This window comes from Myotis yumanensis, unplaced genomic scaffold (assembly GCF_028538775.1).
Source record: "Myotis yumanensis isolate MYYU_CA2020_CCGP unplaced genomic scaffold, mMyoYum1.0.hap1 SCAF_15, whole genome shotgun sequence".
NCBI lineage: Eukaryota > Metazoa > Chordata > Mammalia > Chiroptera > Vespertilionidae > Myotis > Myotis yumanensis.
In genome coordinates, this window is record NW_027223766.1 from 5,512,191 (window position 1) to 5,573,138 (window position 60,948).

The window sequence follows — 60,948 nt, forward strand, 5'->3', positions numbered from 1 at the left end:
TGTTTCTAAAATAATGTGCTTCAATTATGCCCAGCTACTGGTTTATGTAATTTAATATTATGTAAAATCTCAAATGTTATCACAGAATATTTATATCACAATTTAAGATGATATACTCTCAATCTGAGAAAAAGGCTAAATATTTAGATGCCTGTTTCAAAAACAAGTATATTACCTCTGACAATAATGACCACAATGAAGCTTTTCTTTTCATAATCATCAGTCATGTTTCTTAGTTATTGCACTTAAATTAACTACTTTCTCATAAAGCATTCTACTGTCTCCACTAGGTTTTCTATTTCTCCACAGAAATGAGGCATTTGTATCATGCAACAAAATTAAATTTAGCTCATATGCTTGAAGTTCGAGAGCAATTTAATTTCACATTTTTTCATCTGTGTTACTTCCAAATTAATGTGAAGTACTGTTATTGTACAGAAAAAGTTTTCCACTTTTAGAAAGAAAAATGCTTCAGTTATATCACTGAGATTCCACAAACCTATTAAAGTTATGTAGACAAGAAACAGTCAAGACCTCCTACATTTCCTCCACAAATGGCACTGTAACCATGTAGATACACATGAGGATCTTTTTATGTGAAACTCAACTGTAGGTTCTTTATTATTCTCCATCATCTCCTCAAAATAAGAGAAATTACTAGATTCACAAAATTGGAGAAAACTTTGAAATTATTTCACCTAACATATCTTTTTATTGTTTAACATGAGGAACCTAAAGGCCCAGAAAAAAAAAGAAATAACTTCTTATTTAATAACAAACTTGTGACTAAAACACAGTCTTCTCTCTAATAAGGAATGAATAATTTTTAAATATGAATAAAGGCAGCATTTAATCTGAGGGATTCATTCACAATGGGAAGCAACGTGTATTCTCAAAGGCACTGGAGATGGCATTTAAGGTAAGGAACTTCGAGCACCCAAGAAATAGGCACTCATCATTCTGAGGGACCCGAGAGACTGTTGGACTATAATCAGGAGAGAGATGTTTGTCCTAGATAGTTAGTCACTGGAGATACGGCCTAGCTATTAAATTGTTACTGACAGAGAACACAGTGGTTTCAAAATTAAACCCAAATCAATTAGGCTAATAGTGGGATTACAAACTAAATATCTTCTACTACAATATGTGAAAAGGAAAGCAAATCTAGTCTCCATGAGCTGTACTCCACTGAGTAATGAAAATTTAAACTTTCCAATTAATATTATCTCAGCCACTTAGGATTTAACCAGTCTCCTCCCTTTCACGTGTGTTCCATGGATTCCTCCAGCATTTCCAAAGATGCCAGAACAGATCTCCCATCCCTTTGCTCACCCACAAGGTGACCTTGCCATCCTCCATCAAGAACTGGGATCTGCCCTAACCGGTTTGGCTCAGCCGATAGAGCGTCAGCCTGGGACTCAAGGGTCCCAGGTTTGATTCCGGCCAAGGGCATGTACCTTGGTTGTGGGCACATCCCCAGTGTTTCTCTCTCATCGATGTTTCTATCTCTCTATCCCTCTCCCTTCCTCTCTGTAAAAAATCAATAAAATATATTTAAAAAAAAAAAAGAACTGGGATCCAAAATCTGTACATTGCACAGTGTGCCCACCACCCAAAGTCACACCATCTTCTGCTATTAATCAATGTCACCCATTTTTTAATTATTTTAAAAAATGAACTGGGGCCGAAACCGGTTTGGCTCAGTGGATAGAGCATCGGCCTGCGGACTGAAAGGTCCCAGGTTCGATTCCGGTCAAGGGCATGTGCCTTGGTTGCGGGCACATCCCCAGTAGGAGATGTGCAGGAGGCAGCTGATCGATGTTTCTCTCTCATCGAAGTTTCTAACCCTCTATCCCTCTCCCTTCCTCTCTGTAAAAAATCAATAAAATATATTTTTTAAAAAATGAACTGGGATCCAAAGTTCCAGTTCCAGATGGTGACATAAAAGGGTCCTGATTACCTCAGCCCCTAACACACCGAATCTACAGCTGCACCTGGAACCACTTCCTCTGAGAAACACTGAAACCCGATGGGCAGCTCCTCCGTGTGGGCCACGGAGGGAAGGCCACCCTCGTGGAAGGGAGTGGGTGAGGCTGAGACACCATCTCCCCTGCAAGCTCACCCCCAGCACAGGGACCACCCCAGAGTCTGACAGTGGCAGGAAACTCAAAACCCAGAGCTTTGCCCTGAGAGGGAAGGGTTTGAACCTCACATCCGGTATTCCAACTTTTAAGACCTGCACCTGAGAGATGAATCCCTAAAACATCTAGCTTTGAAAAGCACAGGGCCTCGGACCCACAGAACTAGAGTGATCTGAGAAACAGTTTTTTTGTTGTTGTTAATCCTCACCCGAGGATACTTAAGGTAAGGAACTTCGAGCACCCCAAGAAATAGGCAATCATCATTCCGAGGGACTCCAGAGACTGTTTGACTATAATATATATTTCCATTGATTTTTTAAGGGAGAGTGGAAGAGAGAGGGAAAGACAGAGAGAAATATTGATGTGAGAGAAACACATGGATCAGTTGCCTCCTGCACGAGCCCCAACCAGGGCCTGGACAGGGGAGGAGCCTGCAACCAAAGTACGTGCCCTTGACCGGAATCGAACCTGGGACAGGCCGACACTCTATCCACTGAATCAAACCGGTTAGGGCGGAAAACAGTTCTTAAAAGGCTTACTGCTTGGCCTCACCCACCCCAGGGACCGGGGCTGATCAAGGTGGACCTAAACTTTGTGTGAAAGAGGCTCATTTGCATGTCTTGGAGCATCAGGCCTGAGGGGCAGGCACCTGGGTTGGACACATACTTGGGAGCTGCTGGGTGGTCTCTAGGGGTGAAGATGGGTGGGCAACATCTTTGCATTCTCTCTCCTCTGCGTGCTCCAGAGCACAGGTGTCTTCCAAAGGGAATTCTGTCCACTTTTTGGTGCCCAGGGTTTGGAGGCTGCCCCCAGGGGACACATCCATAGGCCTAGCTCTGGTGCCCAGCGGGGCTTATGCTTCAGTCCCTGGGACTGTGCACATTCACACTGAGGGTCTGACTTCCAATCAGCTGAGTGAGGTGCTGACAGATCTTGCCCTTCGGGACACTGACAGGTCTGCGCACACCCCCTACTCCTGGGAGCCATTACAAATCAAACAGGCTGCTGGCACAGTCCTGCGGATTTGAGAGACACCAAGAGCCAGGGCAGGGTTGAGTGATAAGGTTCATCTCCTACACAGAGCCACTCCTTCAAGGCAGGGAGAGCCGGCTGTTCCACCCAGTGCAGAGACTCCGGCAGAGTCAAGCAAAATGAAAACACAAAGGGTATATCTAGGCAAAAGCACAAGGTAAAAGCTCAAAAAAATCTTAATCTTACAGTAAATCACGAGTGTTTATGTTATTAGACACACCAATTATGTGAATCCTACTTCATATATTTAAGTTACTCTACTATCACATTTTTCCAATCTGTAAATGGAAACGTGAGCAGAAAGCTACCGGCTTTGCCATTGACTTGTTTATCACACATCTTCACTCAGTAGAAACATAATATGGCTGCACTATTAGGATCGTTTATAACATGGATGCAAAATCACTATCTTCCTCTGAGTGTCTTTATGTCATGCTGGTTAATCCCCAAACCCTCCAAGCGTCAGATCTACTAAGACAGTGAACATTTGTTTATTTTTTTGTCCTCTTTATTCATTGTCCATCATCCATCATCCATTTTAAAGGTGGAATTAATTCATATTTTTTAATCCATTGTCCCTTCTGTACAACAGTTAAAGCAGTAGAAGAATGCTCCGCCCCCATTACCAAGTCGTGTGCAAGGCCATAGACAACATGCCAATCTAGAATGGAGCAGGAGTTGGTGTGCAAAGGGGATTCTGGTAATTAAAGTGCATATGCCTGGCTAAACTCAACTCTGTATGTTGTCAATACATTGACCAGATTTCTACAGTTCAAAGTCAAGAGCCAATTATTACACAAAATAGTAACAATAGGTTTATCCCAATTCAACCATTAAAGCTTGTTTGTTTTCATGGTTGCCAGAGGGGAGGTGGGTAGGAGGGATGGATGAAAAGGGTGAAGGGATTAAGAAGTACAAATTGGAAGTTATAAAAACCACCACGGGATGTAAAGTACAGCACAGGGAATATAGTCAATAACACTGTCATAACTATGTACGGTGCCAGGTGGGTGCTAGACTTATCAGGTGATCACTTCATAAGTTATATAAACGTCTAATCACTGTGTTGTACACCTGAAACTAATAGAATATTGTATGTCAACTGTAAATGAAAAATAAATAAGCTTGTTTTCTAATAATATCTTTTAATCATAAAACATCAGTAAAATGTGCTTCTGAATTAAATAGCAAATATGGATTAACATTTCATTACCCATCTCCTTTAATTTATACCATCATGTCCCATTTATGAGACCCTAGAAAGCAGAGACGTTTCAAGGCACCTGTTTCCTAAGTCTCTGGAAGACAGGAGCTCTATCTTGCTCCTCGCTGTATCTCCAGCACTGGCAGCGGTACAGAAGCACTTTGAACAAAGGAATGAGTCTCGTCCAATTCTTTTATTTTACAACTGAGGACACAGACCCCGAGAGGACACACACCTTCTCCCCGCTTTCAGCAAGAACAGCTAAGACGTTGCTAAGACGAATCTGTACTCAGTCTGAGTGTTTCATTCATGTTGCTTGTAGCAGATGTCTATGATTTGTCAGCTACATGCACATTTCTGTCTAGTAATTTAGTTCAAAATTGACAAGTACACTCAATTACATTTAGGTTTTTCTTTGCTTATATTATTTTTCCCTCTGATTAAGAGGGTTCACAATAAAGTAAAAGAGAACAAGAAGAAAAATGCATATAAAATATCCAATCAGTTTGGAACTTATGTCTTTACTATGCCCTAACTTTTCTTTGGAGCGAATGATATGAGACACTCCGGTGCAATAATACAATCTAAGTCATTCCACACATTACAATCCTTTTGATGAAGAACAATATCATGATATTGAAAATTAGGTTGCAGCAAGGCTGTTACTTCAATTTATATTTATATTATTTAAAAATTGTTTACTATTTTTATTTAAAATTTGTTTACCCTTTCTTTCCCTTGGTATCTTGAAATTTTCACTCAAACTCAGTATTTATTATGTGCCAACCCTAACTGCCCACCTCATTGGAGTTTACAATCAAAAGGCACAAAGACACATGGGAAAATTTTAAAATATAATTTAAAAGTACCGTGATAGAGCTGTATACATAATCTTTTAAGAATAGTTTTAGAAATGATTAATTCTGCCTGGGAAAATTTGGAGGTCCTTTTAGAAGAGGTGATTTTGGGCCAGGCTCTAAAATATATGAAGTCATTAGATGAAGGACAGTGAAAAGAAGAAATAAAATGCAGGCCTAAGGAAAAAACAACTACACAGAGAAGTGAAACAACCAGCAAGAATTAGAAGTACCCAAGGACTCTGGGTGACCAGACAGGGGACATGAAGCAGGGGTGTTTCAGTGGTGTAATTCTCAAAAGAGGTTGGAATGAGATTATGAAGACCTTTCGCTCCTGATAAGAAGCTCTGGCTTCCTCTCCTAGGTAATGGAAAGTAATTCTAAGCAGGAGAGTAATATCATTTGGTTTAGAGATTAGAAAAAGAATCCTCTCGGAGGTAATGGAAAGTAATTCTAAGCAGGAGAGCTATATAATTTGGCTTATAGATGAGAAAAGAATCCAGTGGATAATGAAGAGGCTGAGGACAGGAAGGCTGTGAGGAGACTATGTAAATGGGTCAAGTATGACGGCGGGTCGTGTCTGGAGAACGGAAGGGAGGATAGGCTGTGGATGTCTTTGTCAGCAGCCCCTTTATCACTCTTCTTTCTCACAGCCCAGCCTGAGTGTCTGCGTCCTGTGACACCTCAATTCGGGACTTAACATTTGGGGGAGGGGGATTGTACATCAGAAGCTTAGAGTGTGGGATACAACTTGAAAGGGGAATTAAGTTGGTAACTTTCATTCGCCCTGGGAATCCGATCCCCACAGGGACTGCGTGGATGGCTGGCCGCTTGCTGTCTCTGAAGGACCCTGCGAGGCCCTTGGACATGTGGGCGGATACACTGGGGAGGTGAAGCCACACACGGCAGTGACCTCCAGCCTCGCATGCAGAGTGACCTTGGAGGGGTTCACTGAACTGGTTGGTGATAGGACCTACTTTAGAGCCTCTGGGTATCAAATCTATGCCGCCTGCCAGTGGTCGCAGGCGGTGAACTCTCGTGCTGACAGGGCCCTCGGATGTGGGGGCACTCTCCCTGAGAGACTGCTGCCCCCCTCCCCAGGGGTTCGGCTATAACTCTGGTTGGCCAAAGAGTCAATATTTTACACCCAATGGATTAAGAGTGAAAAACGCCTGAGAATTTTCGTGGGGACAGTTGCTTCCTGCCCACCCTTTAGCCTCATTAGGAGCACACGCCTGGCCCCTCTCCACCCCCTCACTCCCCAGTGACTTACAGGACTGGTGAGCCCGGCAGCAGAAACTGGTATGAAAGCCGCTCTGCTGCCCTTTCATTCTAGGCGGGCCCGGCCCAGTGCTGGGCAGTCTGCTCGCTCCACTTCCCGCCCTTCCGTTTGTGGTGTGTGTGCAGGGGCTGCCTAATCCAGACAGTTATGACTTGGCAAGAAAATCGGCCTAATACCAGGATTCAATATTAAGAAACATATTTGTATGCAAATATAGGCCACATTCTTTCTAAAATATTAGCATTATCACTCTTTGGGGAATAGAGGTAGTTATTAATTTGTCCCCTCAATGGTCCCCAAGAAATACTGAGTTAATAGTTTCTCAGACCAAATTCTATATTTTGCCAATGTAATTTCCTGGAGTTTATTGCACACTGCATAAAGTATAAAATAATTAATATCATTAAGCTACAACCAAAGACCAAGTTGTGATTTCATTACTTGTTTTGCAAACCCAGCAAAAATGCAAAGCACTAAAATTATATAGCAGTAAGTAAAATAGTAACAATAATAGATCTGCCATTGTTTGGAAGATTTCAGTATATTTAACTATGCATATATTTTTTTAAAACCACCTTAAAACTGAATTATAATAAATGATAGAAATTCTCATTTAGGGCTACCTTTCCTGACTCTGCCATCATTTTCTGTTCAGATCAAGCGTTAGTGGTTTTTCTTTTTCTACCTCAGTAGGTAGAATAAAGGTCCGAATCTGAGAACACATCTCTGTGGTTTCCTGTAAGGACCCATGGCGGCCTCTGGTGAGAGAGGTGCTGACACCAAGTCGGCGTGAGTGATGGAAAGAAAGGTTGGGTGGATGAAAGAGTAAGACCTTCCTTGTTGTGCATCATGTTTGCTATCTGATGGAGCTCACACAGAAAGTGCTGATGGACAAAAACATACCGTTATGTGAAAGCTACTAGAGTTGAAGGAGGGAAATTTATACTTGAGAGAAATGTTTCTGAATTAAACAACTGAAGAGCTGCCTGAGTAGAAGCAGGCCACTGATGTCCTTTGTACTGACAGATGTGTCCCGAACAAGAAGATGCTGGTGGGGAAATTTTCTAACGCAGTTACCATGAACCCAGCATTAGCACTGCTGATTCGCAACACACATCTCCTGTGAACTTCACCTCCCGAACAAACCCTCCTTTCACCAACGTTTGGCTAGCCTGCGCGCTGCCAAGAGTACAAGACTGACTGGTCCCAGGAGGGAAGCTGGCTGCAATGTGAGCCCCTGAAGGAGAAGGCACCCAGTTGATCAGGAGGCAGCACAGTTCTGCCAGGAGAACTAGAGACTCATGGGAAGTTCCACACATGAAAGTCTCTGTGTCAGGAACTTTGCGAGGCAAAGGAAATATCTGCTCCCAAGGGACACTCAATCTAGTTCAGGATATGAAACACATTTATGAAAATACAAATAACGTAGCAGATACTATGTAACAGGTGATGATGAAAAAAGTTAAATATTTCAGTTTTTGAGAAATATACCAATGTCTGGCTATTATGAGAAACTAGGACCAGACCACATCCTTGAGCATTGGGGTAGAATTCCCTCAGATCGAAGTTTTCCTATTGTCAATCATCCCAAAAGAGACTAAACAGAAGATGGGTGGTGAGAAACTTGGGTATAGAGAAAACCTGTGTTAAAAAACAAAATTTGACTGAGTAAATCCAAAGGTCTATTGGCTTTAGTCAATCATTCATGAATCAAGCAGCACCCCATGTAACAAACAGAAATGAGGCCCACATTGCCGTAAAAGGGAAGACTTATATAGGCAGAAGGAGGCGGGACAAGGAAGTCATTCTAGCAAAGAGTGGATTGTCCAGGCCAGGACACCTTCCTCAGGGGGAAGGCAGGGGCCTAGCAGCAAATTGCCTCACGCAGGTTGACCAGGATTCCAGAGCTTGAATAGTGAGAGAGAAAAAGTAATGATTTGACAGGAAAGAAAACATTATGAGGAAATAAACGCAATGAGGCATGTCGGCCATTTTCGCTGATATGTATTTAGTGCTCTCCATGTGTCGTGCACGTTCTTCTGTGATTTTACATAGATGAACACTTTTACTCCTCGTAACCCTAAGGAACAGGCACTCTGACTAGTCCTTTCCGTGTGAGGCACAGAGAGCGGCACTGGTTTTCCCAACCACACCCTGAGGAGGAGGCAGAGGGGGAGCTGAACAGACAGCTGCCCCCCCATCCCGACCCCAACCGTACACTTCCAATCAGAGAACAGGATCAGGCTGTTTATTTTGGTAAAGTTTTTGATGAGAAAACAGTAACAGATGAAGTTGGCAAGAGGGATTAAGGGGGCACAGTGCCCAGTCAGCATCTGCACCTTTCTCTTCAAGCAGCAGAGACTTAGCCAAGGGTTTTGAGAGATTCACTTGAGTGAGGCATATTTTCAGATTTATCTACGAGAAGAGCATACGGAAGGAATCCGAATTAGACTTATGAGGCTGTTTTAATCACACTGGTCTATACGCTCAGCTTTATTGTATTTGTCTCCCATACTCTGCACGTTGGTGACATCTTTAAGCATTGTTCGCCACTCAGGTTTGTGGATAATCACGTTAACATTCAGAATTCGGAAAAGAAAGTATCCAGGGAGGGGGATGCAGACATATATTTGTACAAACAAGTCTTTCTTGTAGGGATAAGTGTCTAAAACCAGGGCCGAGCCGAGCGTGAGAATGTGAGAGGCTGAGTGGAGAGGGAGGGCGGAGCAGGGGCTAGGAAGCCAGGCAGTGCTCCAGGAGAGACAGGGCCTGTTGCTCCTAGTGAAGGTGAGCCCAGAGGCATACGTTTCGTTCAAAACAAGAAAAAATTTCCAAACAATTACAACTATCCAAGAGTGAACAGACGATGTGATTTCTAAAAACATTTGATCCCAAATGCTTCTGTTTTAAAAGTCCAATCTATTGAATGTTATTTTGAAAAATGAGAAAGAAATGTAACTGACAGTATATATACTATGGGTAAAATTATGTGAGATGGACAGATAGACTAGCAGAATAGATAGGTAGGTACTAACCAGATAAACAGATAGCTAGCTGGACAGACCAGCAGATACATTGCCCAGCTTCCAAAATATAGAAACCCAACCAAGACCAGACTCAAAGAGTTGAAGGCGCTGCCGGAATAATGATTTCCATGGTCCATGTACCAGTAAATGGGAAACGGAAAATGATGGAAGGCTTTAGTAATGATTCTTAACATCTGGATTTGGGCAATTACTATTTGTTCTTGAGCTTAAAATTGGGTACTATTTCACATTATTAAAGATCCAGTGAGTATGGAAATTTGGGGAGATTATTTTCCCTAAGAGGTAAAAAACACATACATGAACGTGTTCCTTCCCTCAGCATGTGAGGAAATGTGTGCATTGTGTTTCCTTGATAAGCATCGACATCTGGGGCACCCACGCCCCATGCAGTGTTTTTTCATATACTGAGACTGTGTATGTGCCTGTGTGTAGTACAATATAAAAATGCAAATTATATTCTTGAAAATTTACATTATATTCATCTCAAATAGTAAATTTAAAAAGTAATGGCCTGAAACTTCTATACAAGTAAATAGATTAAAACTGGAAACATTCTACTTACCCTAATATATATCAGATGCAGAATTTCTCTTCCTTTGCTTAGTTAAGCTTATAGTTCATGGTGGCCCCAGTGAACATTCCAGTAAAGAATAAGATACCTGTCTTCTAATGCTTACATACTATTTTGAGGGAAAACAAATTCTACAGATGAACAACAGTAAAAAATATTTCACTTTCAAATCATTTATTTCAACAGAAAGACAACTAATGGGTTTTTTTAACTTATATCTCTTAGGTTATATAATGAAGTCATTATTCCCAGAGAATAATTCCCTTTTCCAATTGCTTGAAAACACTGTCATAATAATTTGATTTAGATTGGAAAGAAACAATCATCATCTCTTTTCAATTAAGAGACATACTTTATTTTCCAATGCCTCCATTCTCTTCAGTTCTTCTAAAACTCATTACAAACCAAATAATTTTATTCAGACCATGCAGCTTCTGGGAACACAATCAAGGGTTATAGTATAATTGTGAAGTTTTAATGTCGTCTTTTATCTATTTCTTGGGGATATTTTACATTAAGGGGTAGAAATTCCAGCTTTTTAAAAATGTTTCCTTAAGGTAGCACATTTGTTATCAAAAGAAAACTAGACAAACTATGGCTTTTCTGCAGGATTAGTATACTATCACTCTGTTAAAATATATTTTATAAGATGCAAATATATCAAGAAACAATGATGGTCAAAGAGAGCAATTAAAAGGAAGGGTTTTTTTAAGCTACATTACCAAGTATGTGGATTTTTAAAGTCAGCAAAATCAAAATGCATTCTTCTGAATATATATTTTTTGAAAGTTAAGCTATAATTTCAGAAGAAATGCTATTCTTCTAAAAATGCAGTAATCAAGCTGGACTTTGTAATAAGATGTTATAAGACGTAGAAAGGCCAAAATAGGCTTATATTTTGAGGTAATATATTTAAATAAAATTTTGATGAAGGAAAGGAAAAAAGAATTTAAAAATAATTCTTAGTTCCAAGAATTTCACCAACCACTTTACACATGTAGATATATCATTTACTCTTTCAACAATCCAGAAAGGCTGCTAGCATTGCTTGTGTTTTATGGATGAAGAAACCGAGGCTGAAAAAGAATATTCATTTACCCAAGATCACACAACTAGCTAGTGGCCGAGAAAGAATTTCAAACCAGATGTCAATACAAAATCTTTCCTTTATTCACATGAGGGTTCTTTAATCTGCTTAGCTACAAGTTCCCTAGCTCAATCACATCCAAGTCAGCATTGAAAAGATGTAGGGATATATTGGTAGGCATATATCCAAATAGCCATTTTAGAGAGTAATTTACTAGTATCTATTAAAATTTTAAACAACAACAACAAAAAAAAAAGCATAACCTTTTCCCCAGTAACTCTCAGGAATCCATCCTATAAAAATGCTTGCTATGCACAGGTATGTCATTGCAACATTATCTATAATTTCAGTAACAACAAAAGAACAGGATCAACCTAATGCCCATGTATAGGGAATTACTTCAATATAATACAGTGTGCCCACACCAGAATTTTAATTAGTGATGTAAGTCTGATAAATCCACATGTACGTACATGAAAATATCTCTAAGATATATTTTTAAGAGTAAAAGCAAAATAGAATCTTACAAATAACATGATCTTAGGAGTTATGTTAAAATTAAAATAGATATATTTGGATGGATGGGTGGATAGATAGATAGATAGATAGATACATAGATAGATAGATAGATGATAGATAGATAGATAGATAGATAGATGATAGATAGATACATAGATAGATAGATGATAGATAGATAGATAGATAGATAGATGATAGATAGATACATAGATAGATAGATAGATGATAGATAGATAGATAGATGTGACATATTGAGACAGAGACCTTCAACCATCCAATGCTGTGTTTATTTTTCCCTTGTGACCTGATTTATCTTATTCCTACAAAACCAGCCTGTACCACAGGTCAGGACCAAGAATGAAATGTCCCCACATCCTCCTCACAATGTATCAGAGTCCAGGACTGAACCCACCATCCCCATACTCATCACAGGCTCATCTAACATTTACCATTTTAAAGCACTTTCCCTTGAATTGCCTAACCTGGTCCTCGCAACACCTGTAATCCGAGGATCCCAGAGCAGATCAATGATAACAAAGTTACACGATTCTGTTACTTTCTGCTAGTGTGAACCATATTTATTCACTTGATGGGAACTGGTTGAGGGCTTACTGTAAGTCAGCTTCTCATAATAGGTGTTATCAGGGTAGAAAGACTAATTAAAATAGACAAAATCCTGCCCTGAATAAAGCAAGCAACCCAAGTGTATGCTCTGGGAGAGGTGGTGATTATGTGCACAAATAACATAATTTAAGGTAAAAAGTGAATAGGAGACATTAGAAAGGTGAAAACAGGTGCAAACCATTGTAGTCTCAGTGACCTGCAAATCTTGAAACCTGGGGCTTCCTGTAAGATTCAAAACGCTTTCTTTGCTTAGTTACTCACAATAGTTCTTTCAAGACCTTACTGATCCTGTAACACCCTACTGTGCAGGGTATCACCGGCCACGCCTCAGAATGCTGGAGACAAGCCCCTCTGATCACCTGAGGGGATGCTCCACCTCTAGCTGTTTGTCTGGGAGAACTTTTAACCCCCTGAGCCTCTGTGTGGTAAACTGTTTTTCCAAAGGCATAAAAGTAACTTCTCTCTCTCCACTCACCTTCAAAACACAATCGTTCAAGTCTATCCATTTTGTGTTCTCCTCAGTCAGTGAATAAAGTTAAATAATCACGGTATTGACATATGGGTATGGGTATTACAGTGCACAGATTGCTGTTCACATAAACTTAATAAATACTCACTAAACAAGCAATAAAGAAACAGCAAAATCAAGGCTCAACTACAACAAGTCTGTGCACACAGCCCACACAGGGTTGCACCTAGAGTGCCCAGCTCAGGTGACTGGCAAGGCTGAGCCACTGGGCCCTACAGGACACCTACTACACAAGGCCACTCTACCAATTCCAGGAGACATAGCAGCTCTACCTAATACATAGAAACAAACACAGGGAAGCAGCAAATAGGGAGACAAAGAAACATGACACAAATGAAAGAAATGGAAGCAGGAAAACTACTAGATACCATGGTAATGAGGTTACTCAAAGATCTTCATGAGAGCTTCAAGGGACTTAGTGAGACTTTCAAGGATCTTAGTGAGAATGTCAAGGACATGAAAAAGGGCCAGTCAGAAATTAAGCATACATTAACTGAAATAAAGAATAATTTACAGGGATTCAACAGCAGAGTAGAGGATTCTGAGAATCAAATCAATGATTTGGAATATAAGGAAGCAAAAACCACCCAATCAGAAGAGCAAAAAGAAAAAAGAATTCAAAAATATGAAGATAGTGTAAGGAGGTTCTGGGACAACTTCAAGCATACCAACATTCACGATATGTAGTTGCCAGAAGAAGGAGAGAGAGAACAAGATATTGAAAACCTATTTGAAGAAATAATGACAGAAAACTTCCCCTACCAGGTGAAAGAAATAGACTTACAAGTCCAGGAAGTACAGAGAGCCCCAAACAGGAGGAACTTAAAGAGGCCCACACCAAGACACATCATTATTAAAATGCCAAGGGCTAAAGACAAAGAGAGAATCTTAAAAGCAGCAAGAGAAAAGCAGTTAGTTACCTACAAAGGAAGTGCCATATGACTATTAGCTGATTTCTCGACAGAAACTATGCAGGCCAGAAGGGAGTGGCAAGAAATATTCAAAGTGATGAATAGCAAGAACCTACAACTAAGATTACTTTATCCAGCAAAGCTATCATTTAGAATTGAAGGTCAGATAAAGAGCTTCACAGACAAGAAAAAGCTAAAGGAGTTCATCACCACCAAACCAATATCACATGAAATGTTGAAGGGTATTCTTTAAGAAGAAGAAGAAGGAGGAGAAGAAGAAGAGGGGAAAAAAAGATTAAAAATATGAACAATAAAATGGCAATAAATACATAGCTATCAACAATTGAATCTAAAAATCAAAATAAATGAGCAAGAAATCTAATGAACAAAATAAACTGGTGAATAAAATAGAATCAGCGGCATGGAAGCATGGAACAGGCTGACAAATCTCAGAAGGAAGGAGGGGTGAGAAGAGATTAATCCAAGATCTTATATGCATATGTGCATTACATATGGACACAGACAACAGCAGGAGAAGGCCTGGGGTGGGAACTGGGTGGATGAGGGGAAAGGAGGGGAAAAGAGAGACACCTGTAATAGTCTCAACAATAAAGTTTGTTTTTAATGTGATTCCGGTAAAAACAGATTTAGTGCAAATGAAAAGAATCAGATAAGCTTTCCACAAGTTCCAGGCCTGCTCCCTAGGGAGTCACGTGGCTCCTCAGGTTCAAATCCCCATTGATCTTGAAAGAGCGACACTCCTTCCTACCACGCTCCTGCTGCCGAGACAGCACTGAACACTCCTCACTGCTTAGGAAAGGACTCTGAATTCCCAGCCCAGGAGCTACCTGTATACCCTTCTCTCCCCCAAGGGCCTAGCAGACCAACTCCATTTGGTCCTGCATCCCTACGTACTCAAGTCCTCACCAAAGTCCACGCCCCCATGTCACCACCTCATAATCAAACTGCTTTTTACATCCTCTAATGTGATCCAAACCCGTCATTTCTCCTTCTACCTCAGCCCCAGATCTGCACACGCCTGGTTCCCTCTCACTCTTCCAGCCAAACCTCAATGCTCATCTTCTCGAAGGTCCTCTCAGACCAGGCCGAGCAGTAGGTCTGATGCTGTGGGCTAGCGTAGCACTCCATTCACAGCACTGGCTCAAGTAGCAGCTACAATTCGCTCTTTGTTTACTTGTTTATTATATATCTTTCCCAATTAGACAGTAAGTTCCATAAGAGTCAGGGATAATACTAATGTCTCTCACCAGGTGTGACTCCACACCGGGTATGTGCTCAGTTAATATGCTGGGTGAAATGGAAACCAATAAATACGCAAACAGGATGTGCCGCTATGTGAGCAGAAACATAGGCACTGCTCCAGGTCCACCGCCACCTCCTTCACGCAGGTCAACGTCATCTCTTCACTGACTGATGGAAACAACTTTTACCCGGTCTCCCAGCTTCTCCTGAATCTGCTTTTATAAAAAACGATTTATAAAAAGTGATTTGAAAAAAAAAATTTTAAACTTCTGTGCCCGAGAAAAAAAGTAGACCAACTTTCCCATTTCTCCCATTAAGTACAACTAAAACCCCGGACCCTGTACATGAAACAAATGGAGACGACTCTAAACGTGGAGAGAAGGCCAACAGGGACACGGAGACCCACAGGACCACGAGGTGGCTGACAGTCTTTTCCTTTTCACCTCACCTGTCCCAGTTTTGCAGCTGAAGAACTGGCAACCCAGTGATGCCAAGAGATGCAAAAGGAGCCAAATCAAAAGCCATATACCCTTGGAGGTTTCAGAGGGAGAAATATACGTGAAACTGGGAAGGGAAGCAGGAGCCAGAGAGAGGGGTCCACAGGGGAGGCCGAGCATGCCCCATGTTTTCCCTCCCTCCTTCCACCCAGCACACCCGCTCTTCTCCACAAGATCTAGATTCCAGCTCTCCCTGCCCATTTCCACACCCACACTCACCCATCACCACCTGTCTGGACTGCACCACCACCGGGAATGAAGGTTATAAGAAGGGGCAGGAGGGAGGGAGGAGAGTTAGATGTTGAGTTAGCTTCTTAGCTCCCCGTAAGTCCTCAAAGTGCCCGGGGAGAGGGGGAAGAGAAAAGGGGGCTGTCCGTGGTGTGGAGGTTCAGACCTCAGCAGACTTTACGGGACTCATTGCGACTTACAGATTTACCACCACATTCAACCAGTGCAGAGGTGTTATGAGAGACAGGAAAATGTAAGGGTCGACTGGGAGAAGGAGAATTCAGTGACTTGCCAAACTGCAAAGAAGAAACGCAAGAGAAACTGCAAAGGTGTCAGTGTGATAACTGAAAAGAAAAAAAGGTAGTATTATTGATTGCTGATAAATGATTACAACTAATTTTATGTAAATATGTTAAGATCTAGAAAATTTAAGCTGTATTAAATATATAATAAAAATGTAAGAAAATGTAATTATAATTAAATAACAAGAATAATCTAATTGAATATATTTTTTTCTATTTCACTTCTTTTGTTTAAATTCTTTAATTAATTTTAGAGAGAGATTTGTTGTTCCACTTATTCAGGCATTTATTGGTTGCTTCTTATATGTGCCCTGACCTGAAATTGAACCTGCAACCTTGACGTATTAGAACAATGCTCTAACCAACTGAGCTACCCAGCCAGAGACCTACATTTCATTTTTAAGGTCCAAATTAGGGCTGAAACTAGGTGTACTAGGAGACAAGAGGAACCTTGAAATGAGCATTTTAAATATAAATTCATTACTATATGTAATATCTTTAGAGTATTTAATTCTGGATTTTTTGAATTCTCAAAAAAATCTTTGGATAATATTTGGTTATGTTACTGTCAATATATAAACCTCAGAAACCATATTAAGTGACATATGTGATATCAATATCTTTTATTTTGCTGTCCAATGCATTTCTTGTAGAGCTGCTTCAAATTTTTTCTTTAAAAATATATACCTGTGAAATGCTAGATTTTGCCACAAGGTGGCTCTTCTAAATTAACCATCACATAAGCAGCTTTGAAGAAAACAGTTTCCATTGAGAATATATATTATCTCTTGCATGTTCTTTTAAAGAAAATGCTATTGAGATAAAGCCAGTTTGGGGAAAAAAGAGAAAAAAATCTAAGCACAATATAATATATACAACTAAATGCTCTCTCAGTATTTTGCGCACGTGTGTGTGTAACAGGGAGAGAGAGATAGACAGTCAGAGAAAGAGAGAGAAAGAGAGGCTGCTACCATAGCTGCCTGTGTAGAAGATACTCAGGCTTCTGAGCAACTGTAGCAGAATGTGGTACTTTAAAGCACCTCCTACCTGGAAGGCACCCAACCCAGGTTCTCTCGGCGCTTCCTGGAAACCCAGGATTGCTCCATTTTCACTGGCACAGGTGTGTGTACCCCATTCAATGTCGGATGCCGGGTGGAATATAAAATCATTTGAAATCATTCACTTAAGGGATATCTTGACTAGCATTTACAGGAATCCCGAAAAGTAAAGCATTCATTCATTTGACAAAAATATATTGGCCCCGACTGTATTCCAGACATTGCAATAGACACCACGGCAGAGCACAGACCCCGGGCCAGGTTGTCTAGGTTGCCATGCTGGTTCTGCCCCTTCCTGTCTGTGTCATCTTGAATAAATACTTAGCTCATTGTGCCTAGATTTCCTCTTGTGTGAAGTGGGTATAGTAATACAGGTTTCATGAGGATCAAATAACACACTATAAGTAAAAATTATAGAGGAGTGCTTGCTATGTTTAAGTGCCTGATAAGTGTTTGCTATTATTATGAGGCACTGTAGCAGATATAAATCACATCAGCAAATTCCTTGGCACTTCTCCCATCAAAACGTGGAATCCAGCCCTGGCTGGAGGGGCTCAGTTGATTGAGCATTGTCCTGTGCACCAGAAGGTTGTGGGTGCGATCCCCAGTAGGAAACGTGCAGGGGGAGCCGATCAATGTTTCAATGTTGAGCTCTCACATAGATGTCTCTCTCTCTCTCTCTCTCTCTCTCTCTCTCTCTCTCTGTGTGCGTGTGTGTGTGTGTGTACTGAAGTCTAATTGCTTTTCTTTAGCTATAAGCTGACCTTCATGAGGCAGTCCCAACAAGCAGGATGCAGTGGCTGCCAAGGCTGGTTTTTAAAAAGCTCGTGGTCCTCTCTTTCCTAGGATGCTCACCCTTAGAGCCCAGTCCCCACCACCACGTTGTGAGAAAACAAGAAACAGGACATAGGAAAGGCCATGTGGAGGTGCCTGGCCTACAGCCCAAACTAAGGTTCCAGGCACCAGTGAGCGCCCACTGGCAGACCTGAGTGTGAGTGCATCACGGTGACTCCAGGCCCCACCTGCACACCGCCCAGGTGTCGCTCAGCAGAGCAGAGCTGAAGCCTGCTCACACTGCAAATGCACGAGCAAAATGAACATTACTGCTGTAAGTCACTAAGTTCTGTCACTATTAGTCATTCATCAATAGGTAACAAGAACGCACTGTAGCCCATAAAAGAAAGACCCACGTTCCTCCTTCTAAGAGTAACTCAGCCCAATAGGCAGGGACAGCATTATCTACACTGCGAAATCCTGGGCTCTGGAGTCAGGCAGCCCCGAATCCCAGGCCTCTGTTTACTGCCAAACACCCCCTTGAACTCGCGCCTGTCTGGGAAATCGGGAGAACACTCCCCTCTAAGGACTGCTCCATAGCCATCACCACCTTCCTTGAGTCTTGCGTCTCTCCTATTTATTCTGGACGCTCAGACAGAGCAATCTGTCTGAAATGCAAACCTGATCCTGGGTCCTTTTCCCTGTCTCCCTGTTGCCCATTTCCAGTAGTAAATGGCTACGCCCCTCAGTCTTGCTTTCAAGACTCTGTGGTCTTCCTTCGCCTCCTCTGCTCCTCCCAGACTCTATGCCTTGTGGTATTTGCTCTGTGAACTTTTCCTACTTTGTTTCTTACACTTCCTTCTGAAATCCAAACAGTCCCAAGGGTCCCATAGAGTCCAGTCTCTACATGGGGTTCCAGCCACAGAAATGTCAGCCTTGTGCCTAAAAGCTTGAAGGGTGGGGTAGATCTTAACTATGAGGGTCTCAAAAAGGTGACACAGGAGCATCGCACAGAATTTCACAGAAAGCCACCTGAGCTGAGCATCCCCTTTAGACAACGCTCCTGCCCTGAAGGGTCCCACTCTGAGCAGCTGGCATTGCTCTTTCTCCATCCCGTTCTCTTACAGTCACATAACTGTGCTCTTCCCTCTACCCCGTCCATCCCTACCAGTACCATTCCTGGTCCCCAGGCTTCCACTCCAGCCCCGGAGCCAAGGCAGCCCATGCCAGCATGGTCTGAGACAGCCAGAGAACCCCGTGGCTTCGGGCTCCTGGGCTCCTCCCATTCCTCGGAAGGGAAGCAGCGTCCAGGAGCCTGCTGAGGAAGGCAGTCTCTGCTCCCTCGCAGTTGCATTCCTTACTTAAAACAAAAATCAGCTCATTACTAGATTGTGCAGAAGACCTAACAGCAAGCTTGACCTCTGCACCTTAAAGTCAAGGGTGTATGGAAAGTTGCAGAGACCCATATATTCATGTTTTGCCCCTAACACACCTGCCTCTCCCATGCTGTTTTTTACCTCCAGACCTGAGAAGATACTGTCTTGTCTGGAATGCCTGCCCTCTTCCCACTTGCAATCCCCACTCCCTTCACCTGCCTAACTTTTAACCACCCTTCAGGTCTGACTTAGATGTCCTTGCCTCCAGGAATCATCACTGGGTTGGCACCTCTCCTGTGTGTAAACACCCGCCAATTACAGGGCTTACTCTGCTGTATTGTCATTGTCTGTTTGCTCTGTCTACTTCCAACCACACTGTGAATACCATGAGAGCAATAACGAATTCTGATTTGATTACCATGCTATCTCTCAGTTCACTGTGTGGCGACCATAAGTGCTCAATAAATATCTGCTGTTGGTGAAAAGAATAAATGAGGTAACAAGTAAAGTGACGAGCAGAAAACCTGACACTCAACCCACAACTCCAAGCAAAGCACCTCTCTTTCCTCTATGCTTATCGGGTACCCTGTGGAGAGATCCATCCTAGGGTCTAGAACACTTTCCTACTCATTGCTTTGAATGCCCATCTCTACTTAACTGCTGGCCGAGGTCGGTAAGCATAAAGTGTTTATTTTGTAATGGCCAGCATGTGGAATTATTCATCACACACACAAGATATTCAAGGAATGTGGGCTGCCTGAGTGAATGGGAAGATAAACATGGAAACAATTCCAATACAGAGTGATCAAGACCAAGATGAACACAATGGACAAATGGAGAACTAGAGGAAGAAATGCCAGCTCAGCTTGGGAAAGTGCTGAAAAACCACATGAAGGAGGTAAAATGTGATCTTTTATGAATGGAGTCTTTCAAAGGATAAGGAAGAAACCATGTGGACCAAGGAAAGGAGGCATTTCACACTCATGACAAGTGGACTAAAGAGAGAGAGAGAGAAAGGAATGATGAGGCTAGCATGGTAGGCAGGGGCCAGATCATAAAGGTCCTTGGGTACTAGCTTCCTGGCTAAAGGGATTGTTGCATTTTATCTCATAAGTGACTGAGCAAGAATAGAGGATTCTGAGCAGGTGATTATAGTGCATGCGGATTTCTGTTCCAGAATGCCCACTCTAATAGCAAAAGTGGAAAATGGATGTCTGGGGTCCAGGAGACTGATCTGGGGCTAGCCTTACTGGTCCAGGGCCATACAGGTGAATGCCTGGAGGAAGGCTTGTAGTGATGATGGGAAAGTTTTGAAACATATAAAACAGTTGGCAGAGACTGCTTCTGACAGGTGTAAGGAATGGAGAGAAAAATTCAGTTTTCCGCTTTGGGTGATCTGGTTGATAGGAATCCCATCACCAACCATCGCAGAGAGGGGAAGGGAACATCAGGGTAGACAGGAGATATGATGCCTTTAAAACGCTGGTGGAACACTCAAGAAGGAAGATTCAACCAGCTATTAGGAATAAGCCCAAGATGTCTGCTCCTTCCTTTTCTGTTCCACAGAGTGTGTCTCTTCACTTCTAGGGACGGGGAATCTGCAGGTGGGGGTCAACTTGACCATCTCTCAGCAGGACTGCTGTCCACAGGCAGATGCTCCCCTCCACTCAGCAGCCACCGGGAAGCCAGTGCCTCTCCCTCCTCCACCATCTGCACTAGACACTGACCTCACTTTCCTCAAATGAAGACAGACCCCAGTGGAAGTACAAGCTGATCCTCTGGACAAAGAATTCTTCAGAACCACCCCAACCTTTGTAAAACCTGTCCATCTTTACCTGTTAAGTGGGACACCATCCAAGTTCTTCTGCCTCCTGCCTGGGGTTTGCATATGTCCCCAGCACGGATCACCTCTCACCAGGTCATTAACTCCTTACAGAGAACATTATGGACTGTTTTCCAGCATCCATGTTCCATTCTCCCTTCCTAAGAGCATCCAGATCTGTGTTGAGATACACACCACACCCCCCACACAACCGTGTACTCTGGTCAAGCTGATTCAGAGTCTCCTACCTCAGGGGTAGACCTTGGCTGACTTAAGCCAGCAAAGATGTTGCATTCTGCTGGCCACAGTCACTGGTGGATCACTGGGCATGTGACTTACACGTCCATTGATATTGAGAAGGAAATTTTTTTTCCCACAAGGAAACGTATATACTTGATTAGTCCTGGCGACCGTCCTATACAGTACATCTGATTAGTTTAGTACCACAGGAAACAGAACCTTTAATCCATCATATCACCTGAACCTAAAATCTGTCCTTCTTCTGGCTTTTCTCATAACTGTGCCAACACATATTCTTACTGATGTTTCAGCAAGTGTGAGCCATGCTTTCTATTATTTATACCCTCAAGTCAGACTCGCTCCTGATCTGGCATTTCACGTGCAATGAGGGAATGAGAGAAGCAGGGGGCAGTGGGCACCCCAGGCTGAGGAGCTGTCATTGGACAATGAGGTTGAGAAATGGCTGGTTAATCCCTTAGCTGCTGTGATGGGAAAGGAAGTCTCTCCTGACAAACGCTGCATTCCCCGGAAGGATACGCCGTGCACCTCGGTGTGACCTGGTGATGCTGCTGACCGCCCAGCTCCCCGACCGGGCGCCCCGCAATAAGAACTTTGGAGAAGACTGCTGGCTCCAGCTACACGTGCACCACGTCCTCAGAACACAGAGGACTTAGCAGCTTGTTTTCAGCTTTGGGATTTGGCTTCCATAGGAGATAACTCTTATTTACCATCCAGTTGCATATATTTATCTCTATATAAATCTTTATCTATATCCACAGCCATATACATAGCCATACCTATACCTATATCTATATCCATATACATGCTATATCTATACATATATATACCTATGTGTATAGATACAGATATAGATATATATCTGTATCTGTCTATGTCTAAGTCTATATATCCAACTGTATACATATCAGTATGTTGTGACATTGGGGTTGTTGTAGCAATTAAGTGAATTAATATATGTAGGTACTCAATGAAAATGTGTGGAATGAATGAAAAGTGTCTGCAACATTTTAGGGTCTCAATAAAGGCTAGATATTATTATTATTTGTATGTATTGTGTAAAGGTAGTATCAACAGACAGCCCCAACAGAAGCTCACTTATCAATAAGGAAATGTCTGACCTCAGACAAGTTCAAGTCCAGAAGCAGAGCAGACCCAATAACATCAAAGGCTCAGTGATATCAAGACCCTGACCCCTTCCCTCCACTGCCCTTGCACGGGCTTCTTCCCAAATCGATGCCCTTGCAGTGACAAGGCGACTGCAAAGGCGACCGGGACTCGGGGCCTCCTTGTCACACCCGTGATGAGAAGGAGAGAAGATTCCTCCGAGCCAGGAATCAAGGCCTTCCCTTTGCTTGTTCTTTCTGTGGACCCCTCACTTCACTCACCTCTGGGCAAGCAGCCAAAACTGACCCTGTCCAATTTAAGAATAAAGAAATATTTTTTAAAGATATTAACTAGGTCACAGAACCTGTGGGAAGCTTGGGGACAGTGAGGCCAGGAACAAGGCCCAGAACCAAACCATAAACCAGCCTGTGGATACGACTACCACTGAGCCAGAGCCTGACCTGCACCGCCGGCATGGCAGGCTCCGGAGAGGAGCCAGGCAGCGACGCCTCTGCAGGCACCCAGGCCCCGCCCCGCCGGGAGGCTGACAAGGCAAATGCAGGGCAATCTGGAATTTTATAGTGGGACGTGGGTTCCAACTTCTCGCCAGGACTCAGAGGACAGGAATTCCTGAGACAGAAAGAGATTCAGAGAGCTGGCAGCCAGTAAGGACCACTGCAGGGCGGTCCCAGGAGGCTCTGCGGGCTCAGGACCCACACAGGGTGGTGCTGGGGGGTGGGGGGGTGAACCCTGTGGGCTCAGGACCCACACAGGGTGGTGCTGGGGGGGGGTGAACTCTGTGGGCTCAGGACCCACACAGGGTGGTGCTGGGGGTGGGGGGTGAACTCTGTGGGCTCAGGACCCACACAGGGTGGTGCTGGGCGGGGGGTGAACTCTGTGGGCTCAGGACCCACACAGCGTGGTGCTGGCACGGGGGGTGAACTCTGTGGGCTCAGGACCCACACAGGGTGGTGCTGGGGGTGGGTGGTGAACTCTGGGGGCTCAGGACCCACACAGGGTGGTGCTGGGGGGTGCGGGGGTGAACTCTGTGGGCTCAGGACCCACACAGGGTGGTGCTGGCACGGGGGGTGAACTCTGTGGGCTCAGGATCCACACAGGGTGGTGCTGGGGGGTGGTGAACTCTGTGGGCTCAGGACCCACACAGCCTGGTGCTGGGGGAGAGACAGGGACTCAATGGGCAGCAGACTGCAGGGTCTCCGGTTCAGTGGAGGGAAGTGGCATCCCTGGAAGAGCTCCAGCTGCATCTGGGGTGTCAGTGTGACTCAGAGACACTGACATCTCATCTCTGAGAGGAAGGGCTGGTGGGCAGCTGTCGAGGCAGCATGATGAGGAGTGACTGCGGGTCATGCAGCAGCAGTGACAGGGAGCACTAACCAGATAGGATCCTCCCGCGATCCCTGCCCCCCCCCCCCCCAACACAGATGTCTCTCAGGGACTCCAAGAATATACAGGGAAAGGAAAATCTACAAGAGACTAGAATTCCTTAATGTGAAGTAAGTGCTTGAAACTAGCAAGATTTGGGTATTATTGTTAAAATCCAATGTCCCAGAGCCATATGGGTCACATATGTGACTAGAGAAACATCTGGCATCTGATTTCCTGGAATCGGAGCTCTAGGGAGAAGGAAGTGGGAGCGCATTGCTAACTAGTTTCCCTTTTCCTCCTACAGAGCACACGGCCGCCTTCCTGGAGCGCTCTGCCTCCTAATTTCTGCAAAGCTGTTGTCTTCTGGGAGCTCAAATCCCAGCACTCAGGACATTCTCAGGAAGTCTGACCTGATGCCCCAATGTGTGACTGCTGCGCGTCCCCTCCCAGCCACTCTGATCACACTACTTCAAGGACATGACCCTAACTCAACTCTTCAAACGTACTCATGTTTATAGTCTGTCCCTGCATAGACTTTCACCAGAATGTGAGTGCCATGAGAAGGGTGGGTTTGCTTTCGTTGCTAGGAATTAATTCCTGTAGCTTAAAGCAGTAACTGGCACATCTGGTAGGCACTCAGCAAATATTTGTTGAGTGAGTATGAAGGCGTGGCTCCTCACAGAAAAGTTAACTTTGTCTCTCGTTATTAAGCAGTCTCCGCATAAAATCGTCTGCGCCTTTTTTGCCTGGATGCACCCCACGCTTCCCCTCCAGACACACACTTCACCTGGTTAACTCCTTCCCAGTCCTTGCGGTCATGCTGCCATGTCCTTTTTCAACAGGAAGATGGAAGACTCGAGACATCAGAACCAACACCAGAGAGCAGCTCGGATAACAAGAGAAGCTGAGGGTGGAACAGGCACAGGATAGCATCCACTTATCAAAACAAATTCTTTTAGGAGCCAAACTCGGATGCACAACTTATCCTACAGCTGGGTAACAGTCCAAAAGAAAGAAAAAATAAATGGAATCCTTTGGGCTAGCTGCATAGTGTTAAAACGGGGGGAAGGAACCCAGGAGCCCCTGGAACTAAGGGTAAAGACTTCGTTTCAACCCATGTCCAGCGAGGTGGTTCTTAAAAACGACAGAGAACTCATGGTGGAGTAGAAATCTGAGCCCGGGCTTTGCGGACCGACAGGGCTGGCCTTGAGCCCCAACCTTGCTGGCCCAGATAACCTCCTAGAGAATCACTTTCCACTTAGAAAGGACAATGTAATCAGCCTCTCAGAGGCTCAACGAGAAAGTATCAATAAAATACTAGCACCCGTCTCATGGGATTATTGCAAGTATTAAGTAAATCAGTGCACCTAAAATCAGTAGTGCAGTTCTCTGCTCACAGTCAACTACTATTCATTGATTCAACAAAGATCTACATACACATTATTAATATTGTCTATCTTTTTACAGTAGTTCAACTACTCAGTTGATTCAACAGATAATCATAACTATTGTTCATTTTGCCAGGCACTGTACTAAGCACATAACAAGCACGACCCTTTTTCTTTTTCACAGTAACCCTATGAGGAAGGACTGTTATTTTCCCACATCATAGGTGAAAAGAAGACAGATGTAATCCGAACAAAAGAGCAGAGGTAACCCAGAAGAATTAAGCCTTCCCTGAGAGCTAGCAAGCTCACGGCCAGGAGGAGCAGGAATCCTGGAACAAAGACCTGCTACTTCTTCCAAGGCTACATTTTTCCCCTGAAAACTTGTTTTGGGAAGAGTCTCTTGCACACTAGAATGCTGAAACCTGGCACTTGGACCTCAGAAGACAGAATTCCTGCTCCACGTTTACACCAGGTGTCAGAGCACATCGAACTTAATTAAGACAAGACTTAACGGTACAATAATAATCCCAGGTTCATCGGTCTGTTTAATTTCAGGAGTTTCGCTTTTTTGCCTTTTTTGTGGTCATTTCACTTTTGCTCTGCCTAATGCCTTTTATAGATCTGACCATTGCTAACCAGGCTGTGATGTTTGTTCGATTATCTGCTTCAGGCTTCAAATGATACACATAAACTCACAAAACATTAGCTCTGAAGTGGACCTTGGAAACCACCTTTCTAGTCCGGTGGTTTACAAATGACTTTGAGTAAATGAAAGACCCCTTTCTCTTTAACCAGGGATGGCTCACTTTATTTGTTTCATAGAATGAGCTCCACTTGATGTTTCTTTGACACCAAATTCACCGGAGAATGTGCGTGTGTGCATGCGTGTGTGTTCATATTGAACCACCAAGCTGACCCAGTAAGAAAGCTTTAATAACTCACTGCCGTTCATTTATTCACTCACTTTAGGCTCAGCACAGGCCAGAGGCTCTGCCAGCAAGTGGCGAAGAAGAAAAGACACAGTCTCTGCCTCAAGAAGAGCGAGGTCTAGTCAGGAAGGCAGACACGGGGACAAACACGAAGGACAGGAGCCAGGCCACGGCAGAAGCTTGCGGGGGGTGGGGGAGGGAGACTGTGAGGACATGCCGGGGGAGGGGAATCAGACAAGCTTCGTGAGAGAAGGTCACTCACAGCAGAGCCTCAGGTACAGGATGGGAGAAGTAGTTCCAGGCAAAAGAACAGCAAATACTAGCAGGAGAGAAAAATGAAGGGCTCAGAATGGGAAAGAACTGACATGGCTGGACTCGGAGATTCATTGCATGTGACAGGTACTCAATAAATAGCAGGTTAATTGATTAACTAATTAATTAATCTGGAGGAAATAGACTATAAGAGTCAGTTCATGAAAGGACACAGAGGCCTACTCAAAAAAATGTGGATTTTATTCTCGGAGTTGAAAATGCAAATGTCTACATGGATCCATGGGAAATGTCAGTAAGTAGAGTGGGCCAGGTGTAAAACAGATAGTCATTTGGGGACTATGCAGGTGCCATGAAATTACTGTCAGCACACGATGTGTAACAGGTGATCCTGGCCCTCAGACTGCACACGTACGCGGTACTCACAGTACAGCGTGATGCCTGCCTCCACTCACAACCCAAATACAATGTGATCACAGAGGAGGGGCTCACCGTCTTCCATCGCAGGAAATCAGGAAGGTGTTACTGATGAGATTGTATTTGAGATGGACTTGAGGAAAGAGTAGGAGCTCATCTCTCTATTTCCAGTTACATCTGAACATCTCTCAATCCAATCAGGTTGGTCACCACATGGCCCCACAACACCCCACACTCTTTCATGTCCTCTCTCAAGTCTTGGACTTTGTGAGGTGTGCCTCAACTCCCTCTTTTTACTTATCCAATTCCTATCACCCTTAACGGCCCTCCTCGTGCATCAAAGCCATCAAGTGCTCATTGAGAATGCACCAGGGGCACACGGCTCCTGAAAGGCTGAGAGACATACGGGACACAGCAGGGCAGAAGAGCTTGGGAAGGCTGGCTTACTGGGTGTGGTGAGCAGCTTTCCAGTATGGGAGTCAAGGATGCATTCATTGGCTCCGTGACTAGAGCAGATCTTCTTGCCTGTTTTCCTTAGTCGTCTTTGCTCTAAAAGGGAGCCTCATCCCCAGGATCATTATAGTTCCTTTGAGTTCTAAGATTATAAGTGTCATTTTGTGAAGAAATTTGATATCTTTGTTATCTTTCCCGTAGGATTTCTCCGCATGCTTTCAAAAAGTTCCTTAATCATGAATCAAAGTAGCCGGATTGAAGAATGTCTTCTCTGCACCATTATAAAGGCCATATAATTCCTACCCAGGACTTTGGAAATTGCATAGGTCACATGTCCATTGAAATGAAGCTGGCTTTCCTGTTGCCCTGTTGTTACATTGGTCACCTCCCGTAACCTAAGAGTAGATCATGTGGCTCCTTCTCTGAAGTCTTACAATTCATGGCAGTGAGGAAATGAAGTACAGGGGACACACAGACCCCAGATGTTAAGATAATAGAAACACTGTCTATGGAAACCAATATACATAAATTGAGGAATCTATGAAATGATACCAAAATAATAATTGAAAAAGTTGTTATTTTATGTTATTTTATTCATAAATCATTGAAAAGAAATTTTTTATATTTTATCAGCTTTTACAACTCCTTTTCAGTTTGCCTCATTCCAACTTGCTATTTCAGTTGTACTTTTGGTTATAAGCAAAAGAAGGAACTCTGGCTGGATTTAAGCCAAAAGCAAATCCACTGACAGAACACCAGGGTATCTCAAGAACTCCAAGAAATAGTACAGGAATGGGGAAGGACCAAATCTACACCAGGGACCTCCGCAGTGGACATTGCGGAACTTCTCACCACAGAATCTCCTTAGTCTGACCCCAGCTCCTGGGCCTTCCAAGCCCGTGTCTCCCCCCATCCCACCCCGTTTTAATTTCCTAGGAAAGAGCATCTTTGGACACAGCATGGGTCAAATGTCCTCCATGGACACAATCATCTATGACATTTAAAAAAATGTGTTAGCCTGGCTGGCATGACTCAGTGGTTGAGCGTCAAACTATGAACCAGGAGATCATGGTTCAATTCCCGATCATGGCACATGCCCGGGTTATAGGCTTGATCCCCAGTGTGGGGCCTGCGGGAGGCAGCCAATCAAAGATTCTTTCTCATCATTGATGTTTCTATCTCTCTATCCCTCTCCCTTCCTCTCTGAAATCAATAAATATATATATTTTAAAAACATGTGTTATGAGTGGCATATTATAAACATGGCCTCAAGGACCAGTTCCAGAGAAGGGGGATGCACTGGGGTCTAGGAAGCCACCTCAGGAGATGACTGCCTATTGCAAATACTTTTTTCTGCTGTGGTGTGTTTTTCACCCTTATTTCTTCTCCTACAGTCCCTTCTCCCCAGTTACCAATATCTATATATCATTGTATAAAACTGTATCTTGAGTGGGCTTAAAATGTCCTGTTAGGTGTATATATTTTATATAAAATTAAAATAATGGAAGGGCAGAAAAATGGTCTTTTGTTATGCTACAAATTTAAATGTATATAATTTAATTTGTGTGCACTGCGTAAAGGCGTCCAAGCTTAACATAATCCACACAAAGACACTAGGCATTAGATATGGTCTGTGATAATGTAACTTTTACTCTGATAACCACCAGGTATTCTTTCTTGATGATTAAAAATGTTCAGAAGCCCAGAAATAAACCCACGTCTATATGGTCATTGATTTACCACAAAGGAACCAAGAATATACAATGGGGAAAGGACAATCTATATATATAAAACCCTAATGTGCAAATAGACCGAATGGCGAACAACCGAACAAGGGAACAACCGAACCAGTCACTATGACGTGTGCTGACCACCAGGGGGCGCGCGCAGAACATGGCGGGTGTCGGCAGCAGGTAGAAGAGCGCGGAACATGGCGGGCATCGGACACAGCAGGATGTTGGAGCAGGTGAGCCGGGGAGCCAGACCAAGGCGGGTGCTGGTCGCTGTCATAGGGCCAAAAGCCTCTGGTGGTTACTGAAAATTCTTTGCTCCCATGCGCCATGGTCCTGCCCGGTGCTTGCACCTGCTGCCAGTGCTGGCCCCACTCACACCTGCTGCCGGCACCTAGTGCTAGTCTTGACCCCTCGGCGCCATGCCCGATCGCTCGGCGCAGTCAGTGGGTGCAAGCAGCAGCTACCAGCCCCGATTGCCCTGAGGGCTTCTCCACCTCACCCTGCTCCTGTAGGGCTATTGGGGCAGCAGCCACTGCTTGCACCCAGTGCTGGCGCCTGCCCCAATCGCTCCACACTGTCAGCGGGTATGAGCAGGGCCAGGGCCGTCAGCACTTGGGAGCTGCAGAAGTGGAAGCGGGGCTGCCTGCAGACAGGGGACCAGGGGCCGCAGTGGGAGGGCCCAGGCGGGGGCGTGGAGGATGGACCAAGACCCACCCCTGTGCCCAACGCAGCCTCGCAGCCCACAGTTCCTTTCAAGGTGCACGAATTCATGCACTGGGCCCCTAGTCTCTTTAATAGTGTTTCAAAAACTGGACAGCCACATGCAAAAGAATGAAACTAGGTTACTATCACACACCATATTAAAGTTGACTCAAACTGGATTAAAGACTTGATTGTAAGACATGAAATCATGAAACTCCTAGAAGCTTCTTGACATAGGTATTGGCAATGGTTTTTTTGGCTATGACTTCAAAGCAAATGTAACAAAAGAAAAAATAAACAAGTAGGCCTACATCAAACTGCAAAGCTACCACACAGCAAACGAAATCAACAACTGAAAAGGCAACCTACTAAATGGAAGAAAATATCTGCAAATCATACATCTCATAAGAGGTTCATATCCAAAACACATTCAAAAAATAAAAATAGCAAAAAAAAAAAATCTGATTTAAAAATAAATTGAGCATTTGAATAGATACTTTTCCAAAGAAGACATACAGGTGGTCAACAGATACATGAAAAGATGCTCAACATCATTAATCATCATGGAAATGCAAATCAAAACCACAATAAGATATCTCCTCATACCTATTAGAATGGTTATTATCAAAAATACAAGAAATAGTAAGTGTTAGTGAGAACATAGGCAAAAGGAAATCCTTGTTTGTGCACTGTTGGTGGAATTTCAAATGGGCACAGCTACTATGGAAAACAGTATGGAAGTTCCTCAAAAAACTTAAAAATAACTACATATTATCCATTATTCTCATTTCTGAGTATTTATTCAAAGGAAATAAAAATATGAATTTGAAAAGATATATGCACCCCATGTTCATTGCAGCATTATTTATAATAGACAATAAATGGAAAAGGTATGAAAACAAAGCCTTGGAAATCATGAGATGAAATTTATATCAAATTTTTGTATCCATTCATTCTTTGATGGACACTTAGGTTGTTTCCACATATTGTTTATTATTTCTTGTATTTTTTATAATAACCATTCTAAGTGTCCATCAAAGGATGAATGGATAAAGGAATTGTCACACACACACACACACACACTCACAATGAAATACTATGCAGCCATAAAAAAATAATGAAATCTTGCCATATGTGACAACATGGATGGATTTTTGAGGGCATCATGCTAAGTGAAATAAGTTGGACAGAGAAAGATAAATACCAATACCATGTGATTTCACTTTTATGTGGAATTTAAAAAACAAAACAAAATACTAAGCTCATAGAAACAGAGAATAGATTGGTGGTTGCCAGAGGCAAGGTGCAGTGGGTGAGTGAAGTGAATGAAGGGGGTAAAAGGTATAACTTCCAGGTATAAGAGAATAAGTCCTTGGGGTGAGGTGTGCAGTGCACACGTGAAAGTTGCTAAGACAGTAAATCTTAAATGTCCTTATCACATGAAAAAAATGCCTTTGACTATGTGTGGTGACAAATGTTAACTAGACTTGCTATGATCAATTCCTAATATGTGCAAACATAGAATCCTTATGTTGTACACCTGAAACTAACATCCTATTTAATAAAAGGGTAATATGCAAATTGACCCTAACAGCAGAACGACTGGGAATGACTGGTCACTATGACACACACTGACCACCAGGGGGCAGACTCTCAATGCAGGAGCTGCCCCCTGGTGGCCAGTGCACTCCCACAGGGGGAGCTCTGCTCAGCCACAAGCCAGGCTGACGGCTGCCAGTACAGCGGTGGTGGTGGGAGCCTCTCCCGCCTCCTCAGCAGTGCTAAGGATGTCCGACTGCAGCTTAGGCCTGCTCCCCGCTGGCAAGTGGACATCCCCCGAGGGCTCCCAGGCTTCCAGAGGGATGTCTGATTGCCAGCTTAGGCCCAATCCCCCGGGGAGCAGGCCTAAGCCAGCAGGTGGTCATCCCCCGAGGGGTCCCAGACTGCAAGAGGGCACAGGCTGGGCTGAGGGACCCCCCAGGTGCACAAATTTTTGTGCACCGGGCCTCTAGTAATTTATATGTCAATTAAACCACAGTTTTTAAAACAATTTTAATTTTTAAAAAAGATGTTCAGTTCATTTTCTGAAAGTAAAATCTAGACATTTATTAATAGCAGATATTCTGGTAGGTAAAGGATCCATATAGTATGTCTATCCTGTATGCGCCTTTTAATAATCTGTGAAGAAAGTTCTTCTTGAACAATTTCAATGACCTTTTCGACATTGTTCTCTTCCTCCAGTGGTATCTGTACACTTCTACTTCTTGAAAGTTTAGTTTTCCTTGGCCTCTTTGATATTGGCCTAACAGGTTTTCCTCATCAGTTATCTTTTGCTACCACAAGTGATGGAAATGTTCTAAGGCTCATTTATCTTTTCTTTTCTCTATATACCCTTATTCACTTACAGAACTCAGGGGTACAACTGCCATCAAGACTGCCAAACCTATCTCAAAAACTACCTCATGTTTTAGTCTACTGTTTCTATAGAATCCTCTTTGTATGTCTCATTCACACTGGAAGAGCAATGTTATCAACCCAAAACCATTACCATGCCACAAGCCAGATGATCTTCCTACGTTCATTATGTAATAACAACTATCAATCTTTTCCAGTCTTGGGAATATTACAAAGCCTTGGAAATCATTAGATGAAATTTGTATCAAATTGCACACTTGTAAGGATAAACAGACCTGTAGACTGGTCTGTATTTTGGTATTTGATTATCAAAGAACAATTTTCCGGAAAACCTTTCAGTTCTTCATACGTGCACGCCTCACAAGCCCAAGGCTGTATCACTTGAGCTGAAATTGCTTCCAATGGTAAAACAAACAAGCACTAAAGAATCTCAGTTCTCTGCCCATGAAAACCTGTGAATTGTGTAGGACAAATAGGCTGCAGTGCAGAGCTGTGTCTTCCCACTCTCAGAATCGATTGTCATCCCTTAAAGCGCTGCTAAGTCTGGAAAACCACCTATTACCTGCCAGAACCAGCCCAAGCTGGTGAAGACTACAAGTCCCATGATGCAAAGCAGGGGCCCAGCCCACCGTTGGCCTCAGCTCCTCCTGGGAATGGTCGCCTTCTCATTCCCAGTCGGGCAAACCAGATCCCAGCCCGAGTTTCTCTAAATGTATACGAATAAACCAGGGCAGAGGGAAAGAACTCTTACCACAAAACCAGGGTCATGCCAGCTGCCAGAACCCTGGCCCAGCCCCTGTCCCCGCCTCCGGGGGCGGGGCTCGTGTGACGTCGCTTCCGGGTGTGCGGTCGCCCCGCCCCTCGTTCCGCGGCGCGGGCTCCGGGCAGGCGGCAGGAGCGGGAGCTGCAGGCTGCGGGTCACGTGAGGACGCGCGCGGCGTGGGTGGGGACCCGGAGCCCGGCGCCGGAGGTCGGGGTGACCGTCCCGGCGAGCGTGCTGGAGGGGATCGCGGAGTGGCTCAGGTGGGCACGGGGCCGCGGAGGGTCCCGGGCGCGCGTGCGGCGACACCTGCGCCCCGGGGCGGGCGGGCTCGCGGGAGGGCGCCGCGCGGCACCCGGGCCACCGCCGACCCCGCGGGCGCAGGGCGGCGAGGGCGCGACCGTCGTGGGGCCTGGGACCCCGGCGGGGCGGGCTGCGCCTGGTGTCCCCGCTGCCCTCGCCGCCCACTCCTGTCCCCGCGCGTGGCTCCGGCTCGCCCCGCACCTGCCCGAGGGTTTCCGGGTGGGTCTGGGCGCCGGGCGGCCCCGCGGGCCGTGGGCGGGCTGAGGCTGCAGACCGGGCGGACCCGGGACGCTGCGGAGCCCAGGTCCTGACCGCGGGCGGGAGGGCTGCCTGCAGCCACGTGCTGGGCTAACTCTCGCTCGGGCACCGGCCCCGGGGCGAGCCGCCCCTCCCCGCCTTCCTCGCCGCTGCGGTTGCCGGTTGCCGTCGGACAGGCAGCCCCGTCGCTGGTCTGCAGTGGCGACTGGCTCTCAGCTGCTTATTTACCATCTTAGTGGCAACCCTTTTTCTCGGGTTGTTATGAAATTATTCTGAGATAAGATCAGCGAGGTCTGCTGACAGCGAAGTTAGCGTTTGCGCTGTGCACAGCTGTCTGTGCCCCGGCTTGCGGCATGGCGGAATCCGTGGGCATCTGGAAAGGAGGGAGAACATTCAAACTTGGAGTCATTTCATCTTGGTGGCGACAAGCTTCATGTTCATTGGAGCTTGTCTGATTATTTCATTTGACCAAGTTGGTGGTGTTTTTTCAGATGCATTCGATCCAGGACTTGATGACCTGTTCCTTTAAGAGCAGTTGCTATTTGTAGCGTCTGAGCTTCTGGCTCACTTAATTCCTTTGGGTGGTTTTTTAGAATTTCCCTAATTAAGTCAAAAGGTGATGAGAATCATTTACCTTCCCTCCCTGTGCCCTGTATAGTACGGTCAGGACTGTCGGCCGAAAATAAAGCCTCAGGAAGGTTGAAATAAACATTGCAAAAATCTGTCACCAAGAAATAGAGTGGGGGGAAAGGGGCGTGGAGTAGTTGTGCTTTCTTTGCCTTGCAAATGAGAGTCCTTTGAGATGACATTTTGCAGTTAAAAGAAGAGATTTGGGGCCTGTTTTCATTCCAAATAAAGTAATAATAAAGTGTCACAAAATTAAGAGAAATGGATATGAACATTGTGTTTTCTTTTGGATAATGCTGCAGGTTAAAACAGTCTTTCAATATGTTCTTCTCATGTTTAGATAGCAAATTCCCAAGAAGAAGATAATGGATTGCACATCAGTTGTTCTCTAAGTGCTTGGGCTCAGCAGTGTGCAGGTTTGTTGCAAAGCCCCGAAGAAGATGGCAACTCCTTACGTCCCAGTTCCCATGCCCATCGGGAGTTCTGCTTCCAGCTTCACAACCAGCAGAAACCAAAGAAGTTCCTCTTTGGGGAGCCTCTCAACAAGCTCAAACTCTTCCAAAGGCCAGTTGGAAGACTCAAATACAGGAACCAGGAAACAGACCAGTGCACCTGGTCAAAGGGATAGCGCCTCATCCGTCTGTAGCAGCCCCCTCCTTCGGACTACGTTTACAAATGCCGATTCTTGCACTAGACCAAGAGAAAGTGAAGAGCAGAATCCCGAAACAGCGAATTTGGAAGATAGGCCTTCTACCCCTACTATTCTGGGTTATGAAGTGATGGAAGAAAGAGCGAAATTCACTGTGAGTATTGACCTTTGCTGCACACCCGTAGAAAGTGAAAGACTGACTCACCTTATTCTACACTTGTGTTAAATTGATTGACGTTAGTATGTAATTTCCTAAAGATGAAATTCACGTGGTTTTTACACTCCAAATTCTGTCATTGTAGTAAACTTTTGTTTTACTTGAATGAATTGGCACAAACCAGACATATGTGTGAGACCAGCACACAGGTCAAGAAAGAGTGTAACTAGCATCCAGAACCACCACCAGGCTCTCCTCCAGGGAGCACCCTCTTTGCTGACAGGCTTCGTGAATGTTGCCCACACCTGTACCTTGTGAAAGTGGAATCGTGGAGCGCGTACTCTTGGGTGTGTTTCTTCAGCATTGTGTTTGTGAGACTCCTCCTTGACCTTGCATGTAACCCTAGGTAGCACATTTTTATTACTGATACTATTCCTTTACGTGAATGTTCATCCATCCTCCGGTGGCAGGGCACTTGGATAATTTCCAGTTTGAGGCTCTTGAAAGTACTACTGCTGTGAACCTTTTAGTACTTGTCACTCAGTAAGCTCATAGATGCATTTCTGTTTGATACCAGCCGAGGAATGAAATTGCTGGACCATATACCCAACTTTAGAAGATACGGTCAATGTACCAGAAAGGTTGTACGAATTTACACTCGTAGGCTGTGTATGAAGTTCCAGCTACTCCATACCTTCCCAACATAGGGTGCTTTCCATCTTTTTCATGTTGGCGATTCCAGTGGGTAGAGTGATATCACCTTGTGGTCTAAATTTGCATTTCTTAATGACTAATTAAATCGAAGGCATTTTTGTCCATTTGGGTATTCTCTTTTGTGAAGAGTCTGTTCAAGATCTTTTCCACTTTATCTATGCATAGTTTTCTGTGCATTTGGGAAATAAGTCTTTTTTCAGAACATGTATCATATCATCTCACTCTCTGCTTTGCCTTTTCACTCCCTTAGTGATGCATTTGATAAATAAAGGTTCTTACTTTTAATGTAGTCCAGTTTATGAACTTTTTCTTACATGGTCAGCACTTTTTAAAATCTGCCTACTCCCTCTGGACAATGTCCTGTGTTTTCTTCTGAAAGCTTTATTGTTGGGCCTTTCATACTTAGATCTGAAAACCATCTGGAATTAAGTGTTTTCCATGGTGTGGGGCAGGGTCAAGGCCTTTCTTTCTCCACGTGCGTTCCAGTGAGCAGGCTTTTATTGAGAAGACCACTCTTTCTCCTCTGCATTTGCATGTTGCTTATGACACAGATCAGATGATCGTAAATGTGTGGGTCTGTTTCCGGGTTCCGTTTTCCCCTCCTTTGCCAATTCCCCAGTCCTGAGTGTTAAAGCTTCTTGGTAGGCCTTGCTGCTGGCAGCCCTCGTGCTCCAGCTGTGGTGTGCTGCAGGACTGTGGCTGCTCCGGACCCTTGGCATTGGGATTGGGTCGAACCCAGACCAAGCTGGCAAAACAGACACCTTTACAGTACTGCATTGGAATCTGTGAACTCAGTCCTTTACTTAGTCATTTGTTCTTTATAATGACGTTCTGTAGTTTTCAGGGCAGAGGTCTGACACCTTTTGGTTAGATTTATGTGTAGGTGTGGATGTTGGATGTTCTCAATTGCTTTTGCTTTTTTTTGGTTCTTTGCTAGTTTGTATTTTTCCGGCTTATGTGGTTATGTATACAGCAACTTTGCGAATTCACATATCAGTTGAAAAAGCCTGTTCTTTCTCTTGTATTTCTTTGAGGTCGAGTTTATATGTTTATGCCATTTCATCCTGCAGATTTACAGCAGTACACAGCGGTTCTCAACCTGTGGGTCACGACCCCTTTGGCGGTCGAACAACCCTTTCACAGGGGTCACCTAACATCCTGCATATCAGATATTTACATTACGATTCATAACAATAGCAACATTACAGTTATGAAGTAGCAACAAAAATAATTTTATGGTTGGGTCACAACATGAGGAACTGTATTTAAAGGGCCAGAAGGTTGAGAACCACTGGTACAGAAGACCTGCAAGAAAAAAAACATTCAGAAAATTTATGAAGAGACAATCTTTACAGTTAAATTATCGTAAGAGTGATGATGTGTTGAGAAATCTTCATGAACCTGACTTTTTTTTAAAAAAATTTTAATATATTTTTATTGATTTCAGAGAGGGAGAGATAGAAACATCAATGATGAGAGAGAATCATTGATCAGCTGCCTCCTGCACGCCCCACACTAAGGATCGAACCCGCAACCAGGGTATGTGCCCTGACTGGGAATCAAACCATGAACTCCTGCTTCATTAGGTTGATGTTCAACCACTGAGCCAAGCCAGCCGGGCCTGACCTTTTTTAGAGTGATTTTCAAAATTGTAATAAACTAGTGGTTCATATCCTCACATTGACTCATCGAGGTGATGTGTGTGAAAATGCAAGTTCCCAGGCAAATTTATGGCAGTGGCACATAGTCTTTCAAGACCTCAAAGAGGAAGGGGTAACAGCAGATAAAAGATTAGTCCTGTTCGTTTAGTGGTTCATTTAACATTTTTTGAGAACCTGTTGAGTGCCAGGCACTATGACCTTTGATCCCCCTTACAATTATCTCAGATCAGGACTTTCTGAACACTTTAAAGGGTCCTCACTTTTATATGTTACACAGATAAATCACTTGTGTTTTACTTCAAAGTTAAAGGATTCATCTGTCACCCTTATGTCCTCCCCTTAAAAGCTGAAAGACGTCTGTCTGTAAGGGGGGAGACTAAGTTGGTGTGCGGTCCCTGTACAGTCAGCACTGTCCACGTGGACTGGCCACGTTTAGGTGGCCAGCAGCCTCGCGGCTGAAGTGCAGCTTCAGAGCCACAGTGGGAAGTTATTGCACAGCCGACTTCAGGACAAGTTACCTGTTAGAAGAATGTCCGTCATTTGGCAGATGCTGTCGTCTTCATAGCTTAGCCCAAAATACTGTACCAGAAATTACCACATTTTCCTTGAGATTCTGTTATAAAAAGTACTTCCTCATAATAAACTCTAAAATTATACTTATGAAAAATAGAATCTAGCCCTAGCCGGCTTGGCTCAGTGGATAGAGCGTCAGCCTGAGGACTGAAGGGTCCTGGGTTCGATTCCGGCCAAGGGCACATGCCTGGGTTGGGGGCTCGATCCTCAGTGGGGAGTGTGCAGGAGGCAGCCGATCAATGATTCTCTCTCATCATTGGTGTTTCTATCTCTCCCTTTCCTTTCCTCTCTGAAATCAACAAAGAAATATATTTTAAAAGATAGAATCTAGTCATTCTTATTGTAAGCTTTTTAAAATAGTGACATGCTTCAAACAAGTTTTTCTATTCAATAGCCTAGATAATTGTGCATAACTATAGAAATGTAAACTTTTATCTAATGTGGATATTTTTTAGCTTGTATTTCAGCTCTGAAGATTAAAACATCAAGTTTATTTCAAAATTTTGCCTTGTAGTGTTGAGTTTAAAAATTAATTTGATTGTATAAGACAAGAGTGGCTGTGTTTCATAGCTTTTTTTAGGCACGAGTTATTCTTTTTATTTAAAATATGTGGCATAAAATATATTTTGGAAACTGATAAGTTCATTTATTATTAGTGTGCCCCAAAAAAGGCATTTTGTCACAGATTTATCAAAGTCTTGTTTCTTAAGAAAAAAATCTTGCTTTTTGTGCCAACATCAAATATTTGTACATTTCAGGTTTTAAATTATTTCTGATTTTTTTACATAGTAATTGTTAGGACCTAGATTGTCGAGTAAATGTTTTTTAGATATTTGATTTGAATTTTTAAATATCTTTACACATATCTTTAACCCTCCCCTACTGTAGGTATATAAGATACAAGTAAAGAAAAACCCGGAAGAAAGCTGGGTAGTTTTCAGAAGATACACGGACTTCTCCAGGCTTAATGATAAAGTAAGTACTTAACTAATCTAAAACTAGCTTTTCAGTTTTGAATTATTATCTGTTTCACACAATTCATCTGTTATATTTGTGTTTTTTCTTCCTTGTGAATTATTTAAATGAAGACAACCCTTTGCTAGTTCCTAAGAAAATACCGTTTCATTTCACTTTAATAGCCTGAAGTCCCATCTCTACACATAACTTTCTTTTTTGAAAACAAAAACTAAAAATGTGAAAATCTTAACCTTATTAGCACAAATACAATTAAGATGCACCTGTTCATTATCTGGTGTGATTTGAGTGGGCTCAGCTGGGTCAGCTGCTGAGGCTCAGACATGGTCAGTATTAAGCTCTTGGCTCCACTGGACTCTTATCTGGAGGCTTCGGGAAAGAATCAGCTTCCAGGCTCATTCAGGCTGTTGGCAGAGTTCTCTTTGTCGGGGTTGTAAGGCTGAGGTCCCTGCGCCCTTGCTGGTTGTCAGCCAGAGGTGGTGCTTAGCTCCGGGAGCCACTCTCCAGCCCTGTGCCTGCCCGACAGCAGCCCAGCCAGGGAGCCCAGGCCTGCTGCTGGCATCTCGGACTTTCTCCTCTGCCACCAGCACAAGGAAGCACAACTGAAAGTGCTCCTGTGATGAGACTAGGCTCACAGATAATGTCCCTGTGCTCCAGTCAGCCACCAGTGATCCCAGTTACAGCTGCAGAATCCCTTTTACTGGGAAAGGTGGCGAAATCACAGCAGTAGCACCGGGGCAGAGGTCATGGGTCCTTTTTGGAAACTTGTTTATAGAAACATCAAATGCCTGTTATGATGTCATTTTTGCAGGAAATGTGTTGTTTTAATGTAATGAAAGATAAAAACTAGCATTTATTAAAGTTATTTTAAGCTAATGTATAGTTTCCAAATTGTACTTTATTCAAAATAAAGTTGTTAATTACCCATAATCTATAGTACAAAGTACCCATAATATAAACACTTTGTGAGGAGTTAATTGTGGGACATCGTCCTCTAAGGATAATTTTAAAGGAGGAAAAACGCCTAACTATGCATGTGGTCATATGGGACATTTAAATTTTAATGCTCAAACTTAATGAAAAGATTTTTTATTTCCCCTTCACGCCTTTTATTATTTTCACTACAAACATTAAATAATAAAATTCCAAGACCAAAAATATCTAACTACATCTTGAAATTAAATCAAGGTTTTTAGTAGTCCAAGTTGCTTTCTAGTTTTTGCTTCTTTGTTTTATCTTCACATATTTATAGAAATATAGACAAAACATGATTTTTTTAACGTTTTACGCTGTGGATTTTCCCTTTGGTCAGTCCTGTTTCTTACCTTGTGGCATTCAGTTTTACATTTAAGAACAGAAACGTGAGTGTACGTGGTTTTATTTCGCTCTTGCACTTACAGAACACAGACTACTGACTGCTTAGAGCGCAGCAGGCACCACGCTGGGCACGAGGGATGCAGCAGTGAGTACGACAGAATCATCTCGGAGCAGTCACATGGCTTTCAACCTCAGCTGTCCTTTTTTTAAAAATATATATTTTATTGATCTTTTACAGAGAGGAAGGGAGAGGGATAGAGAGTTAGACACATCGATGAGAGAGAAACATGGATCAGCTGCCTCCTGCACACCCCCTACTGGGGATGTGCCCGCAACCAAGGTACATGCCCTTGCCCGGAATCGAACCTGGGGCCCTTCAGTCCGCAGGCCAACACTCTATCCATTGAGCCAAACCGGTTAGGGTACCTCAGCTGTCCTTGGACTTCCTTGGAAGGCTTCTTAAAATTAGTTCCCAGGCGACACCCCAGCTAATTAAATGCAAACCTGTCAGAGGTAGGACGTAGTCATTAATACCTTTCACAGCTCCTTGGGTGATTCCAGTGTGCAACCAAGGTTTAGAATCACTAGTCTAGGAGAGTCCAAAATTCAATAAACGTTATTTACATTGTGATAAATGTCATTTAAAAATAAGGTGGTGATTTTTGAATTTGTAGTAGGTTGTCTTTTCTAAAAATGTTCACAGCAATGCTTTCAGTCTCATATGCTCTTCCAGAATCTTGCCACTGACCATCAAGGGGTTGAATCTATATCCCCTCTCCCTTGAACCTGGGTGACCTTGGGCTACTCAGCCAATAAAGGACAGAGGCACTGATGCTGCCTGTCTGAGCCAGGTCATACAGAGCACACAGCTTCATCTTGACTTCCTGTCTTGGATGTTCCCCCTTGAAGCCCAGCTTCTATGCTGTGAGAAAGTCCAAGACATTCCATGTTAAGGTTGTGGCTGATACCACAGCTAAGGCCTCAGCCAGCAGCCAGCATCATTTTCTACACATGTGGGCGTGAACTTCAGGTGATTCCAGCTCCCACCTTCAGATCTTCCAGCTGAGTTCCCAGCTCGTTGTGGAATGGAGATAAGCCAGCCTCACTGCGCCCACAGAGTCCATGGCCTCATAAATGGTTCTCTAAGTCACTGTGTTTTGAGGTGACTTGTTACACAGTTAGTTACTTGAACAGAGTGTATAAAGGCAAATCTAACACAGCTTAGCAGGTTGGAAAAATCTCTCCCTAAGAAAGTAAAATTTAAGCCAAACATGCAAAATGGATCATAATCCAAAATGTAGAAGCTAAAACTATAAATGTCCAGGAGAAAACATACAAGAATATCCTTGCAACCTTCGAGTGAGCAAAGATTTCTTAGGATCTAAAAAAGCATGATCCATAAAAGACAAAAGTGGGTGAATTCAATAACATTAAAATTTTAAATATATGCTCTGTGAAGAGTGTTAAAATGGGTCACAATCTGGGAGAAAATATTTGTCATACATATGAGAAAGGACTTATATCTGGAGTATAAAAAGAACTCTTACAATTTAACAAAAATACAAATAACTAATTTTTTTTCTAAAAAGTGAAGGATCTAAAGTGTTTAATAGATAATTCCCCAAAGAAGATATGCAGATGCAAATAAGCACCATTTGTCAACATAGCCACCCAAATTAAAGCCAAGGTGAAAGCTACTTCACACCCACTAGAATGGCCACCATTGAAAAGACAGACAATGCAAGTGTTGACAAGGATGTGGAGCAACTGTAACTCCTGTGTGTACACACCTGGGAGAAGTCAAGAAGCAAAACAAGGTGCAGAAAGCTTTGCTGGATTCAGTTCTTCTATTTTAAGCTTATTTCATGAGCAGTTGTACCTAGTCAACAGGAGAGATTTGTAGACTTGGTATGACAAAGTTGAACAATGTATGTTCTTTTTTCTTCTTTTTCAGTTAAAAGAGATGTTTCCAGGCTTTCGATTAGCACTTCCACCAAAACGCTGGTTTAAAGATAATTACAATGCCGACTTTTTAGAAGATAGAAAGTTAGGATTGCAAGCATTTCTTCAAAATTTAATAGCTCACAAGGACATTGCGCACTGGTATGTAACAGACTGAAATAAGAGGTTATAAATGCATTTCAACAACTAGTTAAAACAGAAGAATAAGTCTAGGACCATAGTTAACGCAAGGGAACAAAATCTATAAAACAGGCATAATTACTTGTCCACTAACAAACACTGCCTGGAATTTTCTTGCTTTTTTTCAGTAAGTACTATTTGGTGTTTGATTTGTATTAACACTTTTACAAGTCAGCAAAGTTAAAAATTCAGCATATTGTCTATTCAGACCACTCAACTGCTAACTTGATATTTAGTTTTTAGTATTTTAGCAATCATTTAAACAAAGTGGCCTTCATATTTTTGGCTAATATGACACTATATAATTTTGAGGGTAATATATTTTATGTTTTTTCAAAGTAATGTAAAAATATGAAAATTGTGAAATTGAGTTAATTTATATAGAAGGTCAATCAAAAATACCAAGAACCATTATAAAGGGAGAGAAAGGGTCTATATGGGTTTTTTGCTTCTCAATATATTTACAAGAAAATTGCTTTGTGATTTAGTACCAGCTGGGTATCTAATTTTGGAACTTAAATTATCAAGTAAATTAAAACTATTTTGAAAAAAAAGTAGAGAGCATTTGCAAGGCAGCGATGGCATATACAGATACCTGTGTCTATAACTCTAAAAGTTTGTCACATAGGATGGGAAACAAAGCCATCCTGTCTCACTTTGTTCACCCCTTTTTCTCGGTTTCTTATATCACCCATTACACGTAATACACATCGTGCTTCTTAATGTTGCTGCCCAAGCGTGATGGCCGCCTGAGGCCTCTGCCTGCCACCCTCACTTTCCTTAAGAAAGGAACTGCCAGCCAGACCCCTCTTAGGTCCACATGCCGTTGCTCCTTGACAACCCGGTATCTCACAGTGACCTGAACCGAAAACAGACTCAACAGCTGACTCTCCAGAATTCCCCCCAAAAACCAGCAGCTGTCTACCCAGTGCCCCTTATCCCTTCCTTTATGTTTTAAATTCCACTCAACTCTGCCTGCTCCCCACATCCCTCCATCAACCCCGAGTTATTGATGAGTGTTGTTACCTCCCCTTGCTTATTGCGGAACTTTCTCCTGGTCTCTCTCATCCACTCGGACTCCCGTGCCCGTTGGCAGCACAGAGATCTTTTCTAATGCAGTTTACCTCATCCTGCTCCTTGCCTCCCTGCCTGTCTTTCTGACTTCATGTTTTGTTGTCATCCTCTGTCCGTCAGCACAGTCACCTTGCTCCATTGTCCCTTAGGGCCTCCCTGGAGAGGCAATGTCTCACACTCCTGGCCTAGACAACGCCTATACATCCTTCAGCGCCCAGTAAAAACTCCACTTCCTCAGGGCCTGGCTTTCCTGACCACCTGCGGGGCTTTATGCCACACCAAGATCTTGGCTGTGCTCCCTCTTGCTGGAGGAGGCTGGGTGGGTTTCAGCTAGGTTTGAAGTAACATTGGGGTTTGAAGTACTGTTCTGGATTAGAAGGAATAAGGCTGAGCATCGGGCACACATGGGCTAAAGTAACTAGGTGAGATCATCACGGTCTGAACTAGGCCCCCACGGGAAGCCAAACATGAGCTCCACACCCACAAGCCAGCTCCCACACTGTGACCCCCACTGTCACCAGCTCGATCCCCAATCCCGATGCCTACCCTCAGGGTGGCATTTAATGTCATTTTTTTAAAATATTTCTTTTAACTGGTGGAGAATAATGGGAAATGCTAACTGATATTTCTGTCTGAAATCCCTCAATAATACTTTCATGCAGTGACCTTTGGTGCCTAATCTTGTTTTGACAGAATTAGTATCTAGTATTTTTAGTACATTTTTCTACCTAATTTTTAATTGACCTCTTAATGAATTGTCAGCATTAGCTTTAAGGGTGTTTTTTCCTTTTAAAGTATAATATTTAAGATAAAGAGCACATTTGGCTATTAAATGACTGGTCTTTTTTATAATTGTAAAATGTAAACTGATTCATACCTATGAAAGAAAAAAGGAAAATAAAGCAGTAAATAGGAGGAGAAGGTTCACTGGATGGAGCAGTTTTTTAAGAAGTTTGAAAATACAGTAAAACCTTAAGAGGATCAAAGGAAGAGTTTAAGTTAAGGCACATTTGCCGGGATGATAGACAGGCGGAAGGAGGCCACCCGTGGCTCCTCTTCAGGCCAGGTGAGGCAGCACTGGTCCTGATTTATCTCTGGTTTCCTAGTCCTAAGACGGTTCTCCGTCAGCGGTCGCCAACCTTTCGGACCTCACCACCCACTCCACTGGTTGGCGACCGCTGCTCTAGGTAACAGAAAGGGACTGGATATTGCTGAGCTTGCCTCACCTTTAGTTCCAAGTGTGGGGTATTCCCTCAGTCAGGCACTTTCTCTCCTGTCCTGGTGCTTTACTTACTTCATCATCACATCCAAGAGAAGCACCGTGTAAAGCAGTGGTTCTCAACCTTCTGGCCCTTTAAACACAGTTCCTCAATCATAAAATTATTTTCGTTGCTACTTCATAACTGTAATGTTGCTACTGTTATGAATCGTAATGTAAATATCTGATATGCAGGATGGTCTTAGGCGACCCCTGTGAAAGGGTCATTCAACTGCCAAAGGGGTCTCAACCCACAGGTTGAGAACCACTGGTGTAAAGGATTGAATACAGGAGAGAGATTAGGGATGGAGTAGAACTTGTCAGTAGGAAATTTTTTTAAAAAGTATAAGACCTTTTTTTTTAATAACTTCTATTAAAAATAAATAAAATGACTTCTGTTTAAGCCATAGACTCTATGATAACATAGACGCTGGTATATTTGATTTGAACTCACTTCATTTATTTCTAAAGGACATGTTGATAGCATATGGGAAGTCACTGAGCAGAACCGGGCATGTGGCAGTCAGACGCCTGTCAGGTCTAAAGCTTCTCCAGTCAGCACGCAGGGCAAGGGCTCCTTCTCCAGGGAGAAGGGCATCAGGACTTCTGAGGAGGAACTTGCTCCTCCAGCACCGTCTCCGGGAGCACCTGTCCCTCTGCTTGGCAGGCCCAGCTGGGGAGTACGACGCGCCTCTCCCAGGCCTTTGAAGCAGAAGGAATATATATATAAGCCACTGAAAAGTGTTTTGTAAGTCAGAGTTGCAAAACCAGTTTAAATTTCATCCTTAATGCTGCAGATTAAAGAAAGCAGGGCATGGAATAGAACTCAGAACTATACTGGAAAAAAACTTAGCCCCATAGCCCTGGCCGGGTGGCTCAGTTGTTTGGAGTGTTTCCTTCTTTCCTTCCTCCCTCTCTCCCTCCCTCCCTCCCTCCCTCCCTCTCTCCCTCTCTCTCTACTTCCTTCCTTTCTCTCTCTAAAATATCAATAAACATATCCTCAGGTGATGTTTAAAAAAAAAACACTTAGAGAGTCCATTGGGTTTCATCTGAGTAGAGCTCTGCTGAGCCCTAGGTCATGAGGATTTTTAGGAAGGAGAATGAAATGGAAAAGCCTCTCCAAAAACAGATTCTTATAGCCAAGTCCCTGTTGGCATCACTGCTGATCGTGGCTGAGTTGCTACTATAAACTATAGGTATAAAAAGAGACATGAGTTCCCTTACTCACATTTTCTTTTCCAGCAACAGCTTTCCAGTGATTAGAGTAATTTGTGAACATAAAACTGTTACTAAAGGATGAGGGCATCCAGGGTCTAAGCCCATGAAAAAATAATGTCTTATGTTAGGTTGTCAAACACGGAAAGTATTTAAAAGGCCCTTCCCCACACTGCTCACAGCACTTTGCTTTTCAATATTAAAAGCCATTATCTCAGGGTTTCATCCAAACTTTTGACTTCTCAGTCTCGAGATAATTTATTTCCTGTAGCTCATTTCTGCCTAACAGATGGTTTTCCGATATAAATAATGGGTAGGTGGGAAGTATAACATCCAAACCAAAAGAACGAAGGTGGTCCTGTTCTCTGGTGCTGTCAGATCACCAGCAGTGTTCCAGAAACCTCGATCAGCAAGGGGCACAGGCAGGTTGAGTGTGGTGAGGGAGGTGCCTGGCAAGGGGAGAGAATCCAAATGAACCAAAATAGAAGGGAAGAGAATTGACAGGTAGAAAAAGGCACATGTTTATACTTGGAAGAGATTTAAGAGCTGCCTCTACCAGGCTGTGCTGTGTGACCTTGAGGAGTCTTACCTCTCTGGACTTTGTTGTCATTTGTAAAATTGGAAATAGTGCCATCCTCACTGTACATGATTGTTGTGAAAATTAAATAAAATTGAATATGTTGCCCTGTGTGTACAACGTACTTTGAAAATGTGAGATAATGTAAACGTCAATTAGCTTGATTGCCGTTCACAGCGTATGCATATATCAAATCAAGCTGTACATGTTAAATGTGTGCATTTGTAATTATACCTCAGTAAGTCTGGAAAAAATATTGGCTTCATGAATGCAGAGACCCTGTAAGCTTTAAGTAGTCAATTAAGTTTGTGATATGAAAAGGAAAGGAAATGTTGGTGTATCAGTATTGCTTCGTGGAGAAGACGTGAGGTTAGAGGAAATATAACACTGTTGACATATTTTAGGGTTATCATATGAAGAAGGACTTAGATTTATCTTGAGTGGTTCCAAAAAGCAGAGCTGACTCATGAATAGAAGCTGCCAGGAGGAAAGTCCCAGCTCAGGGAAGGGATACGTTTCAGCGGTTCAAACACAGGACGGAATAGTCCCCATTCCGGGAGGTGTTTCTTGGCCGAACACATTAAAGGGATAAAAAGCAAGCCATGGATGCTTAACGCTCCACCACATTAGGATCCCTTCCGCCTCTGTTCTTCCCTGGGTATGGGTACTCCAGTTTCCTCTGTGTCCTTGACTGTGTGTGTGTTTTATTACTTATATTGTCAAGATTTTACAGCCCAGAAATGTGCTCTTCTTTCAGATCTTCTGGATTGCTTTCTTGACACTGCTCCTCTATATTAATTCAGGTTATTTTTCTTTGGGAACATTTCACTAAAAATTCCATTTTTCTCTTCATGGCCATCCCCTGTTGTCATCAACCTATCTGGCCTGAACTGGACTCGAAGTCCCCATTCCCTTTTTAGCAAAGGTCAGCGTCTCCTTTATAAAGTGCATTAGAAGTTACGTTCCTGTCCCTTATGCCTTAAAAGGTAAATATCCACATTTATGATTTAACATGCACAGAGTTGTGTCTGTCCAAAGTTTCTTTTAGAGAGTGGACTATTTTTGTAAAAAGGGAGCTTAATTTTCTACACTCTTACCCTATTTCTGATAATTCCAGAGCTTAAACATAACAATACCATATTTCATTATTTCAAAAGTTATGGTAATTCAGCAACGGCATGGTCAGAATTTTCCCCTTGAACTCTTTAAGAAAAAATATTTTAAGTAAAGTAGTATAACAAAAAAGATTGCAAGAAAATTCTTAACTTTTTTCAGAGTAAATACTTTAGATGTTACTTTAGATGTATCTCCTAAAAAAGAAACAAATGAAGTATAAGTTAGAAATAGTATTTCTCCATAACAGGATAGTGCCATTTTTAGACTACTTCAAGCTGACATTCCTTTGAAAAGATATCATCTCTTATCTATTCACCATTTAGACTGGTCCCTTTAGTGTTATTCCGAATTATGTTTTATGTCCTGTAGTTTTTAAGTAGCATAAATTCTCCATCTCTATGTATGTTCATAAGATCTTAGAAAATAGTTTGAAAGCTCTGCATTTTCTATATATTTTATGTTTATATTTGGTTACTTTCATGAAGCCACATAACCCAGCTCGTTTATTTTGGTATATCAGCAGCCAACTTGCTTAAAACACTGTATAGCTCCAAAGTAACTTGCTTTTTGCAGTCTTTGGTAAACTTACTTGTACCCCAGCTAATTTTCTTTTCCCTGTGAAAAGCCTGGCGGTGAGAGAGTTTCTTTGTCTGGACGATCCACCAGGTCCATTCGATAGCCTGGAAGAAAGCAGGGTGAGTGCCGTGTTGTATGTCGCATGAAGAGAGGAACAATAACTCAGCACAGTAACTGCATTGTTCCTGGGATGGCATAGCAAACAGCAGAATATCATAACTGCAGACCATGGGGGTTTTGCACAGAAAGCTTTTTAGTGTTTGAGTCAGAGGTTTCTTTCAATGAAATGCATGTACCTGGTTCAGTGAAAACATAAAACTCATAGATGTCACGTCATCAGCGCAGCTCTAAAATTAAGTCCTGCATTATATCCTCTTTATTTGTACTATTTCAAAAAAAATTATTTGCAAATTTGTTTTACTGCATTTAAAAGTACTATTTGTATGTTGAATTTCCTTCCATCTGAGTATCAAAGTCAGGAACCTACAGGTGAAATCAAAGTGAAAACTCACTTTCAGAGGTAGAAGGTATTGTCTTCTTATCAGTTCAGCCCGGGCTGATGCTGCTCAGATTACACTAATTGACGTGTTAACGTGGCCTATTTCTTGAAGCAATTGGCTAGATTATCCAAGCAGATTTCGTAATAATAGATTAGCTAGAATTTTTCTCTGAGTTTTTTCCCCAAATGTTTAATGGTGCTTAAATGGAACAGATTTAATTGGTAGGTTTGTAATGTTTTCAATTAAACTGAGTCAGTTCTTTGTATTAGAGTGAATACCATGGCTTTTTAGAAACAGCTTTATTGAAGTCTTTATCCATAAAAGTTGCTATTTGCTTTTCCATTGTGAATGTACAATTTAACAATTTTAGTACATTTTTAGAGCTCTGCCATAATCCAGTTTTAGAAACTCCCATCACCTGGAAAAATCCTATAGCCGTTGTGCAGCCCTTGCCCCCAGCCCCTGACAGCCGCTGGTCTGCTTTCACTCGCAAATTTGCCTTTTCTGGATATTTCATATAAATGCAGTCACACTATATATATATGTATGTATGTGTGTGCGCCTATATAAGATCAGTACTCAGTTATATAATTTTATATGTACGGTATTTATAACATTATATACATCCTGTATATATAAAAACAATATTTGCATCTAGTTTCTTTTACATAGCATAATGTTTTTGAGGGTCATCTGCATTATAGCCTCTATCAATATTTTATTACTGAATGGTTCTCCAGTGTATACATACACCACATCTTGCTTACCCAGTCCCCACTGAGGGACAGTGGGGTTGTTTCCGGTCTGCGCTGTTAGGAACAGCCTTTTGTGGACCGTGCTTTCATTTCTTTTGAGTTGATTCCTAGGAGAGGAATATTTGGTTACATGGCAAATCATGTTTAACTTTTTTAGGAAACTTACAAAGTGTTTCCTAAAATGTCTGTACCATTTTACATTCCCTCCAGGAGTGTATGAAGTTCCAGTTTCCTCACAAATATTTTTTCTTCTTTTTTCCTAGGCTTTAAAAATTAGGGTGATTTTACATTTAAAATTTACATCCCAGCTCCTCTTGGAAGATCGGTAGAGCTGTGGCCACTGGGTCTCCTTCCCAGAGGCTTCAAGTATCTCAGGATGAGCTGTCTGCCCTTTTCAACAGAGCAAGCACCCTCCAGTCCCCACCACTCCCTATTGTCCTACACGTGCCTGCACCAAGTGTGTGCAGAGATAGTGGGAGAGAGGCTGCAGAGAGAGGAGTGAGGCGAGGGCATGCTCTGAATGACCAGAGCATTGATGAAATAATAATATGTTATCTGTCTTTTGGATTACAGCCGTTCTCGTGGGTGTGTAGTGGTATTTCATAGTTTTAATTTGCATTTCCCTAATGATGTTTTTATGTTGATCACTTTTTCATGGGCTTTTTAGCCATTCATGTTTTCTTTGATGAATTGTCTACTTAAGCCTTTTGCTCATTTTTTTAGTTTGTCTTATTGAGTTGTAAGAGTTCTTTATTTTGGAGACAAGTCCTTTATCAGATACATCATTTATAAATATTTTCTCCCAGTCTGTATGTGTCTTTTCAACTTCTTATTGGTCTTTTGAAGTGTTAATGTTTTTTAATATGTTTTATTGATTTTTTTTACAGAGAGGAAGGGAGAGGGATAGAGAGTTAGAAACATCGATGAGAGAGAGAGAGACATCGATCAGCTGCCTCCTGCACACTCCCTCCTGGGGATGTGCCCGCAACCAAGGTACATGCCCTTGACCGGAATCGAACCTGGGACCCTTGAGTCCGCAGGCTGACTCTCTCTCCACTGAGCCAAACTGGTTAGGGTGAAGTGTTAATGTTTTTAATTTTAATGAAGTTCATTTTATTATTTTATGGCTTATGCTTTTTATGTTGTATCATAAGAACTCTTTGCCTAATACAGGGTCACAAAGATTTTTTTCCTACTTTTTTTCTTAGAAGTTTTATAGTTTAGGTCTCTGGCCTAATCCCATACTAATGTTTTTGTAAGGTGTGAGGTTAGAGTCTTAAGTTCCTATAGATATCTAATTGTGTCACTCCCTTGACTGATTTGTGTTGAAACCTTTATCAAAAGTCAAATGAAAATAAAAGGACTTTTAATTTTCTTCATTGATCTAGTTCCCTGTCCTCATGTCAACACCACAGTCCTATTTACTGCCACTCTCATGGCTCCTGTTGACATGGCGTAGCTTTTCCCATGCTTTGCTTTAAGCTGTTTGTGTCTGTCAGTCTGAAGTCTGTCCGTCTCCATGGCATATGGCTGGGTGTTGGTCTTTTATAGACGCTGACATATCTGCCTTGTACGTCTGCCATTTTGCAATTTGTTTCCTCTCTTTCTCATGGGTTTGGGTCTTCCCCTGAACTGCCTAACTGAATTGTGTGAAACAAATAATGTGCCATTTTGATTCCTCGGTAGAAATTTTCACTTTTTTCTTAGTTATTTCTTAGTCTGCTCGAGGTATTATAGTGTTCATCTTAACGCAGTCTACTTCAGAATAAAACTTAATTCCAAGGAATTAAACACTTGGCTCCAAACTGTTCTCTTTGCCTTTCCCTCTGTGTTGCTGCAGTTGTATATTTTATAACCTATGCATAACAATACAGTGCAGTAATTATTTCTTTTCACAATCTTTTGTCTTTTAAAGGACTTGAGAGGAAAAAATGAGGAAAAGCATTTTACACACTCTTCTATCTTTACTCATAGATTTACTATTTTCTTCCTGTGGATTGGTGTTATCGTTTGGTATCAGTCAATCCTTTCAGCTTCAAGGCTTTCATGTAATATCTCTCGTAGGGCAGGTCTGCTGGCAACAAATTCTCAGTCTTTGTTCTTCTGAGAATGTTCATTTTCGAAGCATAGTGTGTTAACAGGTCTTTTTCCTTCGCTATTCGGTGTCATCCCAATGTCTTCCGGATGCCACTGTTCCTGCTGAAAGTCTGCCTTTGATTATTGTCGTTCCTCTACACGATGGGTCATTGTGCCCTTCTGCTTTTCAGATGGATTGTTTCTTTGGCTTTCAGCAGCTTGATTATGATGTATTGAGGTATCCATCTCTTTGTGTTTTCCATACTTTGGCTCATTGAGCTTCTTGGATTTGGCAGATTAATGCTCAACATCAGACCTGGAAAGTTGTTGGCTATCATTTGTTCAAATAATTTTTCAGTCCTTTTCTTCCACCCTTCTCCTTCTGGGGGATTCCTGTTACATGTATGTTTGTACACTTTATTTTTTTTTCTTTAAATAATTAAATCTTTATTGTTCAGATTATTACAGTTGTTTCTCTTTTTTCCCCCCATAGCTCCCCTCCACCCAGTTCCCACCCCGCCCTCTGCCCTCACCCCCCCCCCACTGTCCTCATCCATAGGTGTACGATTTTTGTCCAGTCTCTTCCCACATCCCCCAACCCCTTTTCCCCCCAAGAATAGTTAGTCCACTCCCTTTCTATGCCCCTGATTCTATTATAGTCACCAGTTTATTTTGTTCATCAGATTATTTATTCACTTGATTTTTAGATTCGCTTGTTGATAGATGTGTATTTGTTGTTCATAATTTGTATCTTTACCTTTTTCTTCTTCTTCCTCTTCTTAAAGGATACCTTTCAGCATTTCTTATAATACTGGTTTGCTGGTGATGAACTCCTTTAGCTTTTCCTTATCTGTGAAGCTCTTTATCTGACCTTCAATTCTGAATGATAGCTTTGCTGGATAAAGTAATCTTGGTTTTAGGTTCTTGGTATTCATCACTTTGAATATTTCTTGCCACTCCCTCTGGCCTGCAAAGTTTCTGTTGAGAAATCAGCTGACAGTCCTATGGGTACTCCCTTGTAGGTAATTGACTGTCTTTCTCTTGCTGCTTTTAAGAGTCTCTCTTTGTCTTTTGCTCTTGGCATTTTAATTATGATGTGTCTTGGTGTGGTCCTCTTTGGATTCCTCTTGCTTGGGATTCTCTGCGCTTCCTAGACTTGTAAGTCTGTTTCTTTCACCAGGTAGGGGAAGTTTTCTGTCATTATTTCTTCAAATAGGTTTTCAATATCTTGCTGTCTCTCTTCTTCTGGCACCCCTATAATTCGGATGTTGGTAGCTTGAAGCTGTCTCAGAGGCTCCTTACACTATCTTCATATTTTGGATTCTTTTTTCGTTTTGCTTTTCCGTTTGGGTGTTTTTTGCTTCTTCGTATTTCAAATCTTTGGCTTGATTCTTGCGATCCTCTAGTCTGCTGTTGGAACTCTGCATAATATCCTTTATTTCAGTCAGTGTATGCTTAATTTCTAGTTGGTCCTTTTTCATACCCTCGATGGTCTCACTAGATTTCTTGAGGATCTCACTACATTTATCGGCGGTCTCATCCGTCTTTTTGAGGGTCTTACTAAATTTGTTTCTAGAAAGTTCTTGAAAAACCTTAAAAGTGTGGTTTTGAACTCTATATCCAATAGTTTGCTTTCCTCCATTTCTGTCATTTGTGTACTGTTTCTTTGTCTCCGCATTTTGGCTGCTTCCCTGTGTTGATAGAGTGGCTTTCTGTGCTAGATGTCCTATAGGGCCCAGTGGCTCAGCCTCCCCAATTACCTGAGGTGGACACTCTTGGTGCACCCCCTTGTGGGCTTTGTGCACAGTCTTGTTGTAGTTAAGCCTTGATTGTTGTAGGTATCACTGGGAGGAATTGACCTCCAGGCCAATTGGCTGTGAGAATCAGCTGTGTCTGCAGTGGGAGAACTTCTGTGCTGGAGACACCCCTCCAGGGCAAGACTTGCTTCCATGGGGCTTTGGTGCTCACTGAGTCTACCCCCTGAATGTGTCCTTTATGGATCCGAGGAGCTGCAATCTGGATGGTCCCACTCTGACCACCGGGCACACTTGCTCCTGGATCTCTAAGGAGGTGCTAATCTAGCCTCTGCCTGAGGCTGCAATTTGTTAGGTAATTTGCAGATTGCAAAGGGCCAGGCCTTTCATATGCAAAAGCCTCTGTGCTTGGCTTGCAGCTTGCGGTGCTTGCGGCTTGCGGTGGACGTGGACGGGGCGGGGTCCCAGGGCATCAACAGGGTGGAGCAAGCAGCTATGGCTGCCCTCAGAGGCCCAGCTTCTCAGTGTCCCGGCAAACGCTGCAAGCACCTCTGAGAGAAAGCCGCCCTCAAGTTCCCACCAATGCCAGACAGTCCAGTTTCTCTCGTATGAGTCTGGGTCCCCAGAGACTCGCCCAGAGCTGGAGCTCAGAGCTTGAGACTCTCTCCCAATTGAAAAAGACAACCGTGTCCTCAGCCGCCAGCCCTCTCCGCATGCACCTCCTCTGAGTCTCGGTATGCTTTTCTCTTTCCTTCTAGTTGTAGAATTTCCACTCAGCCAGCCTTCCTGTGGTTCTGGATGATGTCCATTCAGTCTTTTAGTTGTATTCCTGAAGTGGTTGTGCGAGGCAGCACTCTCCGGTGTTTACCCATGCCGCCATCTTGGTTTTTCTTCTGTTTGTACACTGTATATTGCACTTCATGTTTCTGAGGTGCTGGTCTTTTTTCTTAAGTCATTGTTTTTCCTCTGTTCTTCAAGTTGGACAGTTTCTATGTTGATCCATCTTCAAGTTCACTGATTCAGTCTGACATCTCCAGGCTGCTGTTGATTTTTCATTTCAATTATTATACTTTTCAAATCCAGAATCTTTCTCTCTCTCTCTCTCTCTCTCTCTCTCTCTCTCTCTCTCTCTCTCTCTCCCTCCTCTCTCTCTCTCTCTCATCATTTTGGGTTTTTTTGTTGAGGTTGCCTGTTTGTTCAGTCCATGGTTTGTTCATTACTGTGGCTTTAGCATCTCTGTCTGGCAAGTTAGGGTTCCCTGCCTTGTTCTTTAAGTTGACTACATTCTCTTCCATAATTTTGAAGAGTACTGTCTTCATAGGAGTGAATCTTCCTGTGAGATCTTTGCTTACTTAGGTCTATTTTTTTTTAAGTCCTTCAATAAAGGTTTAAATTTTTTTCTTAAACTTCTAAGGGAAGCTATAGAAACTGTGTTTTTATATCATAATTGATATTTTTATTCTAATTTTATATTATTGATTTTTGTATATTTATTTCATATGTCACATCCTTGGTTAAATCTCTCATTAGTTTGTAGATTCTTTTAGATTTACTGTTTACTCACCGAACTAATACAAATGAAATCAATAGCCTCAGGTGTTTTTTTTTAAATATAATTATTTAGGACAGGGCAAAAACAGACAAAGGAGAATAAAAACTCATACAGTGGTGGTTAGTAATTTTTTATTCTACACTGAAAGATCTATCACATATTCTCCTCAGACAAAGAGCTAAGAAAAGGTACAGACAAGTCGTTTAAGTTGCAAACCTACTATTTTGATTGTCCATGTTCCTTGACTTCTCATGATCTTGAGAAAGACACTATATACGTAATTAACTTTCTTTTCCTGTACATGATTTTTGTTTGTTTGTTTCTAAGGCTTTCTGCGAAACTTTAGAGGACACAAACTACCGTTTTCAGAAAGAATTACTTGAAAAACAAAAAGAGGTGGAGTCGCTGAAGAAACTGCTCGGTGAGAAGCAACTTCGTATAGACACGCTAGAGAGCAGGATCAGGTGTGTTGCCATACCTGTGCTTCTAGCCAGACTAAGTCAGTTCGCACTACTCTGGGGGAGACGCCTTGTATTTTCATATGATTTAGGAAATTCCTAGTTCCAAATGGAGTCAGAGACTTCAGGCGTACTTCCTTGTAGTTGAGAAAATTGTCTTTTGATTATTTATTTAGGAGCCTGAACATTTGAAGGATGGGAAACAGCAGGATAATAAGCTACTACCTGTTCGACAGGATAAGCATTATTCATTGTGGCTATTTAAATGGTATCTTTGTTTCTAGGCATGTATGCCAAATTTTCACATACAAAACTTCCCGTTTGCCTTCTTGTCACCATGTATTGATGCTAAAATCGTTTTAAATTAAGCATGAACGCGGGTGTTTCTGTGACTCCCCGTCAGCAGTGCGTGAGCCGGGTGACTGCATTCAGACTTGACAGTGTCCATCAGGAGAGCTGCAGTCTTCCTGCCGTGACCGTCTCAGCCGGGCGAGTGTTGGGAAGGAGCTAACCTGCGCTGTCATTCCCTGCAGAGCGCTGTGTTCAGACCGAGAGGAGCCACCGCACTGGTCAGGCACCGAAGGCGAGCGTGTCCCGAAGGTGGCGGCGCCTGCGCTCGAGGCTGAGCCAGAAGTCCTGGCTGAAGAGTGCAGGTGTGGAATGTTCCGTCTGCTGCGGCCTAGCCTGCGGCATTGCAGGGAGAGTGTTAGAGTACTCGATAGAGTATCTTTATGAACTCGCTGCGCCTGAGCCTGAGCCTCCTGGGCAAACAGGAGGATGGTGTTCTAGGCCGTCCTACACACGAGGCTCAGGCGTCCCGCTGCACGTTTGCTTATCACTGGAACTGAAGCCATGTCTGATGAACTGGGCTGTGAGTCAGTTAATTTTTTTGTAAATCTTGATAAATTACTTGGATCTGCCACAATGTCATTCTTTTTCCATTCTCAGTGTGGGCACTATACTCACCAGCACCCTGCCTACACGACAAGAATGACAAAAAATCATATTTTTTAAAGCCCATAGAATTTTTATTGCATATAAGTCCAAGTTAATTATTAATACTTCAGTGATAATGGTTAAGCTATAATTATGACAACAAATTTGTGTGTAGGGTAATTACAAACTAGATTTTTATTGATAAGTGATTGTTGGGAGAGCTGAGGAATTAAAAATATAGCTCCAGAAAGTTCTCTGGCAGTGACAGGTGAAAAATGTTACATTTCTGATTAATATTCCAGTGTTCTTCCATTTTAAAGGTGATAGCATTCACCAGCCTTGACACTGACGCGTCTCTTTCTTCTCAGAGCTGGTGACAAGCCGCGCTGCCGTCTCAGTGAGGCCGAAGCCTGTGCGGCGGAGGTGGAAGTGGCGGAAGTGGCCTACGATACTGAGGAGGACTGAACCACGTGGCACTCCCTCTGTCTCTGCAGCTTCCCAGCAGAGCGGCCGACGTTGAAAAATGAAAAGACTGAAGCATTTACAGAAAACAGCAAGAATGCATGTGTATAAAGTTTACATAAAGAGAAGTTATTGGGATAGGAAATATATTCCCTGATGCTTTAAATTGTCTTTTATTCAGTCTTTGTATTTATAGTGTGCATAAATTATTTTGGTGTTTTGCCAATATATTGCTCCAAACTAATGTGTGTTTAAATTACCAGTTATGTTGGTCAGATGGACATGAACTGCATGTTGCTATCACATACTCCTTTGTGTCTCTGACATGATAGAGTTTCACTGACATTTTAAGTCAGTGGTAAATAATTGTTTTAAATATTGACATGTTTACCACCTCCAAATAGAAATTGCTTATTTAGAATGTTAACTGCTGTTTAAAAGTAGGAAACTTTCTGGTACCAAAGGAAAATTATTTGAAAGAGCTGTAATTACATAAAATAGCCTTTATTTTAAATAGCCTATAATTCATTAATATCAAAATACTATACTAAGCATCCCAGGTTATCGTTATACTTGTTTATTTTCCACATAATCTTCATCTTAAATCTTTACCTGTAGAATCAGGAGTTTGCCTCTTTCAGAACACTACCTCTTTTTGCTAATCAAGGCATACTCGTTTGAAAATACAGATTCTGAGTAAATAAGGAGTTATAAGAAAAAAAAAAAGACTTATATATCAAAGTTCCTAACTATGTTGGCTCCTGGCATTGCCTTTTTATTCCCATATGTGTAAATATGTTACTATAATCTATTCTTGGCCGATTTTCTTTTTAATATATTTAGCCAAGTGATGCACTTTATGGTAATTAAACTCTTTCGTGCCAAGTTGAATTGGTAAATTTCTTTAGTTAGTAGAGTCAGGGCCTGCACTTTTTACAAGTCTCCTGGGGTCTGTGAGTCAGCTTTAGGAAAAAGTGTTCATTTCAGCTTCGCGGACAGTTGTCAAAAGTGCCTTGTTTCATTTTTATAATAAGTTACTCACTTTATTTCTACTGTTTTGCATATTGCTGTTAATAAGCTCCGTACTCATGCAGCATTTTGAGATCCCAGTTGGTATATTGGACTCCATGTACTTTCTGGAAACTGAGGGGAACTTGCTGGGAAGTGGAGTAGCCAGCCCCAGTTCTGTTCACGGCTGGAATTGCCGTGTCTCGATGACTGTGCTAAGACGGGTTATTTAAAATTCCACTCGCGCAGATGAACACGTCCAGTGGCTGCTGCTGGCCTTTGATCTGGAATGGAGACGGTTTTAACAAAGTTCCACACATTTTAAAAGTCTGTCAAAATGCCGCCGGGGTGCTCTGTCCCAGACTGCTTTCCGCAGACTGCCAGAGATGTGCCCTGTCCTGGGGCAGAGGACCGACACCTGCTCCACTCGTCCCTCATTTTCCCAGGCTTAAAAAGGGTTTAAAAAGAGCAGTCGTTTAAATTAATATGATTTTTTAGTCTAACGAAACAATGATCTACACTAAATTCTAGATACTATTACACTACACATCTGTTTAAAGTGAACCACACACTTCCACAATCCGGCCTTTGGGAAGATGTTATTAAAGTTTGGGGTGAGTGAAGAAAAGCTCTTATGAATTAGGTCAGCCACTATCACTTTATAGAATTTACTTTTTTACTTTTATAATGCATTTGATTCCCAGTGTTATATGTGTTTAATAAATTATTTCTCAGTGCAACAGAAGCTGTGTCCGATGTTGATACCCTCCCTCGGCCTCCACGTCCTCTTCCCCTGCCCGTCGTGTGAACTTGATGGTAGTCAGCGGCTGCTTCCCACGATGGGGATGCCTTTTCCACTTGATAGCAAGTCTTTCTGAAAAGGGGAGGCACTTCAAGTGCCCCCAACATTAATAAAAGACTGAACAAAACTGAAGCAGAAAACTCTCCTGTGGGTAATCCTTTAACCTTTGAAAAAGTCACTTGACGTATAGGTAGTACCACCATGAAACAGCATTTTAAACTCGTCTGCCATGCTGACACTCGCCATTTTAAGCACATTTATCTAGCGCGCCATGTTCCTCAGCTAAACCATCTTCCTAGTCTGCTTCAACTGTCTGCAATGTAGTGAACAGTGGCCTTAGTCTAGGAAGGATTTGGATTTTGTAACTTAGAAGAATAGAGGGATTTGGAGATCAGTAGGAAATAGGCAAAATTAACTTGTCCTCAGGAGCTTTTCACAGAGCGTCACAAGTAACACTGACCACACAGCTGCCTGTCTGCGTCCCCTCCTTGCATGCAATCAGCTTCCCCTGGCAAGGCCGGCAGCGAGCTGTGTCTCCAGGCCGTGTCCTTGAGGCTAAGGCTGTGTTGCCTGGGAAAGTCCTTGTCTCAGCTCCACTTAAACCTTGAGCAATGGACGGTTCTTCTTTTTAATCTTAGGACTATGGCTGTCCCTCCTGGGGCTCTGGGGCGGTTCTGAGCCACATCGGCTCGTTACTCGAAGCCTGGTGAGTCAGCCTTGTGCGCAGACGGGACTGCATTTTTCTGCCTTATTTTCTTACCTCCAGTCTCCTCCCTGGGTAAGCTCTGCTACAACGTACGTATTTGTGTTCTGACAAAGCCCAGATTTGAGTGTTTCAGACGACGTGAGGTAGGAACTTGTCACAGCCTGTCCTGGCACACACTGCACCACCCGGATGCCAATACCCGCCCAGAGCTGATGGCTGCTTGAGAGGCGCCTTTCAGAGCAGCCTGCGGAACGCAGACTTGGCAATGCTGGCTCGGGCGCTCGGCAGGCTCTTGGCCAGGGCACAGTACTGATGAACGTGATGCTTTTAACTGTAGCCTCACATTAGAGCAGACCCCACTGCCACTGGCGAACTGACAAAAGGACTGCCGTCCCCACACACGGCAAACCACCAAACAGGACAGCCCATGTATCAGGCGGTGAAGGTGGGGCTCTACCGTGACAGACAGGGAGGACAGGTGTGACTTCCCCTCAGGTAAAGTGCAGCCTCGCTAACTGCAAGCTAAGAGGTATCAATGCTGCCTTGATGGGGGCTCGAGTCCTTTGCTAAAGTATGGAATGAAAGCACACCTGGGGTGACCATGGCCATAACTGGGGGAGCCTCTAGAATTAGCCCACCTGCAGGCCCCGGCCTCCAGATCCTGCACAGCAAACACCACTCAAGGACGAACCAACCCAGCAGAGGTTTGCATCGCCCTGAAATGGGAAGGGGAGGAACTAAGGACAGCTGGCCCTGGAACAATGTGGCTCAGGGGCATGAACCCAATCTGTCAGAAGTGCACGTATAGCTCTGGAGTCTGCAGCCAGCCCTTCCCATACACGAATTCAAACAATCAAGAATCAAAGTATTTTCGCATTTGTAACCAGATTCGCAAGGTTGGATAGAAAACACTGTTTTCAACCACGGTTAGTTGAATCTGCAGATGCGAAACACATGGCTAGGAAGGGCCCACTATTTGCAAAATCTGGCGTGTAAGTGGACCCGTGTGTTGTTCAAGGTTGACTGTGCTTTTCTCGCAACCAGATTTGAACCTGTGATGTCACCATGGCCAATGAGACAAAGAAAGTCTGCAGGAAGGTTCTGGAATGGCTTGCTTTTCCGGTAGGAAGGTAGGCACGCTGCTGTGAGCCTACCCCCTCTTGCTTTGATCTCGGTGTTGGCCGGGGCACTGTGAAAGCCACCTGGCAAACAGGTGTGACCATGTGACCGGTGATGGAGGAACGACAGTCCGGGAGACCAGCCTCTTGTTAAACCCTGTAGACTTGTGTTTTGTTAGTTGTCCCAGCACAGTAGCCTCTTCCGTGTGGAATGTAGACTTAAGCAGGGTTGGGGAAGGCATGTCTTCTTGTGACGGTGGTGTGCATCTTGTTAGCGAAGAAACAATTACAGGAGAAAGGTTTTTCTTGAAGGCAGAGCAGCTCCTGTTGACATGCCAGCAGCCGCTTCCTTCTGAGGCTCCGTGGCAGCTAGACATGAAAGAGGAAAACTAGTGATCTGCTGTTCTGTGCGTGCATCCGTCTGCTCGGGCCACTGCAGCAAACCCAGACTCGGGCTCACACAGCGGACGCTGCTTCACCGGGCTCTGGAGGCTGAGGGTCCCAGAGCCGGGTGCCAGCAGGCCTGGTGTGCGGGAGGACCCTCCCTTTGGTGCAGACTGCCTCCCTGTGCCACGGCCTTTCCCGGGCCTGTGCCAGAGCAGGCTCCTCAGACATCAGTCCTCTGGGATTGAGGCCCTGCCCTATGGCCTCATTGACCCTAAGTTACTTCTTTAGAGGCCCCACATC

The 60,948-nt window shown here is 43.1% G+C and overlaps 1 protein-coding gene across 4 annotated transcripts; it reads left to right on the plus strand.

Moving 5' to 3' along the window:
- The first annotated feature begins 33,090 nt into the window (after positions 1–33,090).
- On the plus strand, positions 33,091–58,380 carry SNX16 (sorting nexin 16). 4 transcript variants are annotated; one of them, XM_070391965.1, is made up of 8 exons: positions 33,091–33,205; positions 34,471–34,933; positions 38,773–38,859; positions 42,131–42,279; positions 48,184–48,253; positions 55,099–55,235; positions 55,763–55,882; positions 56,534–58,380. In XM_070391965.1, the coding sequence occupies exons 2-8, from the start codon at positions 34,571–34,573 to the stop codon at positions 56,628–56,630; spliced, it is 1,023 nt and encodes a 340-aa protein (XP_070248066.1). In that variant the 5' UTR covers positions 33,091–33,205; positions 34,471–34,570; the 3' UTR covers positions 56,631–58,380. The 4 variants fall into 4 exon arrangements, with proteins under 4 accessions (XP_070248066.1, XP_070248065.1, XP_070248068.1 ...); XM_070391964.1 differs by having other exon boundaries at positions 55,099–55,192; XM_070391967.1 differs by lacking the exon at positions 55,763–55,882.
- Positions 58,381–60,948: the final 2,568 nt, after the last annotated feature.

Excerpts from the sequence above, each read along its gene's own strand:
- SNX16 (XM_070391964.1), top strand. The coding sequence starts at position 34,571 with ATGGCAACTCCTTACGTCCCAGTTCCCATGCCCATCGGGAGTTCTGCT. Across the intron at positions 48,254-55,098 it reads ATAGCCTGGAAGAAAGCAGG|GCTTTCTGCGAAACTTTAGA; the intron begins GTGAGTGCCGTG and ends TTTGTTTCTAAG. Across the intron at positions 55,193-55,762 it reads GTCGCTGAAGAAACTGCTCG|AGCGCTGTGTTCAGACCGAG; the intron begins GTGAGAAGCAAC and ends CATTCCCTGCAG.